The following is a 72,089-nucleotide window of genomic DNA, read 5'->3' as shown; positions in this document are numbered from 1 at the left end:
AGGAGTATAGCACAACTCATTTTTAAAAATCCCATTAAGGGGGAACCCCTCCTGTTTTACATAGAAAAAAGCAAGGCTCATTGCTCATGAAGTACCAGCACCTGAGGATGTCTGCTCGCCATCCCCTTCCTCGTACGTTGACCTTCGGGTAATTAGCAGGGTAATCCATTTGCATATTTCCGTAGCTGAGACAATTACTCTGTTATATATAGTATAAATCTTATAGCTTGAGTATTTGATTTGTATGTGCAGGAGCAAGCTCTCACCAAGAATGATACAACCATAGCAAATAGGCCTGCTAGGCTCTGGGGTATCACCGAGTTGGATCCATCTGGAGAACCTATGGATCCATCCCCTTCATGGTACCTCGACCTTGGGGAAATCGGTGGGGTAATCCATCTATGTACATCCGTAGCTAATTCAATTATCTGTTATATGTAGAACAATCTTATAGCTAGAGTATTTGATCAATATGTGCAGGAGCAAGCTCCCATCGAGAGCAACACAACCACATCAGATAGGCCTCCTAAGCACTAGGCTAGGCGAGGGCGGAGCAAGTTGCGCACATGTAAATAGTTTATCACCGAGTTGGATCCGGTCAGAGAACCTATGGTGCCATTTGGTATCATGGGGCCATACAAAACGGCCATCGAGGTGTTAGTGAAGGACAATATACCCATCAAGTACAGGTACTACAAACAACTAGGCTATGAATGGGTAGTTCCATCCAGTCCGAAGAATCTTTGCTTGGAGAAGCTGAAGGACCTGTTTGTTTTCCTGATGGGTTTGATGAAGAGGTGGTAAAGGATTAGGCATTCTTTATCAAGGGCAACTCACTCAAGTATTTTAGGTACTACCTAAACTCCCAATATGTAAGGAAGGGCATCGAGCCAGAATGGAGTGAATACCCACATCAGCAAGAGTATTGGACTGATTTCGTGAGTGGGATGAATCTGATGCACATGCATCCTCATCTATGATCTCTCCTCCAGCTTAGAGGTTGGCCCCTGAAGCCCTTCAGTTAATTCACAACTTAGTGACCTACTTAGACTGTGCAGCAAAGCTTGTCTTAACTATGTTTTAACTTTTTTCTTGTGTTGTAGACAATAGTGTCATCTTTAGTGGAGCTAACCAATTTGGAGATATCTGGGCCGCAAGAAGATCTTGGTGGTTGGGTTCTGGAGACCATCACCTTATCCAATCAAGGTGCTATAGTTCTTGACCTTGGAATGCTGGTTTCATTTTGAACGTTTGTTTGTGTTCCGAAAACTATATATTCGATGTGCTTGGATTTGGACGTTATGTCGCTGTGGTTCAAAACATGTATGTTGCCATCATTTTGTATGATTATTTGTGTCGATGGTGTTCTGAAAAATATATATGTTGCTAGCGATGCGTAAGCCATGAAATTTTGGTATTATTGGTGTTATAACGTATTGTGATCAATAATGATGCACAGTGGTAACGCCAATGGTAATGGACAAAAATTATTGCTGGAACAAACACAACGGAGGCGGTGTTGTTGCCCCTCATTACCACCAGAGGGGACACCAGCCGCGTGCGATGACACCTACATCACCGCTAAATGGTACACCGGACCGGCGTTGATGTTTGCACCATCATAGATGGATGGTGCGCCAGCACGGCATTGATAGGTCCATCATCACCGCCGGTTGGTATGCTGGCCTGACGATGATAGGTAGACCATCACCGCCGGATCGCGCGCCGGACCGGCGTTGGTGGTTCCATCATCACCGCCGGATGGTACATCGGCCCAACGTCGATGGTTGCATCATCACCATCGGATGGTACGCCGGGACAACGTTGATGGTTACATTATCACCATAGGTTCGTACGCTGAGCCAGCGTCCATGGTTACATCATTATCGCCAGACGGTACGCCAGGCCGATGTCGATGGACGCATGATCACCGCCAGATGGTACGCCAAACCGGCGTCGAAGGACACATTATCACTATCGGATTGTACGCCGGGCTAGCGGTAGTAAGACATCATCATCGCCACATGATGCATCGGATCGACGGTGGTAAAATACCGTCACCACCAGGGCGCAACCGGCGGAGATAAAGGTCGCCGACATACACCAACGGGGCCCAAAACCGTCGGTAATGGGGGTTCCGGAGCCTACGGTGTTTAGCTTTTTTGTAGTAGTGTGAGGGCTATGTATAGGAAACCACATTTCTTGACACATGGTGTACCACCGAAGCTAGAAGCTCATAGCGTCTAGGGAACTACGTTCCTTGATGAATGGTGAACCACCACGCTTCTCGGCACCCAAGGAAAGTTCTCGGCACCCGAGCAGCTACATATTGGCTCCTCAATACTTGAGAATATAAAACTACACTGCTCACAACCTCAGTACCCAATGGACAGCTCACTGGTACTCATAATACTCGAAACTTACAGGGGTCTATGATGTCTCGATGGCTAAAGCTACCAGCTAGCTTGTCATTAAGCCCTACGGGGCCTACTGTCAGATATATGGGCCTGGGGTATCCGCACCGCCCATATATGAGACCATGTCCAGGCTATCGGCCCAGCAGCCGTCAAGGAGGAGGCCCATGAAGGGCTGAGGCGATTGAAACATGTGGAGATAAAGGCAAGTCGAGCATATACAAGATAGGCATATCTAGATGATAGCTAGGATCTATCTGTTGCGCATTCCATGTATCAAACCAGGAATCCAATCTGTTAGCCCGATCACCCTCATTGTAACCCTACCCCCTCTGCCTATAGAAAGGGGGGTAGGGACCCCAGGCTCAGGATCCAACCTCTCTCATTCTAATCTACTATGTAGCTAAGAGCAACAGCCCCTATAATTGAGCATACGAATACAAGAACAACAACAACATTGGAGTAGGGTTTAGCACGCATGCACTACGCCCCGAACCAGTATAAATCCATGTGTCTCGTGTGTTATCATCTGATTTCATCTACGTGATAAAGTTGCTAGGCATTTTCGGCACTAAATCATCCGACAGTGTCTCCTTCGATGTCGGATACCACTATAACATTTTTAAGATTTAATTAGTTCTTTCTTATTTTAGGCTCACCATCGTAGTTGAATATATTGCTGTATGGTTGGCATGTTAAAACGAGTTTCATTGCTGAGATTTTGCAATATGAACCCTACTTATTACTCTTTTTCAGGTGCCATGTGAGTCACGAAGGGATGGGAGCAGAAGTACTATGTACACATCGATTAGTGCACTTCCGTTGTATAGTTTCTATTAGTGATTTCTAGAGGAGAGAGTTGTAATTTAAACTCAACAATACTAATGCATATTTTTCGATAACAGTTTTCATAAAGAATAAAATTTAATTAGCACCTACTCCCTTCGTCCCTAAATAACTATCGATTTCGCTTCCCAAGAAACAACTTTGACTAAATATACATATATATAATTAAGATTTATGGTATAAAATTAATATCATTAGATAGATCGTTGAAACTATTTTCATAATAAATTTATTTGGAGATACAAATGTTGCACGTATTTTCTACAAATCCGGTCAAACTTACGGCACGAAAAACAAAAGGGACTGTTATTTAGGGCTGGGGGAGTACATGCACTACAAACAAGGAAGATCAGTTGCGGCAAAAGTAACCATGTGACATAATAATACCACTACATCTCAACAAAGCTAGACCTACAATGTTCACGTATCAATGTGCAAGTAGTTTATCTATGAGTTTGGACGTGCTCCAACTATTGAGTCACATTATTTATTGGCACAGGGTAATCAACTATTGAACTAGATCTTAAGGATGTACCAGGAAAACTTACCCCTCTGGAAGCCATTAGTAGGGCCAGCCATCTAATGGTGCCTTCACCATTACTCCACCACACTACTACAAAAAACGTTTGTAGCAGCGGGACAATTTTTTTGTAGGGGCGGCTGGTGATAGAGCCGCCCCTACAGTAGGCATGCTTGGGACCCATGAGACCAGCCGCCCCAACAAATGGCATAGTAGGGGTGGCTGGTGATACGACCCGCCCCTATAAATAAGTCGATTTGTAGGGGTGGCTCACTCATCAGCCGCCCCCGGTGTTGTGATTTATAGGGGCGGCTCAATTACCAGCCACCCCTACAAATGCCCCACGTATAAAAACCTACAGCCCCTTCTTCCTCCTTGGGTCACTCATTCCAACCTGTGAAAAAAAAGGTAGGGAGGCCTTGGGCACCTCCCAAAAATTGCTCTACTAAGGGGGAAGGTTTTGGTCTCAACTCCTTTGGTGGAGAGGTTGTAGAAGGTAAGAAAATGTTATTCCACACTTTTTTTTGAAGTTTTAATGGTTGGTTAGTGAGTAATTAGAGTTTTGTTTTTCTCTCTCTTCTATGGTGCATGAGCCACTTATGATGCAAATTAGACCCAAGTTTTGAATGTACTAAGGTAAATTAGGTAGGGGAACAAGATCATACCCTTGTTTGGTCCATGATTCTTGATTTTAGTGAACAATTAGTTAGTTTTATGGATGTTTCATGTGCATGTAGATCTAGATCTAGGGTTTGGTTTTTTTATTAATTTCATTTTTTTAAATTTATGTTTGATGAAATTGGACTAGGGTTTGCATGAAATATATTGGGTAAAATATAATTGTTGCTAATTGTTGTCTTTGAAATTGTTTATTGTAATCAACAAATATGTATTTTAATTATTTATGGATAAATAGGCCATTAATTAATTTTCCTCTACCATGGTGTGTTTGTATGCTTCATGTAATTATATTTGATTTATATTCATATATATATATATATATATATATATAAAGTATATACAATTATTCTCATGTAATTATTAATTTGATTCATTTTTAAATATATCTGAATAAGTAGTCCTTTAATGTTTGTTTTGTTGTTATAAAAGATGGAGTACATGAACTCATGGATGTATGGTTCGTTAAGGTTCAAGGCATGTATCCGTGAAGAGGTGGATAAATTAATTGAAGCCGCAGAGAAGCATGCAACGGCGTTGACAGAGAATAAGGATACAATTATTTGTCCCTGTAAAGATTTCAAGAATCGTATGGCATGGACAGATGTGACTATCATCAGATCACATTTGATTATGCGAGGATTTGTTGAGGACTACACAGTGTGGATTCATCTTGGTGAAATGGTTTTTGTTAACGACGATGATGAGGAGGAATACGACGATGAAACCCTAGAATCCCTATCGAAATATTCAGCAGAGCTTGATGCACGAATGGATCCCGAGTTTGGCAATGAACAAGGTGGTGATGCTGGTGGTTGGGATGGTAACAATGACGGTGGTGCTAATAATGATGGTGGAGCACGTGTCGGAGATGAAGATGATTTAGAGGACATGATTCGAGCCCTTGGACCAGAGATTTTACTAAAGAGCCCAAAAGGTCTAGAAAATTTGGAAAGAGTGACAAAAGAATCGAAGGAGACTATGTATGGTGTTAAAAAGGGTTGTCCGACACATTGGACATTGCTATGTTTTGTGCTTGAGCTACTCATCCTGAAGGCTAAGTACAGCTGGTCAGACTATAGTTTCAATGATCTATTGCGTCTCCTATGATGGGTGCTGCCACAACCAAACTCACTTCCTGCCAACACATACCAAGCGAAGAAGTTCATAAGTCCATTGACAATGTGGGTTGAAAAAAATCCATGCATGCCCCAACCACTTATCCTTTTTCATGGCGAAATGTTCAAGTTACTAGATAAATGTCCCTGGTGTGGGGCCAGCCAGTACAGAAACAATGACCTTTACGGTGGGGATGAGGCCTCTACAGGGAAAAAGAGGAATAAGAAGTGTACGAAAAAGGTGGTACAAGAATCTCAGCCCCTAGAGGACACTCCATTAGGCAACGATGCAAAGCAGAGAAGAATTCTTGCCTTGGTAATGTGGTACCTGCCAGTGACCGACCACTTGAGACATATCTTCCTAAACCCTAAACAAGCCGCAATCTTGACATGGTGGGATGATGAGCACAAGGTGGATGATGATAAGATTGCACACCCGGCTGATTGTAGTCAGTGGCAAAGGATCGATGAGAAGCACAAATAATTTAGTGATGACCCAAGGAATGTACGGTTTGGCTTGAGCACCGATGGAATGAATCCCTTCAATGAGAGGATGAGCGATCACAACACTTGTCCAGTGATCTTGACCATGTACAATATCCCAATGTGGTTGTGTCAGAAGAGAAAGTACTTTCTCCTCACTATTCTTATTTCTGGCCCTAAACAACCAGGCATTGATATAGACGTGTTCCTCGAGCCTTTGATGCAAGAAATGAAGAGGCTATGGAGGCATGGGGAGCCGATGTATGATGCGTTCTGAAAGGAGGACTTCATATGTAGAGCAATAATATTTGTTACTACCAATCATTACTCCGTGCTGTTTGCTTTGTCTAGACAGATCAAAGGGAAGATAGGATGCTTAGTTTGCTTGGATGGTACAACATGGGAGTTCCTAGATGCATCCAAGAAAATAGTTTACCTAAGGAACCAACGCATCTTAAAGACAAGTCACAAGTACCGCAGCAAATTATTCCTTAGATTTTATGACAACACATTAGAGATTGAACCCCCTCTGGAGAGACGTCATAACGGAGAACACGTGTACACAATGGTAAAAAACATACGTGACATCTATGGAAAGAATAATCCGGATGGGACGAATAGAAATAGAAGTACACATCCTGTCGAAGGCATACCTTTCAAGAAACAATCGATCTTCTTTTTGTATCTGCCTTATTGTCTAGACTTGAAGGTCCCTCATGCCATTGATGCTATGCATGTGCAGAAGAATGTGTTTGAGAGTCTCATTGCTACCTTGATGGACACAGGCAAGTCAAAGGATGGTCTAAAATCACGAAAAGACATGGTGCAGCTAAACATGATGCTACAGCTTCACCCGGGACCTGAGGCTAATGGAAAATACACTCTGCCCGCGGCATGCTTCAACCTAACACCAGAAGAGAAGAGATCTATATGTACTTTCCTAAGGGGGGTCAAAGTCCCAACTGGGTTTTCAGTGAATGTGAAGAAGCTATTGTCAATGAAGGATTTGTCAATAACACACTACAAGGCTCAAGATTGTCATGTGATGCTGACAGTGTTTCTACCTATTGCAATCAGGGCTAAAGCCAGCATTCTTGAAAATGGCCATCACCCGTATGTGCTACTTCTTTTCAAAGATCTCACAAAAGATGATTGGCAAGAAAGAGCTGAGTGACATACATAAATTTGTGGTGGAGACACAAAACCAACTAGAGATGTGTTTACCTCCTGCTTTTTTTTATATAATGCCACATCTCATGATTCACATGGTTCATCAGATACAGGAGTTGGGCCCTTGCTACTTGCATGAAATGTGGTCCTATGAGCGGTTCATGTCGGTTCTGAGCCAATACATGCATAATCGAGCATACCCAAAAGGCTCCATGATAGAGGGTTACAGTACTAAAGAAGTCATCGAGTGCTGTCAAGAGTACCTAAAAGTATAGAAAGGGATTGGTAAACCCGATTCTCATCACAAGGGTAGGCTGGTTGGGAAGGGCACCAGTGGTAGAAAAGTGTTCATAGACCATGATTACAAAGAGGTGAGTCAGGCGCATTATAGTGTCTTGCAAAGTACACAACTGATGCAACTGTACATTGATGAACACTTGGCTATCATTATAGTGGAGAGAAATGGTTGTTCAGATGATTGAGTCATGAAACAACACAAGCAACAACTAACTACATGGTTGAAGGAACAAAACATATCACCTAGAGAAACCATAGACTTTGTTACCATCAGTAGGCTGGCGGAGGGGCCATCGAGACAAGTGACATCTTGGAAAGCTTATGACCTCAATGGGTACACGTACTATACCCACGCAAAGGATAGTAAATATGTGAACCAAAACAACGGCATTCGAATAGAAGCTCTCGATTGAGTGGGGCGAAAAATCCAATACTTTGGCAGCATTGAAGAGATATGGAAACTTAACTATGGAAGGGATATAACGGTGGCCCTATTTCGATGCCGCTGGATCAAATAACACCAACTTAATGAGATCGGATTGAGAGTCCTAGACCTCAAGAATCTAGGCTACCAAGATGACCCTTGGGTGCTTGCTTCACGTGTCGCACAAGTTTTCTATATGCCTGACCCACAAAGTAACCTACCATCAAAAAAGAAGACAAAGCACGTGGTTGCCTCCGGGAAACAACACATTATCGGAGTTGATGGCGTGGATGATGTTGAAGCTTACAATAACTACGATGAAATGCCGCTATTCACAGACTTTTCTAAGAAGATCAGTGTTGTGGAAAAGAACCTACCCAAAGACATATTGCCATGGGAACGAAAAGGTGTCAAGGGAAAAGTCGTTACAGCGGGCTAGCTAGTTGTTAAACGTGGAGTGTTTGCGTAAGTGTGTGTGTTTGTAAGACATCATTTATGCATGTGTGTGAGACTATATATTTATGTATGTGTGTGAGACTATAGATTTATGTATGTGTGTGAGACTATATTTATGCATGTGTGTGAGACTACCCTTTACAACATCCAGATGAACCTATTGCAATATCCACCCTATTACTACTAAATCAGTTGTAACACACAGACACTTGAAATAGGCACTAATTACTAGTGCAACATGTTAGAACTACTATTGAAACACTTAAAACAAGCACTTAACACTTTATGAAATGAAGAAATGACCAAAATAAAAGTTGGAGATCTTGTCGAGTTATACAACTTTTATATTCATCACCTTTATAGCTAAAATCATTTAATGGTTGAAAATTAGGTTTGAAGTTGTCATTTTCTGAAATTGAAAATTTGAATTGTCCAAAATTAGCGACAAAGATAGATGACCAGACTAAAATAATAGAGCATAATTTTAGAAAATTTTAGGGAAAAAATCATCACAATTGGACTTAGTATGAGGGAGAGAAACTAGTTACAAGTTTCAGCCACAGATTAAAAAGAGAAATCACACTTGTTCATCATTGATCATCATGAACAGTTATGATTTTTCTTTTTAATCTCCGGGTAAATTTTGTAACTAGTCTTTCTCCCTCATACTAACTCCAAATGTGATGATTTTTTTCATAAAATTTTCTAAAATCAAGCCCTATTAAGTTACTATGTTGATTTGGTCATTCTTTTTCATTTGACAAAGTTTCAGTAATTCAAAATTTCAAATTTTAAAAAATGACAAGTTCTAACAAGATTTTGAAACACCAAATGATTTCATTTGGAAAAGTGATGAATACCAAAGTTGTATAACTCATCAAGATCTACAACTTTTATTTTGGTCATTTCTTCATCTGACAAAGTGATAGTAAAAAGTGTTCACAAATCAACATGTCTCTCGTATAGTTCATAAAACTATGAGTGATATGCGAATTTGTGAACAATGTTTACTAATACTTTGTCAAATGAAGAAGTGACCAAAATAAAAGTTGTAGATAGTGATGAGTTTTATGAAAAAATGTTTACTAATTTGTAGAAGTGACCAAAATAAATGTTTACTAATACTTTGTCAAATGAAGAAGTGACCAAAATGAAGATGTTCACGACTTTTATAGTTGAAATCATTTAAGGTTTCAAAATCTTGTTTGAAGTTGCTATTTATTGATATTCAAAATTTCAACTGTTCAAATTTTGTCAAATGAAAAGATGACCAAAATAAAAGTTGTAGATAGTGATGTGTTGAACAACTTTTATGTTCCTAACTTTCTTATTTGAAACCATTTAAGGTTCCAAAATCTTATTTGAAGTTGACATTTATTGAAATTTAAAATTTGCACCGTTCAAATTGGTCAAATGAAAAGATGACCAAAATATAAGTGGACATCTTGATGAGTTTTACAACTTTGATATTCATGAGTTTTTTAGCTGAAATCATTTACTCTTACAAAATGTTGTTTCAAGTTGTAATTGTTTGAATTTCAAATTTTTAATTTTTTTTGTTTTCTATAATGTTTTGAATATCGTCAAATTGTTTTTATATATATTTGTGCATATAAAGAATAATAGAAAATATTATATACATTTACTTTGTGTTTTTGTGATATAAAAAATACATAATTAATAATTTAATAAAATGGAAAATATTTGTAGGGCCGGCTTGATCAGGAACTACCCCAACAAATCGTCCTGGGTATATAAGCTTGGGTGCTCGGGGGCCGAAATTTCCTAAGTGCTGGGCGCTCTCTTCTTCCTCCCGACGCTGTCAAGCTACCCAATCTCCACGGCGGCTAGGGTTGAGCCCCCAGCCGGCCGACCCACCGCCTCCTCCATGACCCGGTCCACAGGTGCGACAACAAAGCCCAAGCACCTCACTCTGCATTGCCATCCCCACTGCCCTCCCCCACCTGGACTCCCTATGCGCCGCATGAAGGTCGCACTCCGCGCCGCTCGGATGCCTCCCTCAGGCCACCGCCCTCCGCGCCACTCAAGAGTCAAAGGGGCTCGGCTGGGTTGTCGCTTGCCGCCTTGGCGGCCGAGCTGTCGACACTTCGCGGTGGCTAGGGTTGAACCCCCTGCCGGCCGACCCGCCACCTCCTCCATGACCCGGTCCATAGGTGCGACAACAAAGCCCGAGCGCCTTGCTCCGTGCCACCAGCCCCGCTGCCCTCCCCCACCTAAACTCCCTACGCGCAGCATGGAGGTTGCACTTCACGCTGCCCGGCCACCTCCCTCAGGCCACCACCCTCCGCACAACTTAGGAGTCGGAGGGGCTCGACTGGGTTGCTGCTTGCCGCCATGCCAGTCGGGCTGTCGAATTCCGGCGCCCCTCGCACCGCCATTGAATTCGTACGTGCTGGAGATAGTTTTGAGGAGCTTCATGCTTCTCCTCTCCACTTCTTTTCTCATCATGCGTTTCTTGGTTTTTCCCCTCCCCTGATATCTTGGATTCTTGGTTTCTTGGATTCTTGTTTTTCAGGCCGAGCGTTCCCTGGTATCCGTCCCCTGATTTCTTTCTGCAACGCAGCTGTCAGAGTTCAACACCAGGTTTGCAGCAACCGAGGTCCAGGTGTAGTTCAAGTTTAGATTTACATTCATCGGTGTGGTATGTCTATCCTTCCATCATTCTTCCATCTTATATACTTGCTTCTTGCAAATATACTTTCTTTCTTGCTGTGTTGTATGACTATATCTTCTTGTTCATGCGTGGTGTTTTGTGTTCGTTGTACTGTACTGAATCGACAGCATTGCATCCGGCCAAACTTAGTTCAAAACTTGCATAAAAATTTTTTACACAGCAATACTAGATGATGCAAGCAGTGAAACTGTGAATTTTCAGAAGTTTTGTTGTTAATTGTGATCGGGGGCAATCCTAGGTGTGATGTGTTATTGATTAATGATCACCTAAAGATGTGCACATGCTGTTTTGACAGAAACTGAATTCATGGTTAATAACCTATAGAAGGTAATCTAGAAAGACCTTGTCAAAACTGGTTCAAAAAATGGATAGACAGGATCACAAGAAAAATACCAACATTTCTATATGTGGTGCATTTCTATTTGAACTTGGTATTTGATGTTGCGCATATTTACCGTTTCCTTTTTCTAATATTTTGACATGAAAAGTATTTATCTTGTTTCCAGAATCCTAGATAATAAATGCCATTTGTAAATATTTGTCTTTCTGTAGCTATACTAGATGCATTCTTGATTCATGTTTTTTCCTTAACGTATGGATATATGGGAATAGGACTGTTATTTCAAATCTTCATTATGAATTTGAATGGAGAGAGTTATAATACCGAATTACTTAATTCGGAACTCTATCACAATTAACACTCACTTTTCTTGCTTTATTGTATGCAATTTGATGGACATAATATATATATATATATATATATATATATATATATATATATATATAGATAGATAGATAGATAGATATATACATCTGCCATGCTCACCATTAGGCAGGAGTCAGGACCTAGGAGCTTCCTTGTTCTGAAATGTAGCTAAGAATGGCATATATGATCATGTGACTTCAAACAGGTGGTCGTATACATCTGACACCCTGGACGTGCAGGTGCCATGTCTAGTGTCTAAGGTGAAAGGGTGGGTTAGGGAATGAAAAACTGTGGTCAGGGGATTGACTTCTTTACTGATCAAGTCAATGGGATATGTACACCTTGTAGGGACTAGCAGAGGCGAACCTGAACATTTTTAGAGACTGGGCGAAGATAACAACCGATAAAAATATATTGACCATTTCTATAAATGGAAGTTAAAGAACTTAATAATATGGTACTAAAATCACCATACACTAAGACAAAGGAGATATTACAACATTTGTCTCATTATGACCCTAAATAATTTTGGGTAATTGCTACAAAAAATACAATAGTATACTTGGGCAGAAAAAAGATATAAGGAGTATATGGGGCAGCTGCTGGGAGTGGCGAAGGGCCATGGATAAGTGATTAGCAAGGGCAATGATCAATTGATGAGTCAAGTTTAACACGAGTAAAAGTCATATCAAAAGCCGAGTATATTCACTTACTTGATTACCTATTTTTCGCTTTGCATTGGGCTATATTTATTGGGTGGCAAAAGCTGAGCAGATCAGTGTTTGTGTGCCTGTGATCACTATTGCCTAGATGCCCACGCCACACAACCTGTGCACACCCAGCTTGAGCTTGAGCTGAGCTAAGAGCTCTATAGCTGATTACACAGCTTCTCTGCATGTTTAATTTGATTTATGAAAGATATTTTTTAGGAATAAGTATTTTTTGGAATGCTTAATTTTTATTGTTCTTGATTCTGGTTTCCTCTAGTAATTTTGTTAGTCATGTTTGTTATATGTAGTTTTCAACATGTTTGCTGAACCAAATAGTATTTTCGTCAATCTCACACTGCCTAGTAGCATTATTATCATGATTCAGTGTGCGTGTGGCTGTTCTTTAGTTTCCGACATTCATTATTGCGCCATCATCGGTTGCAATTCGTTCTAGTTCAAAATATGTCTTGCTTCCAGATTACTCAACTCGTGCTATACAATTAAGTCTTTTTAATTGTTCCTTGAGATGTTCAAGGCTGCTATTGGCTGGAAGGAATTCGTTTGAACCCTTGTTTGGCACTACGCTCAGTCAGTCAGTTTATTTGATTGGTTCATCCTAACGAAATGACTTGCTTCACACATTTTACTTGAACTTCTTTTTTCTGTTTGGGGAATACTTCTTGATTTTCGAAAATTGGAAATGATTGCCCTTACATCATAATGGAAAGCAGGCATGGTTGGTGCTTTTGTTATTGTGTTTGGTGTTGGGGGTTGGCATGTACAGAAATTCCACTCTAATCTGTTGGCTCTGGGCCAATCATATAAAAAAACGTTGGTTACAAGCCTAATGACACTTCCCGGTAGCTGTTGCTGTTCTGATTTTCTGTTGACACAGTTCAGCGTCCTCAGGTCGGGCCTGTTCTGTGACCGGCCGCATAAGAAATAGTATATTATTTCTCTATGTCCTTGTTGCTGTGCTTGGTCCCTATTCTCGATCCTCTTATCTGATGTGGCTAGTTCTTTCTTCTTCTCCTTATGAAACTTCCTTCTATCTTACAGATCTATCAGGCAACAGAAAAAAGAAATTCTAATGCATATGAGGTAGCTCATATGATGATCGAATGGCCCCCTACTTATAAGCAGCTGTTGTTTTTTTGCCACCTTTTCTATCCTCTATGTTTGGAAGCAGCTACTTTTTTTACACCTTTTCCTCTTTATGTTTGTTAAGCAGCTGTTGCTTTTTTTGCTAAATCTCCCCTCTCCTCTCCTCTCCTTTGTTTTGTTGATGATGAAATTGTCTTAGTCCATACATTATATGGAATATGAGCTAATGATCAAGAACTTGTGAGGAACTTGGCATCATTATCAGCCGCCCCTACTGTCTTTTTCTATATGCTCACTGTTTTTTATATATGCTCACTGTGTTTATGATGCCTTTATGCTCTAAGTTCTTTATCAAATGATGATTGACATATTTCCGAGGGCTCTACCTCTACTACTACTATTACTTCTCATTTTGTGAGTTAGTTTGAACTTGATTGTTGGCTATTTTCTTCACTTCTCCTCCCATGTTTTGTAGACCCTCCTCTCCTAGTCCTACTACTTCTACTCTTCTCCTCTCTTATCCTCTGCTCCTACTTCTCCTACTCCTCTCCTCTTATGTTCCTCTACTATAACTGCTTTCCTTGACATAAATTTAGGAGAAGATATGGCCGAACTCCCTTCGCCGGATCTGCCAAATAATTATGTGTATGATCCGGGCTTCCAACCAGCATTGGGGAGGGCAAACCACCCATATCCAAGTATAGTAAGTAACATGTTTTAAAGACACCTCTATAGATATTTTGTTCTGATATATATAATTCTTAAATATAGATAATTCATCCTATACCATGGTTCAGAGAGACTCAAATTTCAGGGTTGATTTCCTCAATGTTGATACATTCCCTATAGATGATCGAATAAAGCAATGTCGAATTGGCTTTTCTATTCTCGCTAGGGCGGGTAACCAACATGGTATGGTTTTATACATCGATAGGACGAGCAACGGTCAACCTCATGACATTACTGTGCAAAAATATGTTGTGCAAGCATGTTTAAGGGCGCTTTAAAATATTGGGTACAATATTCCTACATACTCCTCCATGAGGATTGTTGCTTTGAATGTGGGCCTCCACCACGATATTGGACTATTTTGTGCAAAGCTTGCTGAGGACAACATGAATGATGTGGTCAGTCTCATAACTTATATCCAGATTAATTGTTATGTCTATATATATGCATGGTTCTGATAACCATATTTTTCCAACACTTGCAGATTCAGTAGAACGACATAACATACGCAAGTTGTAGCTTTGAAGCCATTTTAAACTAGGTCATGTATCACTTGGGTCCATATAAATGGGAATATGATGGTCCTGTTCTCACTTCAGAGGGAATCCAAGTAAAAAATCTTGTGACTAGGAGTGAAGGTTCTCGACCAATGCCGATCGTCATCAGTAGACCTTGTGAATGATCTTGTGAAGTAAGGGAGAGTGCACTAATAAATATATTGTGCTACATCAGTGACATTTTGGCATATGAAATGAATGATCTGTACTTCTCCAAGTTTATGGTACAATGTTAGAAAATTCTAGGAAGTTAAATTACTGTTAGTTGTAATAATGAACTGATCCAAATTATTATGATTTGTAATGAACAAATTTAAATTATTATGTGTTTGTAATGAATGGGTTTGTAATGAAGTAATTTAAATTATTATGGATTTCAGTTTTTGATATAATGTCCTTGTGAATTATATATTATATATAAATGTATATATGTTCTGGTCATATTTAAATTTTCAAATTTAAATTTTTTTGTTGTGAAAATGTACTGTAGGAGTGGTTATAGAGTGAACCGCCCGTACAAATAGGAATTATAGGGGCGGCTGGTGTTACAACCGCCCCTACAAATTATTTTTGTAGAGGCGGCTGGTGTTATCAACCGTCCCTTCAAATACAGTTGTAGGGGCGGCCGGTGACACAAGCCGCCTCTACAAATCGATTTGTAGGGGCGGCTTGGGAACCGCCCCTACAAACCTTTGATTTGTAAAGACGGTGTGGTATGGACGGCTGGCAAAACTGCCTCTACAAACCATCGTCAGCCGCCCCTACAAATGCTTACTGTAGTAGTGCCACAAGATTGAGGAAATCCACCTCATTCACTACCCTATTCAATGATTAAACTTACTAGTGGATGGAGAGGGAGTAGGGAAAATAGAGCAAGGTGCGAAGCATGGATCCATTTGGCCTTCCACGTCACCTCACCCGCTTATAGGGATTTACTAGAGACAGGGTCAGGAGAAGAGTGTGTGAAGTGTAAGATGGAAGATGGACTGGACAAGTGAAGAGTGAAGACCGAAGATGGGATGCTCTCAGCCTCTAGTGAAATCAAAATATACATTTTTGGAAGAAAAAAAACATTGGCATCCATATGTGCCATAACGGGGTTTCTCACTAATGAATATGACGGCAGTGACTTGTAAGGGTATAAAAACTAAAATGGTGGTCCACAAGACATATCAACTTTTCTGGTGGCATTCGGTATGCTGCCCAATGTACATGGCCTCATTGCTTACCAAATTCGCTTGTTGTACTAGCAATGACCAATAAGGTGAATCCCCATCTCATCTACCAAGCTACAAACAGGCACTACCAGAAGATTAGACCATATGCACTTAGCCAATCTATCAGTTGTCCAAGTGATGTATATATTAGTCCAGCTTCTAAAAAAAAATGCATGGTTTATTTATAAATTTTTGACAAGTTTGATGAATGGTGCATGTGATGGCCCATATAACCACGCAAGGATCGAGGAGCAGTAAGAAGTTAGGTTTCAAAATTTTCATTGGACATAAAAATATTCTTAAATATTGTATTTAAATGGTCTAAACATTAAAACGCATCCTGAAAAGAGACCAGTTGCCATGGCCAATACATACCACCATAAATTGCATGTGTAAAGGTTGCAGGTTGGCTTAAATATTTCATTTAACATTAATTTCCTTCCATTTCATTTAGAGTCCATCCTATTTAAAGGCTTTTTCCGAGCGCATGAATTTTACCGAAATTAACAGAAACAACTTTTCGCATATTCCAAACAGACCCTAATACTTCTTAAATTTTCTTCAACAATTAATGTCTCATTTCATCTACTTACACATGACATGTGTTCTCTGGCTGTAAAAGGCGGAGAGGTTTGGGGAGACCGGTGGACCGGCGAAGGTGGCAGTTAAGACGGTGGCGGGGACGCCACTTGTTGGGCTGTGGGAGAGGCCGGTTGGACGGTGCCACCACCGGCGGGGGAACCATCGGTTGAAGAAGAAGAAGGGGATTAGAATTAGCGTGGGCGGTGTGGGTGTGAGCGGAGGTGTGGCATGGGCGTTGCCAGAGTCGAACAGGGAGCGGCAGGGGCAGGGGAGTGTTGGAGGTTTAAGATGCAGGGGAAGGGATCCATGCGTGCAAGCTTCAAGCCAAACGCATGTTTGTAGAGTCCTTAATTAATACAGTAGAGGTTGTAAAATAGTGGGGTCAAAAGACCACTACAATGGTACCGCAATAGTTGGTCTCTAGGGATGATTTCTCTCAAACGTTTGGCCATGCCAAAAATCAAATTCTTGCCTCTTCTTTAATTATTATATACTAGGATCATGCCCGTGCGTTGCAACGGGAAAACAGCCACAACGTGCGTATGGCAAATATCTAAGGTAGCATACTTGAGCATATAAAGATGCTATGTACCAAAAAGGCAAGAAAATATACTGCATCATATCCATCAATGGTGATCCACGAAATAAAATAGAATAGGAAAGATACTACACACTAAGAGTGAATGACAGGCACACATACCTGTATGGACGTAAGCTTAAGTGGTTTGGCATTTCTACAAACATGTACTGCACACGCCACGTTTCTGCAAAGGTGCAAATCCTTGGGACAAAGACCAACACAATGTGGATTGAAGATTAGAGACTAAATAGAGGGACCATGAAGCGGGGGCATACCTTTCAGGATGTGCGAATCAGTCCAGCACTTGAGCCGCAAAGCATGCACGGCAGCAGAGCAACTGAACGATAACGGCAGGGACAATGGGATGGACAAACTATCCTCTGGTTGCAACTCAACACAACTATCAAAGTTGGCACCGTGTGCTAAATCCTCTGAATTCTTCGGCCGAAGCCTTACAGCAACTCTCACTCTGAATGAATCTATGATTGTGAAGGACAACATTATAGCAACAAACTAAGCTTCCATGAAAATGTAGCGCAGGTCTACCAAAATCAGAACAACACACTGCAACCGAAAACGGGAACAAGATAACACACTAAGACCAAAAACTGACATTATTTTGTAGAGAAGCGTGGGCATACCTGCTGAGTGCTCGTCGCCGACGAAGGGCTCGATGAATACCTGAGCACCTGCTGTGCAACGGCGGCACCTTCTCCACCTCTGGGCGGCGCAAGGTGAAGATGGCGTCAATCCGAGGAAGCTGCCAAGGGTGTTGGCGGGCGTCAGTGTTATAGGGCGGGGCACGGTGTCGCGGACATGCCCTATCGTCGGCTTTCGCGGCAGCCTCGATCCGACGAACGGCGAACGGCGAGGTCGACAGCGCGGGCAGAGGAGGCGGCGGCGTGGGGGAGAGCGGGGAGAGGTCAACGGTGCGGGGCGAGGAGAGGAGGCAGCGAACGGCGAGGTCGACGCGCTGGGCAAGGTTGTCAACTCATCGTGCACTTCTTGGTTTCGTTCGGGGGACTGGGGGAGAAGGATCGTGACGCCGTGGTGTCTGGAGTGTGATTGGGGCGGATCTCTGGCTATCATGAAGTATTCAGTAATTACCGGGTGGTATTTTATCAAGAAGCGTTCGGATGGGTCCATGAAAAGTGGCATTTAGAGGGGATGGGAGTACCTGGGTGTACCGTGGGGTGAGCGATCCCGCGTGCGCCGGGGGTACCTGCGAGCGAGCGAGCGAAAGAGGCCGGGGGACGATTGCCCTCCGTATTTTTTGTTTTATTTTATTTTAAAATAAAATTTTAAGTTGTAGATAGAGATAGCATAATAATCAGCGTGCGATAGGCTGCCCAATGTCTATGGCCTTTTTGTTTACTAAATTTGCCTGATGTACCAACCTACAAAGAGGGTCATCTGCACATTGCCAATCTGTCCTTTGTCCAAGTCACTTTTTTTAAAAAAATGCCTTGTTTTACCTCAATATTAGAATAGTTATGAATGGTGCAGGTGACGGTCTCCTATATAGTCACACCATGGCATGCCAAGACCAAGTCTTTGGTGTGACGGCTCATGAAAGCATGCAAGGATTGCCGAGCGGTAAGAACTTAGGTTTTAGGAATTTTATTGGATACAAAATTATTCTTAAAGATTGTCTTCAGATGGAATAAATAATACACGTAGCAGTATGATATGTTGTTGTGAAGGTTGTAGTTTGGCCCAAATATTTCATCTGACATTAATTTCCTTCTATTTCTTTCAGGATCCATCACATCTAACTTTTTAAATTTTCTTCAACCATGTCTCGTTTAATCTACCGGCACAGTTATTGACAAGTGGCATCCATGCAAAATCATATATGGCATGTGTATTTTTGTCTTCATTAAATGGTTATCGTTTATGGTCAGTGACAAGTGGTACACATGCAAAAATCCCAAATGGCTATCATGTACAATGAATGACAAGTGGCACACATGCAAAATCATACTTCTACTATCAACGACAAGTGAAACACATGCAAAAAATCATAGATGGCTATCATATACAATGAATGACAAGTGGCACACATGCAAAAATCATATATGACACATGTAAAAAAAATTCATAAGATTGTTATAATATACAATCAGTGACAAGTGTCACGCATGCAAAATTCACATATGACACATGTAAATTTTCTTTCTTCACTAGATGATTATAAATACATGGACTTCTTTCAATGAGAATAACAAACACAAGATTACAAGAGCCATGAGCAACGCTCAAGGAAATGATCACCATGACGATCCTGAAGGTGAGTTTTACTACATTGATGATATTTTTTAGGAGGACAAGGAATATTATTGCTAGCAGTTCGAGATTCCGTATGTAAACAGTTCGTTGTCGGTAGCTAGGCTACATAAAGCGCTACCGACAAAAGAACCAGTTAGACTAAGATGCCTTTTCCTTTCTAAAAAGGATTTAAGAAGCCCGCAAGAGGTACCGACAAATAGCAAGTTGTAACTTATTAGGTCGTTAGTCATTTTCTTGACAATCGATCTAAAAATACATAGCCAAGTTGTTGAAATTACATCTATTTTGATAAATAATTTTTTGGTACAATTTTGGTGGAGCTCTCCGATACTTGGTCAATATGATATGGGGAACCTAATAATTTTTTTAATATCTGCAGGATCAAAACCAACTGAAGAGTACGCCATCCCGAAAGCCACCATAACGCGTATCATGCGCCAAGTCGTGCCACAAGACTCCAGGGTCACCAGCGGCGCCAAAGAGACCATGGACCAGTGCATCATGGAATTCTCTGCGGTCCTCACACGGGCGGCCATGCAGGAGTGCCATCGAGACCGGCGCCTGACTATCACCGCCGATGACCTAATCGCTGGCATTGCTAGATTGGGATTTGCTGATTACGTGCAGCCCATGTCCGAGTTTCTACGCCTATACCGTGAGAACGATAACCAGCAGGCTATAGCACCGCCGGCACCTGTGGTCCCGGGCGTGGATGAAGAGACTGCAGTGCCACCGCCAACACTGTCGCCAGATCTCACACTGCAGTTGGGCCTGCCATCTGTGCCAGATGTCACGGAGATGGCACCTTGCACTGACGTGTATGCACTGTGGCCTGGAGGACCACCCACGGCGGCGGGCACCTCGCTGGCGTCAATGCCGCAACCTGCTGCTGCTGATGAAGACGAGTGAAGTAAACTGCCCGGCCTGCAGCTGGCAACTTTGAGTAGGCTTGCTCTAATAAATCCATGGACGGATGGACCGTGATGATGAGCATAAGTATTTCCTTTAATTAATTTGACTGTTAAGTGGACGATGCATTTCATTGCCCTTTTATGTTCTACTGTTCTAATTTCGGAATAATGTTCTAGCCAGGCTTTGTAGGAGATTACTATTTTGCTGTTGAATGAAAATTTCGTTTTGTATTGGAATAAATGTGCAACTAGTAGTAAGCTATATCTGCATGTTCCTTATTGTTTACTGGTATAAGTTTTATTACTTGTGCAAGGCATGTAGCCAAGTGATATATAGCCAGATTTACAATTCAAGGAGCCAACAAAATTAATACGACATAGGGGTACTCAACATACATGGTTCATATATCTTTTAATGATTATTACGCTACTTTCAAGTCCAATGTCATGTATCTATCGATTGTGTCTGTGGTTTGCGAGAGCTCACAGACGCATCACTCTTCACTCAGCAAGTCAGCAACCGCCTGGTGCTCTGGTCACACGAGCACGCTTCCAGCCATCCACGTAAAAAACGGTTTGTAGAAATGGAACAAAATTTTTTGTAGGGGTGGCTGGTGATGAAGCTGCCCCTACAGTGACATGTTCGGGAGCCCAGAGATTAGCCGCCCCTACAAATGGAATAGCAGGGGCGGCTGGTCATACGAGCTGCCCCTACAAATGGGTTGGATTTGTAGGGGCGACTCACTCACCAGCCGCCCCCGGTATTGCTATTTGTAGAGGCGGCTAGTGATTGAGCCGCCCCTACAAATGCCCGCGTATAAATACCTCCGATTTGTAGGGGCGGCTCTATCACTAGCCATCTCTACAAATGACCTACATATAAAGCAAGCTGCATTACCTTTTTTCTTCTCGGGTCACTCACTCTAACCCGTGAAAGAAAAGTGGAGAGACCTTGGGCACCTCCCAAAAATTGTTCTACTAAGGGAGAAAGGTTTTGATCTCAAATCCTTTGGTGGAGAGGTTGTAAACGGTAAGAAAATGCTATTCCACACTTTTTTTAAAGTTTTAATGGTTGGTTAGTGAGTAATTAGAGTTTTACTTTTCTCTCTCTTCTATGGTGCTTAAGCTACTTATGAAGCAAATTAGACCCAAGTTCTGAATGTACTAGGATAAATTAGGGAGGGGAACAAGATCATACCCTTATTTGATCCATGTTTCTTGATTTTAGTGAACAATTAATTAGTTTTATGGATGTTTCATGTGCATGTAGATCTAGATCTAGGGTTGGGTTTGGTTTTTTTTATTAATTTTGGTTTTGTAAATTTGTGTTTGATGAAAATAGACTAGGGTTTGCATGAAAGATATTGGGTAAAATATAATTGTTGTCTTTGAAATTGTTTATTGTAATCAACAAATATGTATTTTAATTATTTATGGATAAATGGGCCATTAATTAATTTTCTTCTACCATGGTGTGTTCGTATGCTTCATGTAATTATATTTGATTTATATTCATATATATCTGAAGTGTATACAATTATTCTCAAGTAATTATTAATTTGATTCATTTATATATATCTGAATAAGTAGTCCTTTATTTTTTTGTTGTTGTTGTAAAAGATGGAGTACATGAACTCTTGGATGTATGGTTCGTTAAGGTTCAAGGCAGGTTTCCATGAAGAAGTGGATAAATTTATTGAGGTCGCAAAGAAGCATGCAACGACATTGACAGAGAATAATGATATAATTATTTGTCCCTGTAAAGATTGCAAGAACCATATGGCATAGATAGGTATGACTATCATCAAATCATATTTGATTATGCGAGAATTTGTTGAGGACTACACAGTGTGGATTCATCATGGTGAAACGGTTATTGTTAACGATGAGGATGAGGAGGAATATGACGACGAAACCATAGAATCCCTATCCCAATATTCAGCAGACCTTGATGCACGAATGGATTCGGAGTTTGGCAATGAACATGGTGGTGATGCTGGTGGTTGGGATGGTAACGATGAAGGTGGTGCCAATAATGATGGTGGAGCACGTGTCGGGGATGAAGATGATTTGGAGGACATGATTCGAGCCCTTGGACCAGAGATTTTACTAAATAGCTCGAAAGGTCTAGAAATTTAAAAAGGGTGACAAAAGCATCGAAGGAGACTGTGTATGGTGTTGAAAAGGGCTGTCCGACAAATTGGACATCGCTACGTTTTGTGCTTCAGCTACTCATCCTGAAGGCTAAGTACGGCTGGTCAGACTGTAGTTTCAATGATCTATTGCATCTCCTGTCATGGGTGCTGCCACAACCAAATATAGTTTCCGTCAACACAAACTAAGCAAAGAAGGTCATAAGTCCATTGACAATGGGGGTTGAAAAAATCCATGCATGCCTGAACCACTGTATACTTTTTCGTGGCGAAACGTTCAAGTCACTAGATAAATGTCCCCGGTGTGGGGCCAGCCGGTACAAGAACAATGACATTTATGGTGGGGACGAAGCCTCCACGTTGAAAAAGAGGAATAAGAAGGGTATAAAAAAGGTGGTACAAGAATCTCAGCCCCTAGAGGACACTCCATTAAGCAACGATGCAAAGCAGAGAAGAATTCCTGCCTTGGTAATATGGTACCTGCCAGTGACCGATCGCTTAAGACGTATCTTCCTAAACCCTAAAGAAGTCACACTCATGACATGGTGGGATGATGAGCGTAAGGTGGATGATGATAAGATTGCACAAAGAATTCCGCGATGACCCAAAGAATGTATGGTTTGGCTTGAGTACCGATGGAATAAATCCCTTCAATGAGAGGATGAGCAACCACAACACTTGGCTAGTGATCTTGACCATGTACAACATCCCAATGTGGTTGTGTTAGAAGAGAAAGTACCTTCTCCTCACTATTCTTATTTCTGGCCCTAAACAACCAGGCATTGATATAGACGTGTTCCTCGAGCCTTTGATGCAAGAAATGGAGAGGCTATGGAGGCATGGGGAGCAGATGTACGATGCGTTCTGAAAGGTGGACTTCATATGTAGAGCAATAATATTTGTTACTACCAATGATTACCCCGCACTGTTTGCTTTGTCTAGACAGATCAAAGGGAAGACGGGATGCTTGGTTTGCTTGGATGGTACTACATAGGTGTACCTGGATGCATCCAAGAAGATAGTTTACCTAAGGAACTGACGCTTCTTAAAGACAAGTCACAAGTATCGCAGCAAATTGTTCTTTAGATTTTATGACAACACCCCAGAGATGAACCCCCTCCGGAGAGACGTCATAATGGAGAACACGTGTACAGAATGGTGAAAAACATACGCATTGTCTATGGAAAGAATAATCCAGATGGGATGAACAGAGATAGAAGCACACCTCCTATCGAAGGCATACCTTTCAAGAAATAATCGATCTTCTTTTCAGTATCTGCCTTATTGGCCAGACTTAAAGGTCCCCCATGCTATTGATGCTATGCACGTGCAGAAGAATGTCTTTGAGAGTCTCATTGCTACCTTGATGGACACAGACAAGTCAAAGGATGGTCTGGAAGCACAGAAAGACATGGTGCAGCTAAACATGATGCCACAGCTTCACCCGGTACCTGAGGCTAATGGAAAATACACTCTACCCGTGGCATGCTTCAACCTAACACCAGACGAGAAGAGAGCTATATGCACTTTCCTGAGGGCGGTCAAAGTCCCCACTGGGTTTTCAGCAAATGTGAAGAAACTAGTGTCGATGAAGGACTTATCAATAACACACTACAAGGCTCATAATTGTCATGTGATGCTGACAGTGTTTCTACCTATTGCAATTAGGGCTATAAAGCCAGAGTTCTTGAAAATGGCCATCACCCGCATGTGCTACTTCTTTTCGAAGATCTCACAGAAGACGATTGGCAAGCAAGAGCTGAGTGACCTACATGAATTTGTGGTGGAGACACAAAACCAACTAGAGATGTGTTTACCTCCTGCTTTTTTTATATAATGCCACATCTCAAGATTCACATGGTTCATCAGATACATGCGTTGGTCCCTTGCTACTTGCATGAAATGTGGTCCTATGAGAGGTTCATGTCGGTTCTAAGTCGATACGTGCATAATCGAGCATATCCAGAGGGCTCTATGATAGAGGGTTATAGTACTGAAGAAGTCATCGAGTGCTGTCAAGAGTACCTAAAAGTACAGAAAGGGATTGATAAACCCGATTCTCGTCACAAGGGTAGGCTGGCTGGGAAGGGCACCAGTGGTAGAAAAGTATTCATAGACCATGATTACAAAGAGCTAAGTCGGACGCATTATAGTGTCTTGCAGAGTACATAACTGATGCAACCGTACATTGATGAACACTTGGCTATCATTTTGGTGGAGAGAAATGGTCGTTCAGATGATTGGGTCATAAAACAGCATAAGCAACAACTAACTACATGGTTGAAGGACCAAAACATACCTCCTAGAGAAATCATAGACTCTATTACCATCAGTAGGTTGGCGGAGGGGCCATTGAAACAAGTGACATCTTGGAATGCTTATGACATCAATGGGTATACATACTATACCCACGCAAACGATAGTAAATATGTGAACCAAAACAGCGGCGTTCGAATAGAGACTCTCGATGGATTGGGGCGACAGATCCAATACTTTGGCATCATTGAAGAGATATGGGAACTTGACTATGGAAGGGATATAACAGTGGCCCTGTTTTGATGCCGCTGGATCAAACAACACCAACTGAATGAGATCGGATTGAGAGTCCTGGACCTCGAGAATCTAGGCTACCAAGATGACCCTTGGGTGCTTGCTTCATGTGTCGCACAAGTTTTCTATATGTCTGACTCACAAAGTAACCTCCCCCCGAAGAAGAAGACAAAGCACGTGGTTGTCTCTGGGAAACAACACATTATTGGAGTTGATGGCGTGGATGATGTTGAAGCTTATAATAACTACGATGAGATGCTGCTATTCATAGACTTTCCTAAGAAGATCAGTGTTGTGGAAAAGAACCTACTCAAAGACATATTGCCATGGGAATGAAAAGGTGTCAAGGGAAAAGTCGTTACAGCGAGCTAGCTAGTTGTTAAATGCGGAGTGTTTGTGTAAGTGTGTGTTTGTAAGACTTCATTTATGCATACGTGTGAGACTATATATTTATGTATGTGTGTAAGACTATATATTTATGTATGTATGTGAGACTACCTTTATGCATATGTGTGAGACTACCCTTTGCAATATCTAGATGAATCCATTTCAACATCCACTTTATTACTACTAAAACTTTATGAAATCACTTAACACTTTATGAAATGAAGAAATGGCTAAAATAAAAGTAGGAGATAGTGATGTGTTCAACAACTTTTATATTCATCACCGTTACAGCTGAAATCATTTTGTGGTTGAAAATCTGGTTTGAAGCTGTCATTTTCTAAAATTCAAAATTTGAACTGCTCAAATTTTGTCAAATAAAAAGATGACAAAAATAAAAGTTGTAGATAGTGATGTGTTCCACAACTTTTATATTCATCACCTTTACAGCTGAAATCATTTAGTGGTTGAAAATCAGGTTTGAAGCTGTCATTTTCTGAAATTCAAAATTTAAATTATTTAAAATTAGTGACAAAGATAGATGACTAGACTAAAATGATATAGCATGATTTTAGAAAAATTTAGAAAAAAAAACCATCACATTTAGAGTTAGTATGATGAAGAAAAACTAGTTACAAGTTTTAGCCACATATTAAAAAGAGAAATCACACTTGTTCATCATTGATCATCCTGAACAGTTATGATTTTTCTTTTTAATCTCTAGATAAAATTTGTAACTAGTCTTTTTCCCTCGTACTAGCTCCAAATATGATGATTTTTCCCCTAAAATTTTCTAAAATCATGCCCTATCAAGTTACTATGTTGATTTGGTCATTCTTTTCATTTGACAATGTTTGAGCAATTCAAGTTTTCAAATTTAAAAAATGACAAGTTCTAACGAGATTTTCAACCATTATATGATTTTGGCTGAAAAAGTGATGAATACCAAAGTTGTATAACTCATCAAGATCTACAGCTTTTATTTTGGTCATTTTTTTCATCTGACAAAGTGATAATAAACATTGTTCACAAATCAACATGTCTCTCCTATAGTTCATGAAACTACGAGTCATATGTGAATTTGTGAACAATGTTTACTAATACTTTGGCACATGAAAAAGTGACCCAAATAAAAGTTGTAGATAGTGATGAGTTCAACAACTTTTATGTTCATGACTTTTATTGTTGAAATCATTTAAGGTTTCAAAATCTTGTTTGAAGTTGCCATTTATTGAAATTTAAAATTTTAACTATTCAAATTTGGTCAAATGAAAAGATGATCAAAATAAAAGTTGTACATATTGATGAGTTCTGCAACTTTGGTATTCATGAGGTTTTCAGCTGAAATCATTTACTATTTCAAAATATTGTTTCAAGTTAAAATTGTTTGAATTTTAAATTTTGAATCGTTTAAACAAAGTCACATGACAAGATGACCAAAATAATAGTTATATATGTTGATGAGTTATACAACTTTATGTTTATAATATTTTCATTTTAGGTCATTTAATGTCCTAAAATTATAGTCGAAGTTTTAAAATTCAAAATTTTAAAATTCAAATTGTAGCCACATGACAAGATTGAGTTTTGTTTACAACTTTTACGACTACAATTGTTTTTATATATATTTGTGCATATATAGAATAATACAAAATATTATATACATTTACTTTGTGTTTTTGTGATTTAAAAAATACAGAATTAATAATTTAATAAAATAGAAATGTATTTATAGGGGCGGCTAGATTAGGAACCGATGCATTTATAGGGGCGGCTGGGTCAGGAACCGCCCTCTAGAAATGCATTTTTAGGGACAACTGGTTCAGGAACCGCCCCTATAAATTGTCCTAAGTATAAAAACAAGGGCGCACGGGTGAAAATGTGTTGGGCACTCTCTTCTTCCTCCTGACGCCGTCAGGCTGCCCAAGTCACCGTCGTCCTCCTCCACGCGGCGGCAGCCACCCTTGTCCTCCTTCTCTTCTTTCTCCTCCTCCTCCTCCTGGTCCTCCACCACTCCCCTTCCTCCTCGCGACGCAAGGCAGTAGGTCGCAGCGGCACGAACGACAGCCTAGGGTTTGGCGCGCGGTGTCCTCCTCGCCTCCTTGCCGGTCGCCGCCCTCCACCTCCGCCTAGCGTGCTGTACACCTCCTTGTTCCCTCATCTACAACCAGGTGGCGGCAGTGGGTCGTGGGTTTGGGCGTGGGCACGGGTACAGGCCTGACCAGGTGGCTGGCGGCGGCGCTTGGCGGCGATGGCTGGGTGGGTGTGGGCGGCCTCCTTCTACGACCACACGCGCCGGACGCGCGCGCTCGTCCAGCCGTGGGTACCAAAGTTGTAGTTAACTTACTAAACTAGCTTGTGTTAAAATTTGATGGTATTTGGCCAAGTAGTTTAGAAGATATGGTTGTTCTGAGTTTGAGTCTAGTTTTGGCTGCTCTCTGTCTTATGAAGATAGATTTCTGTTGTTAAGTGATTTCGACCTGGTAGAAGTTGGAATCATGCCTTGAGGTCTAAAAATGAATTTTAGGCAATTTCATAAGCTTTTCAAATTGTCTTGTTGTATGTCATTTCGATTTGTAAATCTCTAGTTATGGTTAGTTTACTATGCTGTTGTTGCTCTCTTACCCATGCTGCTGCTCTCTTACTACCGCTACTACTCTGTACTATACTCCATTCCTCTCTTTTGCTTGCTTTGTTGTGTAGCTACTACTACCTAACTACTACTACTCTGCTTTCCTATATTTACTACTCTGCTATGTACCTAATTAGGAGACCATACCTAATTAGTATGAACTATAATTTTTGTAGATTAAACTGTGCAGTTTTCATATATGCCTATTATTCCACTTAAATAACTAAATAAATTAATAAAGGCATTAAAAGAAATGAATTGGTGGTGAACACCTTACTTTCTGGTGAACTTATATCATGTGTGAACTTGTGATGCACTTGGTTTGGTCAGAAATCATGTTTGGCACATAAGTAATATTTAATTTTAGTATTTTTATAATTCTAGATAATTTCTAGCACTTGGTGAATTAGGCTTTGATAATGGTGTTTTCTGGGAATCATGTGAATACCAACATTGTAGCTAACTTAATAAACTATCTTGTGTTAAAATTTGGTGGCATTTGGCCAAGTAGTTTAGGAGATATGGCTATTCTCAGTTTGAGTCTAGTTTTGACTGCTCTCTGTCTTGTGAAGATAGATTTCTGTTGTCTAGTGATTTCAACCTAGTAAAAGTTGGAATCATGCCTTGAGGTCCAAAAATGAATTTTAGGCAATATCATAAGCTTTGCAAATTGTCTTCTTTTATGTCATTTGGATTTGTAAAGCTCTAGTTATGGTCAGTTTACTATGCTATTGTTGCTCTCTTACCCATGCTACTGCTCTCTTACTACTGCTAGTACTCTGTACTATACTCCATTCCTCTCTTTTGCTTGCTTTGCTGCGCAGCTACTATTACCTAACTACTACTACTCTTCTTTCCTATATTTACTACTCTGCTATGTACCTAATTAGGAGACCATACCTAATTAGTATGAACTGTAATTTTTGTAGATGAAACTGTGCAATTTTCATATATGTTCATTATTCCACTTAAGTAACTAAATAAATTAATAAAGGGATTAAAAGAAATGAATTGGTGGTGAACACCTTACTTTTTGGTGATCTTATATCATGTGTGAACTTGTGATGCACTTGGTTTGGTCAGAAATCATGTTTGGCACATAAGTAAACATTTATTTTTAGCATTTTTATAATTCTGGACAATTTCTAGCACTTGGTGAATTAGGCTTTGATAATGGTGTTTTTTGGGAATCATGTGAATACCAAAGTTGTAGCTAACTTGCTAAGCTATCTTGTGTTAAAATTTGGTGGCATTTTGCCAAGTAGTTTAGGAGATATGTCTATTCTTGGTTTGAGTCCAGTTTTGGCTGTTCTCTGTCTTGTGAAGACAGATTTATGTTGTCTAGTGATTTCAACCTAGTAAACGTTGGAATCATGAATTGAGGTCTTAAAATGAATTTTAGGCAATTTCATAAGATTTCCAAATTGTCTTGTTGCATGTCATTTGGATTTGTAAATCTCTAGTTATGGTCAGTTTACTATGCTATTGTTGCTCTCTTACTACTGCTACTGCTCTCTTACTACTGCTACTACTTTGTACTATACTCCATTTCTCTCTTTTGCTTGCTTTGATGTGCCGCTACTACTACCTAACTACTACTACTCTGCTTTCCTATATTTACTACTCTGCTATGAGTTGTCTTTTTTTTAGTTTGGGGGAGGACCTAGTATTCCTGGGCCAACTAAGAATGCAATCTGAGATTTTTCTGGAACCTTCCTCCCTCTCTCTCTCATGTGATGAATAATGTGACTTGAAATATGAGGCAAAGGGCTTTCATGCTACTGCTCTATTCTCTCTTCTAGTGCTACTCCTACTACTTGTTGGTGCTCTCTTCTCTCTTCTCTGTTGCTGACCATAGTAGCAGTGTGCTCTCCTCTCTTATCTGTTGCTGACCATATATGCAGCCCCCTCTCCATTTTTTTGACAAACAACAACTTTGTCGGTGATAATATGCAGATCTACTCTCTTCTACTTAACTACTACGACTACTCATCCTCCTCCTACCACTACTCCTACTAGTACTCCTCCTGCTCCTACCACTACTCCTACTACTCCTCCTCCTACCACTACTCCTACTACTCCTCCTCCTCTTACTACTCCTCCTACTACTACTACTCCTACTACTCCTACTACTAGGTGGGCTTATGCATGGGCCAATAGCCCAAACTATGGCTGGTACTACTACTACTACTACTCCTACCACTACTCCTACTCCTCCTCCTCCTACTACTCCTACTACTAGGTGGGCTTATGCATGGGCCAATAGCCCAAACTATGGCTAGTACTACTACTCCTACTACTCCTCCTCCTCCTAGTCCTACTACTAGGTGGGCTTATGCATGGGCCAATAGCCCAAACTGTGGCTGCTACTTACTACTTACTACTCTATGTTTGTTAAGCAACATTTTGACTACTTTTGCCATTAGCTGTTGCTCTATGTTTGTTAAGCAGCTATTACTTTTTTGCCAACTCACCCTCTCCTCTCTCCTTTGTTTTGCCGATGATGAAATTGTCTAAGTCCATACATTATATGGAATATGAGCTGATGATCAAGAACTTGTGAGAAACTTGGCATCATTAGCAGCCGACCCTACATTGCCTTCTCCTCTCTTCTCTGTTATGATGCCTTGATGCTCCAAGTTCAAGATCAGAAGATGATTGACATGTTTCTGAGGCCTCTACTAGTACACTACTCATTTTTTTGATATATTATTGTTTTATAGGACTACTTTGGTTTATAGACCTCTTTGATTTCTTATACCTTCTCGCGTACCTAAAGCACACTATCTTGCATCTATTAGAACAAAGCGCGAAATAATGTCGTGGACACCAGACGGTGCCACCCAATGCTCTAAGCATGATGAGCAGCCAACCTATGAGGAGCAAGCACTAGAGGACTAGCTTACTTAGGAGTAGTTCGATAACGAGTAAGAAAAGAATCTAAAAGTGATGCTTACTCAGGAGCAGTGTGACGAGGAGGAAGGGGGAGCAAAAGCAAAAGTAGGAGAGGCTGATGAAGGCAAAGAAGAATAGGATGATGATGATGATGATGACTCAGAAGAGGGATATGTAAGTCCCAAGGACCCTTTCCCATGTGAAGCCAGAAGGAGGCCAGCGGAGGAAGATTTGGATAAGGATTTTGACCTGAACGAGTAGGTAGGGAAAAAACCTTACCTTATAAATTTTACTAAAGCTTTGGCTGTGTTACCTCTGCTAACACTTTGACCTATCATATATACAGGTCCCTCCTAAAACTCGTCAAAGATGACGTCGACGTCCATGACATCTCGCTAGACAAGACGGAGTAGAGGAAAGGAGAGTAGAGGCAACAGCCATAGAGATGGATCATGATGCCTCTATTCCACAACCTCAAGACACAACCATGACTACCAAGCCTAAGAGGAAACAAGGGGATAGAAAAGGAAATCTATATCTAAATAAGGCATGCTATGTGATAACGGAGGTCGGGCTAGCAGGGGAGATCCTTGAGCCGAAGGAATTAAGAGGACAATTCCGTAATGCGATCGGGGCCTTAGTAAGAGATAAATTGAACCCAGCAATCCCTAACTGAAAAGAGGTACCAGAGAACAAAAAGAATGAACTATGGGATAGGCAACGGAAGCTCAATTTTAGATTTCTAGAGGGTAACCATGAACTGGTAAAAAAATGCTTTCGGGATGATGGGAGAGTCATTCCGACATTGGACGTCAGAGCTCAACATGAAGTATATCCAAAAGAGGTTAACTCCCTTCAATGAGTTTAGCAAAATAACTCCTAGTCAATGGGAGGAGCTTGTGGATCAAAAGACTTCACCAGAGGCATTGGAGCTCAGTGCCCATAACACCGAGCTAGCATAGAGGAACAAACACCACCATCATCTAGGCCCTAGTGGCTACTATGCCAAGGAAGAGCAGTTTAGGAAGATGGACGAAGAGGCCACAGCTGCTGGGAATATCGATGTGATGAATTTGAAGGTACGCTCAAGGAATTGGATATATGCGAGGAGTATATAATCATCCGACGATAATCTTAAGTTTGATAAGCTAGAGACCCAAGAGGTAGTATCAAGGATACTGAAATATGCTGAAAACAAGGAGAACAGCTCATTCAATCCTTCTAGAGAGAGGGATGGGCTTAGCCTTGGCTTGGGAAACAAGGAGCGTACAGGCCGCACCAGGGGGCTAGGGAAAAGGATGACCTGGAAGCAAGGATTCGAAGAGGACAGGCACATGTACAAGAAACATGGTAGAGACCGGGAGACTAATCTTAAGCTCCAAGTGAAGGCTCTAGTTGCGAAGGCGCTGGAGGAGCAAGGACTGTCTATGGAGCCATGGATATTAGTGAAGCCGCTAGGAGAACTGGCATTAGTTGGCAGCCCTTTGAAAGTTCTTAGCAGCTAAGGTTCCACTGCAGCCACAACCCCCATCGATTGCATATGGCAACCAACTAGTTGCACCTTGTTGTTTCTCAGCGGCCGACAGAACACTATGATGGAGGAGGCAACGGGTGTGGCACATCCTCCTGGTGGCTTACACCACAATAATAAGATACCGCCGAACTACACTAGGGTCAAGGTGCATACCGTGAAGTCTGAGTTCATGCAGTGGAGGATAGACTATGCAACTCTCGAGGGCTGGTGTTACTCAGAGATGTTATTGGACAGTTCATCCTCTGGCACAAATGGGACATTATATTGACTGCTTCTTCGCCGCATGCCCCTCTCCAAAATTTGGAGTGAGTTGTTGAGGTTGGGGAGATATTTTCACCGTCTCATGACCACCACATTCCTAAGATTCCACATTCTTCCTCACCTCCTATCGAGCATGTGCCTGATGAGATGCCACAACCTTCTCCATCTCATACTGAGCAAGTGCATGATGAGATGCCATAGTCTTCTCAACAAGCACAGCCGATACATGAACAACGAGTGCCTCCTGAAGAAGGTGGTGCACAAGAAGATGAGGATATGCCTGAATGGGAACTTCGAAAGAAGCATCCAATCACCATAAGGCTAGTTTATGTTCTGATGAAAGACGTCTCGTTGGTGTCCAAGTGGTATTCCCATGACCAGTTCAAGCCTGAGAACCAAGTTAAAAAAGTCCCATCACGGGGTTCTGAGGAGGCCGTCACTAGCAAACTCTACCAAATTACAAAGCAATATCCAAATGTTGTTGCCATCAAATGGTCAAAGGATTACCTGAAAACATATGAAAGAGGCAAGCCCTTCCTACCAAACGGGACATCTAGCGCCTACCACTTGGAATGAGAAGGTTCCATGATTGGTAATTGCGTGTTCTCCCAACGAGCGTAGACCTCATACAAGCATGCTTCCCCACCGACACATTTGGAAGCCCAGCCAAGAAAATTGTCTTTGACTTCAATGATATGAAGACATGCTTTCACTTGGGAGCAATAGAGATGAATCTAATTTGCACGTGGTGCCTGTAAGTCCTTGTCCTCCCGATATGATATGAATGTAATCTTTGAATTTTGTTGTAACTAACCCACATAGTGATTTGTAGAATGCAAGTGCACATTGTCAAACAAATGCCAAGTGTGAAAACCGAGTATATAGACCCTCAAGCTATAGCCCAAATAAATTTTAATTACCCTAAACAGTGAAAATTGGATGCCAAAGAGCTAGCTGCTGCAAAGACTCTTCGGGAGAAAGAGCACATCCATACGGCAAAACTAAGGGAAGAGTCCCTTAAGGTTGCAGCAAACATTGCCCTGGCTTTCAAAATTCTCCAACAGCACTCTACTATATGGCTACCATACAACTTTGAGTAAGTTCAACTCTATACTTAAAGCTTTGTTCGATATATTTTATTCAACGCAAAAGAGCTTATCTAGTTCTATGATTAAATCCATGCAACAAGCACTAGATTTGTATAGCAGTCGATGTCAGGAGGAGCATGGCATGGGTCTTTGATTCAATAGATAGGGACCCGATGACATACAAAGACTTCATATCGATTCTCAAGATGTATACATATTGACAATCCTCATTAGCTTATATGTTTGTATACATACTTGTAACGTTCACTTTTGGATACTAACAAGTTGTATTTGCTAAAATAATTTGAACAGGGCATTTAGGTTCTATGTCACTACACATCACGGAAGGCACGATCTAGCAAGGAAGGAAAAGCTGGCTATAAAAACACTATATGCGGTAAGTGTAACTTACTTCTTCAGTACTCCATTACATGGCTGTTTAAAGCATTACTTAACATTTTTCATATGCAAAACAAATAGTACCCCAAGCAGAAGCCTAGGGGTGTACATTATGGATACTATATATGTTCTATGATGAGTAATACCGGTACCTACAGGAGACACACCTTAAGGGTAAGTTTGAACCTCTTGACCCATAGTATAAAAACTTCGTACATGGTATGAAATACTAAACCAAAACTTGTTCTCTTGCAGTGGAAAGAAGAGAGAGAAATGAAAAGAGACCCATACAAGGATGACCAACTCTTAGAGCTTGTCGGTGACCTTTGCAACTTCATATTGGACCAGATTGTACACGTCAAAGGCGCCTACCATGACCGAGAGTCTGACTTAGATAGTAATCCTCAGTACCAACACCTTCGTGAGACTGAAAGGCTAGCTCTAGGACATTGATAACAATGTGTATGGAATTTGACATTGGTTTTACCTTGTGAATTATGTCTATTTAATGATGGATTGCATATATTCTTGTGAATTGGACTTGTAATTGTAGTTTATATAATACTCTTGTGCTTGTAGTCTAAGGGGTTTGGAATGCTGGTCGCGGGGCATTCAGCAACGCGAACGCGGTTTAGAACGTTGGTCACGGGGCGTTCGGCAACGCGAACGCGGTTTGGAACGTTGGTCGCAGGGCATTCGGCAACGCGAACGCTGGATGGAATACGCGAAAACAAACAATGTTCTGGTCGAATTTGAATTGTAAATTTGATTTTTTTTTTTCGAAAAAACGTACTGTAGGGACGGTTCTAGAATGAACCGGCCCTACAAACAGGTATTATGGGGCGGCTGGTACTACAGCCGCCCCTACAAATCGATTTGTAGGGGTTTCCTGAGAACCGCCTCTACAAATGCATGATTTGTAGAGACGGTTTGGTAGGGGCGACTGACCAAACCATCCCTACAAAGGGTTACGAGCCGCCCCTAAAAAACGTTTCTGTAGTAGTGAGGCTTTGGTGCCGAAATCGACAGCCGACAGGGCTATGGCCAGATGTGGGCCTAGGTGTTAGAATTAATTAATGAAATAACTTCTCTTCTTAGCTGCTTTTCTTAAATCGTTCTTAGCTATTTTTGTTTGGTAGCCACAATAAAAAAAGCAACACGGGCCAATGCGATTCTAACTTTTTCTTGCTCGGCGCAACCACGCTAGCGCCAAACAATTCACTGCCTTTTTGTTTTCACTCGTTCTCTCCCTTCCATATCAGTGCAAATCTACTTCCAAGCCTGGTCAGCCAGCAACATCGCGCTAGACGATCAAGTGACTGTTGTATGGCTAGAGGACTAACAAATCTGAGTACACCAGACTGGATAGAGGATGGAGAAGTAAGTAATGGACACAATCGGTGTCTCCTTTGATGTTGAATACCACTACAACATTTTTAAGATTTAATTAATTCTCAGTCGAATATATTGCAGTATGGTTGACATGTTTAAACGAGTTTGATTGCTGAGATTTTCCGGTATGAACCCTACTTATTACTCTTTTTAGGTGCTATGCGAGTCATGCAGGGATGGGAGAAGAAGCACTTTGTACACATCGATTAGCGCAAATCCAATGTAAATCTTGTTGTAACTCTCACTCTTGTGGCCCAACTTCTTCAACTTCATCGGTTCTCTTCTCCTCTTCCTGCACTACCACTGGTCTCTTAGTTGTCCTTGTCGGATATGGTGGATCATGAGTAGATGTACCACCTCTTGTGATTATGGCGTTTACCATCTCAAGGTTAGTGGCAAAAGGCAGAGCAGCAGCCAACTGGGCTATTTGAGATTCTATCTTTTATTATAGCTAAGTTGGTCTTTTATGGTGGAAGAAAAACTATCTATTTTAGTATTTATGTTTTCTAGGACCTTATCATTAAAAGCAAGCTTCTTAGAAATATTCTCATTAATCCTAGCTTGTTCTAAGATTAAGTCTCTTAAGGGTGGTTGCTTAGAATTAGAAGAAATATAGTAATTACCTGGGTACTTACCTTGGTAAGTCGACCATTGTTGTTGATTCCACCCTTGTCTTTGTTGTTGTGGAGCAGAATTGTTAACAATGTTTGCATCCTCTTGATATTTAGGGAATTCTACCCCCAAGTATTTTCCACATGAGTTTGGAGCATTGAATGCATCTTGAATAGCCTGACGATCTTTCTTGTAATTGGCTTGTTCAAGCCAATTTAACGGTACGTCCATCTTAGTTGACAGTGCACACACCTCTTCTAGTACTTCTTCGCTTTTATTGCATAATTGAATGTTGCATGATGACCAGCCTTGATTAGAGCCTATCTTTTCCATAAGAGTTTTAGCTTTTCCAAGGGTGAGTGACATAAATGATCCTCCAACAGTGGCATCGAGTTATTCATGAGCTTTCTGAGTTAATCCATGGTAAAAGCCTTGCATGAGCAACCAATCTTCCATCCCATGACGAGGATAATCTAAAATATATTCTTGAAAACATTCCCACGCTTCTGGAATGGTTTCTCCTTTCTACTGTTGGAAGTTTAAAATCTTTCCTCTTAAGGCATTGGTCTTGCCTATAGGGAAGAACTTTTATAGAAAGGCCTTTGAACACTTTGCCCATGTGTTGATGTGATCTTTGTTAATGTAGAACCACTGCTTCGCTCTTCCCATTAGTGAGAATGGAAACATATGGAGTAGTATGATGTCTTGAGCAACGTCCTTGATGACGACTGTGCTGCTAATTCATGTGCCTTTCCACTAAATGGGGTAGCTTGCACCATGAGCTCAAACTCAAGGTTGTTGGTTCTGAGTGTTGGTCCCATGTGGATGTTCTTAGTGCTTGGAGCAGAGAATTCACACAGAGTTTTGTCAGCCATAGCTCACAAACTACTGAGCTTCCTCTTAATTAGGTTGATTTGATTCTGATTGGAAGTTGTTGGTAAATCACAACCAAGTCTACAATACCCTATATAAGATATAAATGAAGACAAACAAGGGTAAGCCTGCTAAAGCAGAGGTTATGATTTCATTAATAAGTATTTATTGGTCAATTCTCTTTAGCCATGTGCCCCTCCCCGACAATGGCACTAGAAATGCTTGTTGACATTTCTTAGTATCACTCTTTACTAAGTTGTCATCCCTAGCATGATGCCAGAAATGCGTTGTTGGTAATTATTGAGAACACTTGTAAATTTATATATATACTAAGTAATCCGCAAGCACATAGATAATATATCATTGTAGCATTTCATCCAGGAGTATACCGAGAATCGTTATTTATATTTTATCCATAGGGAGGAGCTATGGAGTTGTGTTAGCATAGAGATATTGACAAATATATATACTTATGATAAAATCACTCTCATGCTATGGCAGGGGTAAGTCAAGGGATAAATAAATGATAAGTGTAAGGTAATAATAGAATTCCAGAGATAGAAATAAAGACTCATAAAATGTAGTATGGCTAAGCAGGAGATTCGTTAAAAGCAAAAGATTCCTAAGTCATTCCTTATTTACTAAGACTTTTGTACACCCAAGTATGTACACTCTTATCTATAGTATAACAAACTTTGGATCTATGTATAAGGAACATTACTAAGGAAGATCAAGAACAGAGCTTGTCTCCCTTTGCAATCATATTCTACTTGCCCTACAAATGGGGAGTGGACTACAAAGGACTCAATGAGAGTGTCATATCTATGATCTACCACATGACCCAGAGTGCAGAACGCATCCGCAAGCAAAAGCACCATGCTTACATAGTGTCGACCACTTAACTCACTTGAGTACTGAGCTAAGAGCTTTGCGAACATATGCATAAATTCATCATCAATCATAACTATATCAAGCATATAACTAGAGCAAACTAGGAACATAATAAATAGCAACATAATATTGAAGTAGCACAGAGTCATAAATTTAGAGATACAATTGCTATACCAGTCTCCAAATGACAGATCCAGAATCCTAAGCAATAGCTCACACTCTACTCAAACCATGCTAGGTAGCCTATATTAGAAACTTGAAGAATTGGAGTTCTATTCTCTTCTCTCTGGAAACCCTAATTTTTGGACTAAACTTGACTTATGGCAGCGTGCTCTAGACGAGGGGGGGGGTCAAGGGCTGATTATATAGACCAGAGCGTCCAACATGAGCCCTCAGATCAAACTGACTTGAAAGAATGGCGTAGATGCAATCCTTAAGGTGCTGGAGAACCAACGTACGAAGCAGGGACTGCCAGGTGGGCCTAGGGGGCTAGGTGGCCTATAGGTGGGGCCAGGCAGCCCCACCTATCAGCCTCCTAGCCTCTGCTTCGGTGACATGGCTTCTGGATTCCTCTAGATCCTTTTCGGAGTAGTTTTCGCCGTGGATAAGCGTGATTTAATTTGATGTTTTGATCCCCCTTGACGATTTTTTGAAATAACCCTGCTGAAAACATAGATTCACCAAAACTCATAGAAATTGTTAGTTTAAACCCCTAAGTCTATGTTGGTGATCATTTTCATGCATTATTTCAAGTTATATTAAAGTTTATAATGTATGATAACTAATGTCAACAAGTATTGAGCTAAGCGCTTTGCGAACATATGCATAAATTCCGCATCAATCATGACTATATCAAGCATATAACTAGAGCAAACTAGGAACATAATAAATAGAAACATAGTATTGAAGTTGCACAAAGTCATAAAATAAAGAGGGATACAATAGCTTTACCAGCCTCTAGACGGTGAATCCGGAATCCTAAGCAATAGTCCAACTCTACTTAAATTTTGCTAGCTAGCCTATACTAGAACTTTGAAGAATTCAAGCTCTATTCTCTTCTCTCTACAAACCCTAGTTTTTTATCTAATCTTAACTTATGCAATTCTACCTGAGGGGGGGTAGGGGCTAGTATATATAGGCCGGAGCATCAATTCTAGACCCTCGGCTTGAACCGACTTGAATAAACAGTATAGATGCAATCTAGGAGGCGGTGGAGGAACCGACATCAAAGCGGAGGCTAACTAATGGGCCCAGGGGGGCGGCCAGCCTATAGGTGGGGCTGGTCGTCCCTACCTTGCATCCTCTCATGCCCCACTTCGGTGGAGTGCCTTCTGTTGTCTTCTAAAACCTTCTAATGATATTTTTGTCGTGGATGATTGTGATTTAATTTGATGATTTGATCCACCTTGATAATTTTCTAAATAAACCTTGTTGAAAACATAGATTCATCAAAACTCATAGAAATTGTTAGTTTACACCCCTAAGTCTATATTGGTCATCATTTTCATGCATTATTCAAATTATGTTGACAGTTTATGATGGATGGTAACTACCATCAATAGTGGCAAAAAGGCCATTACTTCTCACAATAGTCAATTTGTGAGGGGTAATGGGACCTATTGCCATAAATGCAAGCAAGTGGGGCATTTCAAGTGAAGTTTCAAGAAAAAGAACACAACCATATCCTTCATTAACTTTGATTGCTGCTATTTACTTTCCAAGGGCGCTAATGGTGTTCATGCTAAAATCATTGGTGCACCTATTGTGGGCTCAAAGAACAAAGCTATTTGGTGACCAAAAGCTTAGTCACTAACTTTGGAGGACCAAAGAAAGGTTGGGTACCTAAAAACAATTAACCTCCTTTTTGTTGGTAAATTAAATGTCTGAAGGAATGCATTGGGTGCTTGATAGTGGGTGTACTCAACATATGACCATAGATCAAAGGATGCTCAACTCAATTGATACAAGTGCCAAATATTACTACGAGAGTATCGCATTTGGCGACAATGGCAAAGGCATGGTCAATAGTCTTAGAAGGATTTCAATATCAAATGAGATGTCCATCTCAAATGTGTTGCTAGTGGAAACCCTAAATTTCAATCTCTTATCAGTGGCCCAATTGTGTGACCCTAGATTCAAATGCTTATTTGGAGTTGATAATGTGGAGTTAGTACGTGTGGATGGATAAAATCTCATACTCAAAGGCTTTTGATATGAGATATTGTATTTGGTGGACTTTGGATCAAGTGAAGCCAAGCTATCAACATGTCTCTTCACCAAATCAAGCATGTGTTGGCTATGGCATTGAAGGGTGGCACATGTTGGAATGAAGCAATTGGAATAGTTGACCAAGCATGATCTAATCAAGGGCTTGAAAGATGTTCACCTTGAGAAGGATAGATTGTGCAGTTCTTTTCAAGCCAGAAAGCAATTTCCAAATACATATCCAAACAAGAGAATTATGAGCACAAGCAAACAATTGAAGCGTTGTATATGGACTTATTTGGACCAACAACATACATAGCATTGGCTGAACAAGTATGGATTTCTATTAGTTGATGACTTTACAAGGATCTCATGGGTATTCTTTCTTGATGTCGAGAGTGAAGTCTTCAACATATTCAAGAATTTCATCAGGAGAAGTGAGAATGAGTTTGAATTGAAGATCAAAGAAGTAAGGAGTGACAATGGAAGTGAGTTTAAGAACACAATGGTTGATGAGTTGTGTGGTGATCTAGGCACCAAGCATGAGTTTTCGGCCATGTACACTCCACAATCAAATGCCCTTGTTAAGATGTAGAATAGGACCCCCATTGATATGGCAAGGTCAATGCTATGTGAGTACAATGTGAGTGATACATTTTGGGGGGAGGCAATCAACACAGCTTGTCATGCATCAAATAGGCTCTATTGTCATAGTCTCTTGAAGAAAACCCCTTATTAGTTGTTGATTGGAAGAAATCCCAACACTGCATACTTTAGGGTGTTTAGTAGCAAATGTCATACTCTCAAGAAGGGCACTCAGTTGAGCAAGTTTGAGAAGAAATGTGATGAAGGGCATCTACTTGGTTGCTCCACCTCAAGCAAAGCATATAGAGTCTACACAACAAGACACATGGCATATATACTTTTTATATATACTTGGTCAAATTTGACACATGGCATAGTGGAGGAAGTTCATGATGTTCACTTAAACACAATCACACTTAAAATATACTATCTAATATTCTAGTGCATTGCTATAGGTAGATGTCAAATTATATGATTTGATATGAATATTGTTATGCCACTTCTTTACAACAACTAAAAGTGTGCTAAGTTTATGGATTGTTCTGAATAAACATACTCCCTTTGTCCCAAAATAAATACAACTATCACCTTTTTAGGAGCCAATTTTTTTAAATTTGACCAAGTATATATATAAAGTATTTATGGCATATTTTATCAAGCATGGCATTTGCTTAGGTGGCATAGTACACAAAATTGTGACATAAAAACAAATATCATAAATCTTGGTGATGTTGAATCAAATGTCATAAATTTATACATGAACACATAAATGTCAAAAGCCACCATTTAAGTCACATGAATAGTGACACCAGGTCTATTGTCATGTAGTTGTCACAAATGTTGATATCTGACATATATTCCAATTATTATGACATAAATCAAAAGTCATATAACCCCATATTTCTTGTAGTGGGATGACCCCTGCTTCAGGTGATCATTGGAGATTCTTTATAGTAATTGATCTCTAGATTTTGTAAGTGTACTCTATTTGTTCATGAGTTCACCACTCACACCTGAGTGCTCTAATCAATATCATTAGAATTTGGATTATAGGTAGTAAGATATAGCATAGATGTGGTGTGTTGGCTATACACTTACTAGTGTTTGTGGCTTGCCCCATAGTTTGTCTTGTGGAAGTTACTAGGTAGTGATAGCCCTGTCTGATTACGTTTGGGCATGTTCTTAAAATGTAGGTCCACCCTTGCTTTGCGATTTAGCACCCTTCTTATCACCTTCCATTGCTAAGCGGCATCTAGTGGCCCAAACTGAACAATCTTTGCATCTTGTGTCATCTTTAGAAATCTGCCCTACCCAAACTACAATTTACCCTTGTGTCATCTTTGGATGAACCTGATTCTTTGTTAGTTCCCTTACATTACTCATGGAAATAATCAATGCTCTTGAATACTCTAGGGTGAAAGCTACACCATCTCTATAGATGCATTCCAACTGTCTCTATATATAGTTGAAATCTATAGTAGAGAAAGTGAAAATGTTTTATAACTTTGGAACTGGAGTAGTAGTATATATGCTTGGTAGCGTACTTAAGACCTACGCGAACCTGTTTCATTGTCAGATCACATGAAGTTGAGAAAGAAAACAGTGTGTGGAATTGAAGTTGAAGAACTTTGACAATTGTATCAGTGTATCAATGTAATACACTATGTAAAAAACAACATCACAAACACATAATGCGTCTGTAATAAGGTCTTATTACAAACGTGTTAAAAGCGCATCTGTAATAAGCTCATACTACAGATGCGTGTAACCAAAACACGTTTGTACCGAGGGTACGCGCGTCTGTGTGATGAGTCATCACACACGCGCGTTGTGTCATATGTTGAGTACGCGCGTATAGCTCATACTACCTAGGAAGGTCGGCAGGGTTCACTATAAAGCCTTTCAAAGGTTTCTCTAACAAGTTAGTAGCCGCTAGGTTTCCTTGGCAAGGGAATATAGAGCCCCTCTTTTGAATGGCACATTCCGCGTAGGCTATACACATATGGATAGAGGCCGCACTATACTCAGCTCGACAAGCCCCATTTGCACCCATTTGGGTAACTACTAAGAAGCTAGAAAAGGTCCTACTACAGAGCTAAAGCCAGGGCCATGTGGCACCCCCGGTTATACTGTATGTCCCAGCTTTTGCCAAGATAAGTCCTTAGAGAGGGCCAAGAGCATCTTGTACAAAAGCAAATTGCTCTTTCGCCCTATCATCCAGTTGTTAAGAGCAAATTTTACAATCCGTTCCATAGTACCATTAATCATCATTTAAATCATGTATAGTTAATTTGAGCGCTAGCAAACTACTCATATGCAGGTATAACCCATCAGAAATCAAGGTACAAGGTAACAATATTTAGGAGATCCTTACGAGTATCAAATTAGACACATGCACATGACTAATTAATTAAATGGTGAATAGGACAAGGAGATTCCATGCTATACTTGGCTTGCTCAAAGTTTCCCTGCTGGTCCTGGTCGTCAAAGTAGTACTCTTGATCACCCACGAACTGCTAACCATCTATACTCGATCATCACATCAACATACAAGCATCCACGAGCAATCATGCATAGCAAACAAAGACTACAGATTATAACAGTACACCAACAGCGATAAAACAAAATAAAGGGTTTATAAAATAAATCTACGTCTTGATATGAACACACAGACGTGGATATCACGAAAATCAGATCTAAAACGTGATAGTTATGAGTTAAACAAGATTTCCTAAAGTAGTTTAATAGATTGAATCCAACCATGAATTTTAAAAGTGGAAAACATGATTAACAGTACCATAAACATGTAGATTACTTAATTACAAACCTAACACAACTTGAACGCATCAAATCGGACCGAAAACATAATTTTTATGAACAAAACAAGTTCAGGGGCAAATATGTAATTAAACTGAACCATAAATACACTTTTGAAATGGAGAAGGCGCACTATAGATCTCAAAATAGGTGGATTATGCTTTCAAAAAGGGAAAACGCAATCTGGGATTCCACAAAGGGACTGCGGTTCTGATTATGAAAAAGCCGAGGGACACTTTACAAAAATTGACCGACGAAGGGGTACCGACCATCCTGGGCCATTGGATCTAAGATGAGCGGCCCAGATTAGATCAGCGAGGGAAAGAGGTGCCAGCCGGCCGGAACACTGACCGGCACGGTGGCGCGGCCAAGGCCGGTAGTGACCCCTTGCCGGTGCGAGCGAAAAAGAGCCCTACGGGCCACGGTTCGACGAACCGAGGGCATGGGGATGACGCGCGGGTGATGGCGATCATGCCTAGGCCCTTTACACGGCTGGGGAACAGCCCGCGCAGTGACCACCATGGCCAGCAGTGAGGAGTGGCCAAAGTGGATACATGACAACTTTTGCATTTGCACTCTTCTCATTGATATGCTTCGAAGAAACTGTAGCCAAATTGGTGCGGTAAATACCTATACAGCAACGCACGTTGTTGAGCAATGTGGTTGCAGCAACGCACGTTAATGAGCAATGTGGTTGCAGCCCTCACTCCCTCTCCTTGGGACGTGTGGGTTGAAGTAAAGCCATGCATTGCATTGCATCATTCGCATGTGCATTGCATTGGAACATTTGCATTTGCACTTTGAAGTATAAATATATTTGTATGAAGTAATTTATGTATCTTTTATTATGCTATTTAAATTTGATGCTTAAACAATCGGTGATTTAAATAGCTCCATTAAGGCAGTTTGCTTGCTGAGATTTTCCATAAACCTCGTACGCTTGTTCCCCCATCTTAGGTACCAGAGCTCAAGGATGATTGGTGGGATGGGAGTAGTAGCACGAGTGCACACTTATTGACATATACTTCAAACAAACATATTTGTTACAATAAATTAATTAGTTGTCTGAGTCTTTTCTTACATTGTAATAAACACACACTACAAGAGATGTGTGGTTTTTTGACGTATTTGGTATGACAATAGGTGATAATGTCATTATATCATTCGGTTTTATGACATTATGTTTTAGGCAATTTGACTTAGGTGACAATAAAAGGTTGGATGTCACAAAAAATGTCATACAACTAGTTCCATTCCATCCAATGACAATATTTGTGACGTCACAGAGGAATTTTCTATGTCACAAAGGCTAATTTACAAATTCCATCAATCTATGATAGAGTTTGTGCGTCAAAAAAATAAAATATTGATTTGTTTACATGTTGTTCTCCATGTTGGCATGTTCAACAGCTGTGTGGTCGGATTGGTCCAGATACTTTTTTATTTTCATTGTTTTCCCAATATATTTCATCTCATGTTATCTATGTTACACAGCCCACGTTGTTAATATAGCCTAATCACTACATCAAAAAAACCACAAACAAAACATGCAATCATGTGATGTGAAGAGGGGTCGCTAAAAATATCAAAGCATCGGCGATTGGTCGTTTAAGACTTATAGTCGGTCGCAATAAAAAATGTATGCATCCATTGTTTAAAAAAATAATTAAAGAAACATTGAGTGTTTTTCTTATCATGTGTGTAATTATTCATTTCTAAACTCAAACTAATAGGTTGGTAATATGAAAAGGTTATGTAGAAAAGTGAAGTGGAGAGATAAAAATTAATAGAGACATACATTCATATATATAAAGAAAGAAAAGAAAAGAAAAAGAAAACAAATTTAAACACACACATACCATCCTGAACGCCCGACACTCGTTGTATCCTCCCTGCGCCTGACGCTCTCTCGCGTAGTCGCGTGCGCGACTGCACAGCCTGAGAGCCCATCGAGGTGTGCGTCCTAAGAGGCCCAGCAAGCATGTGAATCTTTTTTTTTTTTTTGAGGGGCAAGCATGAGAATCCTGAGTGCCAGCCCATTTGCAAAGAGTCAAGCGTGAGCACAGAAATTACCCAAAAAATGAGTTGCTGCTAGGGGCGCTCAAACCTGGGACAAAACAGATAAAAAGCAACAGGCTCACCACTACGCTGTGATGGTTTTGGTAATCAAATATCCATCCATAGATTTATAAAGTAACTACAGCAGCAAATTGACTTCCCACTCAGCGCCCAGAGGACGTACCGCTCGAACCTAGGATTCGGCCCATCACGTAGGGGACTCAGGACCCACCAACAGCTTTTTTAACAAAAAAACTACAGCAACCAGGAATGGAACCTGGTACCTCACTGTAGGCCTCTAAGCACCATACCATTAGACCACGACTAGTTTTTGTTCAATTGCTGTGACCAGCCCATATTTATAAACAATCAACATTACAGAATTTCTAGAGTAAAATATAATAAAATACTAGATAAATCAATAAACAAGATTTCTAACTTTTAATCTGTGGATGAAGCTTCAAAATTGTTTATTACAACCATACAAACTCTAAATTGGATGATCTTTTTTCATTGTCCATCTACAATAATTATATATGCATGTTTCTTTTTTCATTGTCCATCTACAATAATTATATATGCATGGTTCTATGAAACATAGGAGTTGTAGTCCGGGTTCCATGAAATGGCGCATCCATTTTTGTGAACCATTCAAACAATGTTGGAAGGAGAAATGACCAATACAAAATTTATAGATTTTGCTGACCAAATTTAGATATTATTACAATTATATTGTGGATTTACCATGCAATAGTTGTAATAATATCTAAATTTGGTTAGAAAATTCTACAAACTTGCGTGAAAAGCATGGTTTTGGTGTATGATCATTCCTTAAAAAAATCAATTCATTTTAGCAAAGCGTTACTGCATATTGTTCACAAATCTATACATCTCTCACATAGTTGCATGGCTAAGTGAGAGATGTATCTATTTATGAAGGATGTATATAGTTTCACTTTGTCAAAATTGTTTGAAATTTTTACGGAATGCTTATTGAACTAAAATAAGCTGTTTTGTCAATTTGTAGATTTTTTCTGACAAAATTCATTTATTATTGGAAATATATATCATTATGATGCCGATACATTGAATCGGATAATTTAAGTGGATATTTTATAATGTATTTTGAATGGTTGATTAAATATATTATGTGGGCTTCTACTCGGTATGGGTTACATGGGCTGCTTTGATCTATTATGTTTGGGCTGTTTTGATGGGCTGTACGAAATTAAAATTCTGGTTGCGTGGCCTATTATGCTGATGGGCCGGAGAAAATTTGCACCGGTTGGCATTAAAATTGGGTCGCAAAAAAATTATTGTGGGCTGCGAAGCGGGCCAAAAATAAAATTTGAGAAAGCTAACCAGGCTGAAAGACTACAAATAAATGGGCTGCTATGTAAAAAACATGCCAAACAATGTTTTGGGTCTCTTATAAGTCTACCAACCACGTGGGCCTTAACAGGCCATATTTCAATTTTATGACATTTATTGATCTGCCAACTCAGCGCCACATCACATGCCTACATGGCATGAGGCAAGGTTTTGTGACAATACACTAATGTCAAAACTTGTGACGTTAGATATATAAACGTCACATAATAAATTTGTGACGGTGGCTTTTTGACGTTTGGATTTTCGTCAACTAGATGTCACAAATCTTAAATTATGATGTAAATTCCATATATTATGACATATTAAAATGTCAAAAAGCCACACATTTCTTGTAGTGACATGATGTTTGCTGGTTGTTTTTGAAGATGTCTTTGTTATGTTATCGTAGAAGACTTAAATTAATGTTCAAACTAGATGATCGTTGATGCTTCCGCGTTCTCTGATAATGTGTTCTTGTTATAGTGTAGTATGGTAATACTCTGGAAGGTTGTTGTTTTTTCCTTCTGAGGTGTTACATTCGGTAAGCTGAAAAATGAACAGAAATTATCGCAACCAATCAGTTACAAGAGGAAAAAAATACTTACCCAAGAGAAAGGGCAGTGAAGGATATAAGTTGGCAATGAACTATCTCAATGCAGAATATCATAATGCTCAAGTGAAAAATTTGCAGATCAATATAAACACAAACAGATTTAGATCTCAAATATCAAATGCCATGACTAACTCATAATTCACCTACTTTTGTTTAGTAAGAAACTCTCAAAAGTGAGAAAATTAAGAGGTTTCTTACTTGGTTTGGTTGAGGAGTAAAGTGAACTTGCTGTTCTCTAACTCCACCAGAAAAGGGTACATGAGTAGATTAGAACTGACACATGGACAAACACAAGAGCTGCACACTTTTATTTAAAGCAAATGGGTCAAATGCTGGATTTACTTCACAAAATTGCCAGTTATGCGTAGCCTCTTTAAAGCGTTTCCTTGGACAGTGTCTCGGTGAGACTACTGAAACCTCGAGCACTTCACGGCCGCCAAAAACAAGCGCCCTGTTCGTTTGGCTTATAAGCCATACTTTTTCATCTAACGAATATTATTTTTCTCTCACAACAAATCACCTAACAGTACTTTTAACCATGGCTTATTAGCCAAGCGAACAGGGCAAAGCTTGCCACAGTTGGTATCATGTCTAATAATTTAGAACTGTAGCTTAATTAGAACTGTAGAAAACACCATGCATCTTTACCATGGTTGGATGCATGTTCAGGTCCATGTCCTTATTCTACCATCATGTGCTTGGCCATGGATTTATATGCATGCACAGCCTCGAATGGAAAAACTGCAGACAAGCAACAATATCACTAGAACTCTATCTGATTGGTGCTAGAGTGTCTGTTGGAACGAATGAGCAATTATTTAATCTGTAACTGAACTTTATCTGATTGGTTCTTATATCCACAGTTTTGCAAAGCACTTGTCTTGATAATACTCCAACAAAAAATGTTTCAGCAATAATTATAGAATATATGCTATTCTACACCGAGGGGCAGCTAGAGCCGCAAGATTACCAAACAGAAATATGAAAATCACTTAATGTCATAAGTCGTTGACATGTTAGATTCCACAAACTATATGCAGAAGGCAAGGCCATCCAAGCTGTGAAAAGCATACCTTTTTAGTGGTTGACATATTTTCAGTCTGATCAATTTTGATGTCAAAGATATCATGCAGCAAATCATTGTCCTACACAGACAAAGAGAAACTTGAACTCACCCCAATCCCCCAATTCTGTCTAGAGAATAATATCAAATCAGTCGTGCAAATACATTGGCGCAGCCAAAATTTTTAGAGTCATGCCAATTTTTGGAAGCAAAACAAATGCTAGCCAATTCTGTTAGCATTACAAAAAAAGAAACCCTGTGGCTCAACAGGGCAGGAAACCAAGCATGACAGACAAAATCCTTTTATCTTTTGAACTTGGAGCTATCAACAAATTTCTGCCAGATAAAACAACTAAGTGGTTAGGGTCTACAATGATTTACTTTGCCATTAGTTGCAATGTAATTAAGAAGCAAATTTTAGAAAAAACATACAATTACAAATAACAGGACTACTCAGGAACTCAGGATAAGGACTGGATAGGTACATGGAGCTAGCAGAAATTCAGTTAATATGCTGCAGCTCAGAATCACTTATATTAGCAAAACTAAGTATATAATGTTTCAGAAAATGAGAACTGAAGCTGTAATGATTTTAGCATCCTTTAAATACTGATGAAACCAAAGAACCGGAAGCTGTAACGACTTAGGAGACCAACCTTTGACTTTGCCCCTGTCGCTGTGTTTCCCCTTCTTCCTCTTCTTGTGCCTGTCGTCGTCATCCTCCCTGTCATATCAGTAGATCCTCCTGCTCTCCTTCTTGTCCCGCCTCTTCCATTCCCTTCCCTCAGTGACGGACCTAGGTTTTTACCTCTGGGTATGCGCAGCAAAAAAATTTCTTATGCAATTCGGAAAACCATATATAATTTGGTAAAACCATATTCTCATTCGGTAAAACCATATTCTAAAACCATATAAATTGTTCAAATGAAATACAAAATACTTTAAAATATAGCCATATAAGATATTACAATATTACTTGTTGATCCGTCGCTTTCTCAATGACATGAATGTCTCAATTATATCATCTTCATCAACTTGAAAGAAAATATCCCACTCAATAAATGTTTGTAGACAATTATCCAGAACAATATCACCTAGCTTATTCCTTGATTTTGTTTTAACTATAACCAATGCAGAAAATACCCTTTCAATGCTCGCAGTTGCCACCGGTAAAAGCAATACCAATTTGAGAAGCGAGTACACCATATCATACACTTTGTGCCTATTTGTATCAACAAGCTTAACTGAGAGATCAACAATATTGTCTAGACCTTGGAAGCATTCAGTTCGTTTCACGTCATCAATATAATTATCAAGTTGTAATTCTAGTTGTACCAAATTGTTGTTGGAGAAGTCATTAGGATAAAATTCAGCCAATCTATGCAGCTTCTGTGCATCAAATGAAGCAAAGGACTTGGAAGGACTAAAGGCTGACATACAAGAGAGTAGCTCCATGTTGATCTCATCAAACCGATTATGAAGCTCTTGACTAATTTGATCAATGACACCAATGTACACTTCTCTTCTAAAATGGTCACCATTTTTTGGTTTCGGGCACGGGCATACCTTGCTAATTTTCCATAAGGGCACATAAGCATCATCCATAGCAGGAACTTCGACACCATGTGTAATACAAAAAGAAGTGACCGTCTTATGAAATTTATCCCAACCATCAGACCTCAACTATTGCATTCTGCTCTTTGCCACATTAACAAGTGAGATTGCATTAAGAATATCTTGATCCCTTCTCTGCAAACACTCGGATAACTCATTTGTGTATCCAAGAATAACATACATTAAGTGCACAAAGAAAACAAACTCAAAGGTTTCAAATGCTCCAAGCACAAAATGAATCTTTGTCCAATCATCCTTATATGCAATATCAGCACCAAGCTCAATGAGCACATCATGGATTGAGGAATACATAGTGATGATGCTACATATAGTTTTGTAATGTGAGCCCCACCGAGTGTCACCAGGTCTAGGCAAACCCATCTCTTGATTTAAACCGCTCCCTGATTCAAGCTCACCACACTGTAGTGATTTCTTGACATTCTCCAGCCTAGCATTTCGAAGCATACCATGACGCTTGCAAGAAACCCCAACAATGTTCAAAAAGGTAGATACTTGATCAAAAAAGGTCTTGCAATTAGTATTTCCCTTGGCAATAGCTACAAGAACTAGTTGGAGTTGATGTGCAAAGCAATGAATATAATAAGCAGAAGGTGATTCTTTCATGATTAATGTTTTTAGCCCTTTAATATCACCTTTCATATTGCTAGCCCCATCATAACCTTGACCTCTAATCTGAGTCATACTCAATCCATTACTATCAAGTAAACCTTTGATTGCTTCCTTAAGTGACAAAGATGTAGTATCATCTACATGAACAACTCCAATGAAGTGCTCACATGGCCTTCCAAGTTTATCAACAAAACACAAGCAAAGAGCTAGTTGTTCTTTATGTGATATGTCACTAGACTCATCGGCTAAAATTGCAAAGGGCTCATCACCAAGTTCCTCAATTATTTTCTTTCTAGTTTCTATGGCACAACAATGAATAATTTGCTTTTGTATCTTTGGGCTAGTCAAAGTGCAGTTACCTAGTGCATTGTTCAAGACATATTTGTTCACTTCATCACTATTTCCTGCAAAAAACTTCAAAAGTTCAATGAAGTTGCCTCTATTGCTAGACTCTTCACTTTCATCATTTTCACGGAATGCCAATCCTTGAAGCAAAAGAAACTTGATACATCTAAGTGAATATTTCAATCTTTTCTTGTAAAGACGAAGCTCCTCATCAGTCCACTTGTCAATGTGATAATCAATTGCTACCTTGGGATTTATAAAACCAATATACCTCTCCTGAGCTACTTTATGTGCCTTAGAACCACTATGTTTGATGAGTGCGGCGTTTCCTATATTCCAATTATCCCATCCATCAACAACAAATGCATCTGACCCACTGCCCTTCTTGAACAAGTAGCATATAAAGCAAAATACAGAATCCTTCTTGATACTATATTCAAGCCACTCATAATTATACAACCACTATAAACTGAATCGACGAGGTGTGTCTCCAATGTTTCGATATGGGAAATCATGTATATAAGGTTTGCAAGGACCTTTAGTAATATATGCTCTACGGATTGCATCTTGATCATTAACATGATAATCTTTTATGGGCAGCCTTTCACCTGGATCATATGGTAGAAGATTGATGTCATACACTGGTGGCTTTGATGCTGGCGGTGGCGGTGGCGATGACGCTAGCGGGGGCGAAGGATCTACAATTTCTTCAACTTCTGCTCTATCTTCTCGATTCTGCTCTTCCACAATAGTTTCAACCGGAGGTGGGGTAGGGTTCAAAGCAGCTGCAACCGGCTTCTTTGCTGCTTTGCCAAAAAAGGATCGAATGTCGCCGTTTCTCTTCATCATTCAACAATTCTTCTAAAAAATAGTTTATAATTACCAAACAAGCGAAACTCAAATAGTATAGTCACATGCGATATTGAGTTATTGACTCGTGTTTGGACTTTGGAACTTACCGACTGGTGCTGATGAACTTGCTGGAGTTCTAGACCTCGCGCGTCGCCCTGAGGAGCTGAGCAGATCGCCATTGCCACCTCGCCGGATCGTCGCGAGCTCGCGGCTTCTCCTTTCCCGTCGCAGCGTCGCCCTGAAGGAGCCAGGCAGGAGTAGATAGTCGCGGACTCGCGGCCAGGAAATCCTGCGGATCGCCATCGGCCGTCGTCGTCTCCAACTCTCCCGTCTAGTCATCTTCTCAGCTTCTCCAGTTCTCCTCGTCCTCGATCGAGAATTTGAGATGTGTCATAGCGCCGCCCAACAATTACTCCGTTCACGGAGTCCGCGCCTGCTAGGTGCTAGCGAGATCGCGGAACCGAGAGTCTAGGACGGAAGACAAAGCGCCGATCGTTTCCTTTTTTTATTTTTTTTACATTGAAAATTTCTACCTATCTCTATGACCGGCGGACCCCAGGGTATGAGGTGGCCCACCCTGCATACCCTGTGGGTCCGTCCCTGCCTCCCCTGAACCAAGCAAGAAAAGAAATCAACGCTCCACAGAAAAACAAACCGATGGGCTCAACCACGAGAGCGGGTACGAATGGAATCCCTTGGTACCTAAGGGGGGAGAAGAACGTCGCTTCTTGGACTTGCCTTCGCTGCCGCCCATCGTCGCCGTCGGTGGCCTCAGCCTCGTCCGCCGCCCCGGGTCAGAAGACGAGAAGGGAACGAGGGAGTGAGAGGCACCAACCAGATCTGGGTGGAGGGATGTGGATGAGGCGCCGCCCATCTCATTTTCTTCGGCCGCCGCTACAGCGTGCGCCAGAAGCGCCGCCCCGCCATGTGCCCATCTCCTCATCTTCGGCCGCCGCCACTGTCGTCTACCGCGAACGCTAGGGTTTAGGGTTTTGGCGAGAGGGAGAGGAAAGGCGTAATCGAGGGTGGAGTAGAGAAGCTGGAGGGATGATGGATAGAGGGTGGCGGGAGAGACGAGAAAGAGATGTGGACTAGGCTAAGACGGAGGCGGCGGCGGTGGGCTGGTAGGCCGGCGGCAGAGACAAGAGATGGGAAATGGAGGAGACGAGAGAGTGATTTGGGGTGGAGGGGGGCGCGGGTGGACGACTGGGGGCTCGAGACGGATGCGGACTTGAGTTGTCGGTCAGCTACGTTGTATAATTTTTTCCGGGTCCGTGACCTTCATTGGGTGATGCGGACTTAGTTGGCGTGTCTGTGAATTGGCACATGATGTTACAGACGTGTCCTAAGTTGTACTACATATGCTTGTTGCCAATACGCGTATGTAGTAAGGCTTATTATATATGCGTATTGATACTGCCGAACTGGTGACCCTGGTCGGCGACTTAATACAGATGTGTGTTGGGAGCGCGCGTCTGTAAACTCAATCATAGATGCGTGTTCGTCCGGCGTTGCGGATATTACAGTTTTTTACAAAGTGATATTTGCTCCTTTGCGGTGTACGTGACTTATAATTATATTATTACATCAAATTTCTTTCTTTCTTTCTTGCATATGTGTTTGCAGTTCTTGTTCACGGGTTTGCCAGTTGTCTCCACGTTTATAAAAACAGGACGTCAGGCACCATCTAGCCATGATGTTAGCGTGACGCGCAAGGGACACCCTAGCAGAGGAACGCCGTGTACATTCAGGCACGAATCGTAGCCACACTGTAGCTTACCGACGCGACGCCGCCGGCCGCCGGCCTCATCTTGCACTCAGACATCCGGCTCGGCCCGTCTGCCACGCACCCCGACTCCTGCGTGCTTCTCGGCAGCCTAAAAAGCGAGCTGAGGCCGCCAGGGCCGGGCGGCATGCCCCCGTGGAAAGATAGCGATGGCGCAGCGGCAGCAGCACCGTAGCGCTCAGATGAGATCGGAGGAGTGCGCGTGAAGATACCTGCCACCAACCGGCTAATTACTAATTGCTAATTGCGTTCAGAATTAGACCTGTCCGTCCGTTATCCATGCTAATAGTAACATGGAACGGCCTCGACGACGACGTCGGTGCCCCTACTGATTTGATTGGTATGAGGCCGAGTGGTTAACCAACGAACGCGCAACTAACGCAATAATTTGGCAGAGATTAGCGACCATCATCATCACTCTCCTCAGTGGCGGTCACACTTGGCTAGCTGATTCTGATGCTACGCTCTTTTTCGCTTTGCTAATCCGCACCCGGTTCCAGTTCAATGCGGCGTGTGTTTCCACCGTGAGATTGGTATATATCGTTACGAGTTCTCCTCTTCTCCGTAGCCTGAATAGAGTCAATAGAATATGGGCAAGGGACGACCGGAGACGCTTCTTCGGTTCTTTTGGACAAAATTAAAGAACGTCCACCGACACAGCAAAACAACCATACCACCTTTTTTTTATGTGGTAATGGAACTAGCTATATATGTTTCCCAATTCGATCGAGCAGCTCTCTCTGTCTCCCGCTCTCTCAAAATGTATATAGTTATTTATATATTTATTATTAGGTTTTATTTAATAAAAGGACTGGGGAGACAAATGATAAACTAGAGTACTAGACCGCCGATCGTATGTGAGCGATAAATACTCTGTGCGATGATCATAGGCATCATCATATTCCTCACACCTAATTTGTACAGGCCCCACAATATATAATCTAAGTCTTTCTTAGGACACCGCACCAAACTCCGAATACACGTAGGAACGCTAGCTAGATATCATTGCAGACCTTCTGTGCATGTGCTGGCCCAACGATCCCAACGGCCTAACCTTAGGCCTTGTTTAGTTCGCGAAATTTGGATTTTGGGTCTACTGTAGCACCTTCGTTTTTATTTGGCAAATAGTGTCCAAACATTGACTAATTAGGCTTAAAACGTTCGTCTCGTAATTTCCCACCAAACTGTGCAATTAGTTTTTTTTTTCGTCTACATTTAATGCTCCATGCATGGGCCGCAAACATTCGATGTGACAAGTACTGTAGCAACTTTTTGGAAATTGGGTAGCAACTAAACAAGGGCTTAGCCGCGCGCCCACCCGACAAGCAAAAGAAATGTGCCCCACACGCCAAGTCGCCACGTCGTCGTCTGCTCTATCCCAGCAGCATCACCACGCTCCCGGGCGGCCACCGCCAGTATAAAGCCGCACCACCTCTCCGTGCTTCGCCGCACAGCAGCTCACGGCGACCACCCAATTCCACGGATCGATATTCGATCAAGCCCACCATTTCCAGGAAGACGCTCTAGCGCTGCTGCAGGACACCATGGCGCTGCGGTCTCTGTCCCTGCTCGCGTCGTCGCTCGCTCTCATGATGGCGGCCGTCGCGTCGGCGGACTCGTGGCTCTACGAGAAATTCAACACGGACGGCACCGTCCGCACCAACTACGACGCGTCCGGCCAGCAGGTGGCGATGCTCAACCTCGACCGCAGCTCCGGCGCCGGCTTCAACTCCAAGGAGGAGTACCTCTACGGCGAGTTCACCATCCAGATGAAGCTCATCCCCGGCAACTCCGCCGGCACCGTCTCCTGCTTCTACGTACGTCGTCGACTCGTCGTTGATAGCCTCGATCATTCTTGACCTGAATCATATCTATCACTGACAGATGTTCCCGTACTAACTGTGTACACATGCATGGATTCTGATCTACTGCATGCATGCAGCTTTCTTCCGGCGACGGCGACGGGCACGACGAGATCGACATGGAGTTCATGGGCAACTCGAGCGGCCAGCCCGTGGTGCTCAACACCAACGTGTGGGCCAACGGCGACGGCAAGAAGGAGCACCAGTTCGACCTGTGGTTCGACCCGGCCGCCGACTACCACACCTACACCATCATCTGGAACCCGACCAACATCATGTTCAAGGTGGACGGCAACGTGATCCGCTGCTTCAAGCGCTACGCCGACCTCCCCTACCCGAGCTCCAAGCCCATGACGCTGCACGCCACGCTGTGGGACGGCAGCTACTGGGCCACCGAGAAGGGCAAGGTCCCCATCGACTGGTCCGGCGCGCCCTTCGTCGTCTCCTACCGGGGATACTCCGCCGACGCCTGCGTCAGCGGTGGCGCCTGCGCCGCCGGCAGCGACGCGTGGATGAACAAGCAGCCCGACAGCGCCGAGTGGGGCACCGTCAAGAGGGCCGAGAGCAACTACATGCGCTACAACTACTGCGACGACGGCTGGAGGTTCCCGCAGGGGCTCCCGGCGGAGTGCAGCCGCAGCTGATTCTTGATTCGCTGGCCGCCGTCCTCCTCCATTATTGCAAGTTACTATTGATTTATTTTTGCTGGATATATATATCTATGATTCTTGTTCGGTTTTAGTGAATTTGTGATTAAAAAAAAAAAAGCAGCGCCGCAGCAACGCGAGGGCGAGAAGAGTATATTACTGTAGTTTTGCTTGTAAAGAAAAGAAGGTTTATTTCTACTTTTGGATAAAGGGATACTTGTGTGACGTGCATAAACATGATAATAAAAACCTAAATTTGCGTCAGTTCAAAATACAGAGGTCTGTATTTGCAGATTCATGTGACCTGTGTTACACTAACATATATAACATATCTATTCATATATCTTGCAAAACAAGGATGTGGTTCTTATTCCTGAAGCATTTTAATTGTTTGTGGCAAATGCAGCTGTACGTAAGTTAAGCTCTTACGGGACGAGATCACCAAATCTAACCTGTTTGTTTGAGCAAAATGGAAGGCACACCCCCAAATCTTTTAGCGTAAAAAGTGTGCAATGGATGCTGTACGTACGAGCAGTGTATACTTCCATATATTCTTGCGTTCAATCAGTTCAGATACTGAGATACTCCATTTAAATCTGCATGTTTGAAAAGACACAACAATTAGGGGATGTTTGATTTCTCCTGAACTTTAGTCGCTGTCCTATTGAATGTTTGGACACATACATGGAGTATTAAATATAGACTAATTACAAAACTAATTACACAATTTGCGACTAATTTGCGAGACGAATCTTTTAAACCTAATTAGTCCATGATTTGATAATGTAGTGCTACAGTAACCATGTGCTAATGATGGATTAATGAGGCTTAATAAATTCGTCTCGTAGAGTACCGACGAATTCGATAATTTATTTTTTTATTAGTATTTAAACACCCCATACGTCATCCTCACGTGACACTATATTTTAGTCACCGGATCCGAAGACCCTAACATGCTTGCTGTATTAAGCGCGTACTACTCTGCAAAGTGCAAACTCCAATCACTGGGCGTGCATACTTTTGTGCACCACAGATCATAGTACTTTTGTGCTGTCCATCAATAGTAGCAGTTGGTGATACGACTGATTGGTGGCGTCATTGTATGGATGAGAGGTAGAGGTAGAGGTAGCAGTGGTGGTTGCAGTGCATGACATCGTCGTCAGTCTGTTATTCCACTGAAATCCTGGCACTTGGTTGGTGAGAAGGGAACTATTGGCACTTTTGCCAAAGTCTGCCGCCCACTTCTACATTTTGGGCGCGGGATCTTCATGGCTTTTATTTTGCATTATATCAATTCTTGACAGAAATGTCCGTCTTCAGCTACGCGCTCGCCTTGACACACCGACTATGTGCACGACGTGGCAACCAGCAAGTGCGCTAAGCTGTACGGGTCCTGGCGGCCCAAGTGTACCAAAGAAGACACCAGTATGCAGTATGGAAGTAGAGTATGCCGACAATGCCGTGTCTCCTCGTGACGCGGAAACCCGTCTCTAAACAAGGCCCTGGTGTTTTTCCCGTCGGTTTTAGTTTCTCCTGTCGGCTTTAACTAAACATTCACAAACTTCAACAAAACCTCATGGGTTGCTAAAAAAACGACATGATTAACTAGGTCAAAATAGTCTTGCTGGTTCTAGAAAAACCTACAGGAAACTAAAAAGCGTCCTGATGGCCAGTCAAAGCCGACAGGATTCCTCACCATCGTGGGTTCATGCGAAAAAATTAGGGCTGCGCCGTGTGGGTTCACCTTACTATTCACCATGGGTCCCAAATTTAGGGCGTAAAACACACCAAACCCTATCCCCATCCACCTACCCATTCTATCGTCTTTCTCCCGTCACCGCCGCCCAGGGTCCCTCCTGTGCCCTCCCTTGGTGCCCTGCCGTCCGCGCCATCCCAATCTTTATTTCAACGTTGAATCCCTTAATCCAAAAAGTACGCACGCTGTCGCCCCCTCGGCAGCCGTTGCGCGCGCGGTCGCCAGCAAGCTATGCTTTCATCATGCATGTCTACATGTGCGCATATACATGTCCACACACATACCGTTGGATGCGCGTGCGAGAGTCAAGAAAGCGCACAAGCATGCAACACGTATAAATGGAACCATATTCCTGGATTTCAATCATCAAAGGAGCCATCATTCTTCTTAGCGCGTTTACAAGAGGAAAAGCAACGATTTCTGGACCTTATTTATTTAGATTACACCCTGACTATCGCATTAGAAGTCATAGTTTTTCTACACATTGTTTGGTTGTGACCGTAACTTGGCCGCATGGATATTCTACTGTTAATTTCTTAACAGTGAAGGACCGAGAAAGGCGACTAAATGGTGGTGAATGGGAGCCAATTCAAAATTTCTCTCAAAATGGCCATTGTCCCGAGATCACCGTCCAAATGCACATAACACTGCAAACATGATGCCCTCAAGTCAACTGGTGGCTGAATGTTCACTAGGAACACAACAGGACACCACAACACACAAAGAACCAGTGCAACATTGAAAACTGGTTTCTGTTGGGAATTTATAGTAGTCTATGGGCCGGCTTATGATAAGCAGAAACCAAGCTTTCTAGAAGAGTTAGAAGTTGTTATGAATAGCTGGCAAGGTCCTCTTCTTATTGGAGGAGTCTTCAACATGATTCGGTTTTCTAGTGACAAAAGCAATGGAGTAATTAATCATAGGTGGTCTAATAGTTTCAATGAATGGGTAGATAAGTGGGCTTTGATAGAGTTAAATGCTAGTAATAAGAGATTCACTTGGACTAATAATCGGACTCCTCCTATTCTTGCTAAGATAGATAGAATTTTTGTTTCAACTGCTTGGGAGTCTGCCTTTCCTTTAGTTACTGTTAAAGCCTTAGAAAGGCTGCCTAGTGATCATAATCCTCTAGTTTTAAACTCTAGAGATAATGCTCTTTTTGGGAAAAATAGATTTAGGTTTGAAAAATGGTGGCTAGAAAAAGATTCCTTCAGAAGTATGGTAAAAAAAGCTTGGAACTCACCTTGTAGTAGTGAGAAAAGTAATGATAAATGGCAGTTTAAGGTGAGGACTCTGAGAAGGATGGTTAGAGGGTGGGCAGCAAATGAGGTTGCTGTCCTTAACAAAACTAAAGCCAGCCTGAGGATAAGTTTAGTAGTTTGGAAAGGCTTGCTGAAAGTAGGGAACTTACTGTAGAGGAAACAAAAGAGATTAGGAAGGAACTAGAACACATTTTGGCTTTAGAAGAAATTAAAGCGAGACAAAGATCTAGAGACAGAAACTTGTTAGAAGGGACAGGAATTCTGCCTATTTCCAGGCTGTAGCCAACCAGAGAAGTAGAAAAAAGAAGGTAGATTGTCTAGAAGGGCCTTCAGGCCTGGTTTATGATCAGAAAGGAATGATGAAGATAGTGGTGGATTTCTATAAGAATTTGTGTGCTAAAGAATCTGAAGCTAGTGTTAAGCTGGAGCCCTCCTTTTGGGATGATCATGATAAAGTAGCTGAAGAGGAAAATAGGATCCTAGTGGCTCCCTTCTCTGAATATGAAATTAAGGATGCCATCTTTAGTTGTTATCCTGAAGGAGCTCCTGGGCCAGATGGCCTACCTTTTTTATTCTATCAGAAATTTTAGGATTTGATTAAGAGGGATTTAGTAGACATGTTTAATGACTTTCATAAAGGAAAGTTAGATCTTTATAGATTGAATTGTGCCTTAATTACCTTAATCCCCAAAGTAGGGGATGCAACTAACAAGAAGCAATTTAGACCTATTAGTCTTCTCCATTGTAGTTTCAAGATCTTTTCAAAGATTCTAACACTTAGATAGAGTTCTGTAGTTCAGAGGATTGTAGCCCCAACCCAATCTGCCTTTATCAAAGGTAGGTATATTCTAGAGAGTGTAGTTGTGGCTCATGAGATTGTGCATAGTGTTAACAAATCTGGGGAGAAAGGGTTTGTGATTAAGCTAGACTATGAGAAGGCTTATGATAGAGTAAGTTGGTCTTTTCTATTTGAGTTGTTAGAATCTAGAAATTTTCATCCATAACTGATTAAGTGGATTAAACAGATAGTGATGGGGGGGTCTATAGGCATTATGCTTAATGGGGACGATAGTGCTTACTTCAAAACTGGAAAGGGTTGATTGTAAGTGCATCAAGCCCTTTAGTGGGTTTTTGCGAATTGAATGACAACACCATTAAAGGTCTAATAAGTTTGCTAAGTGTTGAACAAGAAATTGAGTTTATTGATACACCTGTGAATTATTAAATGAGAAGTGTATATAGGTTCAACAGCAAGGAAAACTTGATGATATTCCACATAATGTTCAAATCAAGGCTAAAGTTGAGTATTGTTGTATTGGAAGATCTGGGAAACAATCTAGTTCAAGCAAAAGACAACAATGCAAATAGAATCAATGAAATGGCTTCTATGTTGTGGGATATCATAGCATCATGTGAAAGCAAGCATATTTGGCAAATGGTAAATAAGACATGAGTTGATGATTTTGGATTGGTCTCAATAATGGCTTGCTTTGCATGAACAAGAAGAGTTTGATAGTGGAATTAGCTTTGATCGAGGATTGAAGAACGAGTCAAGAATGCATAAGTGAACAAATACTAAGCAAAGGTTATATGACAAAGGACACAACTCATATTGGATATAAGTCAGTCTCTTTGTTGGTTTGCTTGTATGGATAAAGATTTGGAAAATCACTTTGCATTAAATTGATCAAGCTAGAAGTATGAAGATAAATATTGAAATATTCAAGCAAGGATCATAATATTGAAGAAATGGTTTTTCAATGGATGCTTGATATGATGTGACTTGAGTATGGCTCGATAAGGTGAAGATAGCAAGGAAAGGGCTTCGAGGGACTAAGCGAAGGTGAAGGGCAAGCAATGGCTTGAGGCCCGAGGTACCATGGCTAAGGTGAAGAAGTGTTGCATTGAGTCGAGGAACTAATCGAGCTATGAGGAGTCATATTGTGTTGAGGATCAAATCATTAGAAGAAGTGGCTTAAAGCCATGAGGTGAACTCATATGTATGAAAAATGGTTCAAGTCACAAGCTCAAGGTATGTTTGCCCAAAGAGAGTAGACAAAGTTGATTGCAACCCCTTATGAAGTGATATTGAGAAGAAATGGCATATGAAGACATTGAAAACTCAAGTGGTTAAAATGGTTATATTCTCTTGATCTTAAGCATAGGTATGCCATACTATCAAGGGGGTGCAATACGAATCATAGACAAGTCTCAAGTGCTCAAACAACCACAAGCATCCTCTGATTCATAGCCAAGATAGTCTCCACTTCGCTATTACCCTTACTGGCTTGCGTGGTGCTACACTGCCGTATTTGAAGAGAGGCACAAGGAAGTTAGTGCCCAAGCTAACTTCCCCAGATGTCTTGAGATGTATTAAATGGGCTCAACCGACCCCAAGGTGCAGGCTCCATCTCGCCCGACCCCTTGGTCGCGGGCTCCGGCTAGCCCGACCCCATGGTCACGGGATCCGGCTTGCCTGACCCCTTGGTCACGGGCTCTGGCTTGCCCGACCCCAAGGTCATGGGATCTGTCTAGCCTGACCCCTTGGTGCAGGCTCCGTCTCGCCCGAACCCAAGATCATGGGATCCGTCTCGCGCGACCCCTTGGTCGCGGGCTCCATCTCGCCTGACCCCAAGGTCACAGGATCCGGCTCGCCCGACCCCTTGGTCGCAGGCTCTGGCTCGCCTGACCCCAAGGTCGTGGGATCCATCTAGCCTGACCCCTTGGTGCAGGATCCATCTCGCCCAACCCCAAGGTCGCAGGATCCATCTCGCTCGACCCCTTGGTCGTGGGCTCCATCTCGCCCGACCCCAAGGTCGTGGGATCCGGCTCGCCCGATCCCTTGGTTGTGGGCTTCATCTCGCCCAACCTTAAGGCTGCGGGCTTCGTCTCGCCTAACCCCTTGTGTGCGGTGACCATTGAGGGCTGGGAGTACATACACATTTCCCTTTCCTCCCCAACGGCTAGTTTTTGAACTGCAACGGCTAGTTTATTTATGGTGGGTATAAATACCCATCCCACGCCTCCTAGTAACGCATGGATGCTCAAATCAACCCCAACCATTCCCAAGCCATTTGTGAGCTCTCACTAACCTCTCTCTTTGTGGGAGTGAGTGATTAGTGATTGATTAAGTGTTAGAGAGAAATTAAGAGCAAGACAATCCTTGAGCACTTGTTGGGCTATGTCAAGCATTCATTGCACATTTGTTACTCTTGGAGGTGAAGCCTCCTAGATGGCTAGGCATCGCCCGGTGAGCTCCTGTTCTTGTGGTGAGCCGCAGGAAAGTTTGTATTACCCTCATTGATTTAGTGGAAACCCCTCATCTCAAGAGTTCACTCTCTTGACTTGAGAACGAGGATAAGGGTTGCAAAGCCTAAGCCTTAGTTGCTTCCTCAACAATGTGGACATAGGCAAGCCTTGGTGGTGAGCTGAACAATGGGATAAATCTTGTGCCTTGTCTCCTTTATGTTTTGAATTGCATTATCCATGTTCCACTCGATCTACTTGGTTGTGCATGTTTATGAGTGTAGGTACTTAGTGGACTTGCCACTAGATATCTCCATGTTTGAGTTCTAGGCAAAGCTGCCGTTGAAGCTCTCTACGCAGGTGCGGTAGTGTCGCAATCTAAGTGAGGCAGTGCTATGCGACGGAGCAGTAGTGCCACGCACTCTACTAATCCGTTGCAAGTTTTATTTTGTTGTTAATTTTCAGTATACCTATTCACCCCCCCTCTAGGCGACATCAAGGTCCTTTCAATTGGTATCGGAGCAAGGCTCTCAATCTAGGGCTTAACCGCCTTGAGAGACGATGTCAACAAGTGTGGATGTATCTCTAGAACTTCTACTTTTAGATGACTCAAATTATGCATCTTGGTCCGCTAGTGTGCTTGATGTTTTTAGGGCCATGGATCCTCATATCGAGCGGGTTGTAGATGTAAGCATTTCACCTCCTAGTGATGATTTGGCCATCTTATCTAAAGAGGAAGTAAAATGCTTACAACATAATGCTCAAGCTACTAATGTCTTATTTAGTGCTTTGCGTGAAGATGTTTTTGATACCATCATATTTGGAGATGATGAACCACTTGATGATGCTCATATCATTTGGACCACACTCAAAAAAAAAAATATGACAAGTCCAAATATGATGAGAAGACACTCACATTGGAGGAATCACTTGAGGAGTGCTCAACTTCACTGACAAATAAAGTGCCTCAAGTGATTCTCCCAAAAGTCCTAAGTGATCATGCCACATCCACTTCCTCGCCAACATATGACCTAACAAAATGCAATGAAATAGTTGGTGAGAACAATGTTTTTACATGTGGTACTTCTACTTCCTCTTGTTCTTGTGAGACTAACATTTTGAAGCAAGAAGAAGATTGTGATCGGTGGAGGCCAAATGATGAATCCACCTCACCAAGAAGATCAACTCTCTATGCCACTCCTCATGTGGGTCTCATGGCAAAGAAAGAGAAGAATGTGGCAAGTGAGAGTGAGAGTGAAAGTGAGAGTGAGAGTGAAGATGAAAGTGGTGATGATGAGTTCAATCAACACTTGGCATGTCTAAGCAAGAAAGACAAGTTGATGGTGCTCAAACTCATAGAGAAAATTCAAGAGCAAGAAGAAACACTTCACGACCAAGAAGAGTTTCTCATCAACAAAATCAAATGCTTGGAGAAGTTGACCAACAAGCATGAAAAGCTTAAGTGCTCTCATGCTAGTTTGGTCGAAAGGTATGAGAACTTGTAAATTGAGCAAACTCGTATTATTTACTCTCTATCTTGTGTTGACAAATTAGAAGATGAGAATTATGTGCTCAAGGACAAGGTGGACAGGCTCACTAGCAAGAATGAGATCTTACAAGAAAATCATGATGAGCTTCTGTGCTCTCATGAGAAGCTTATGGATTCTCATCTCATGCTAGAAATTGCTCATGAGGTTGTGGTAACAACGGTAAAATCATACCAACCTCACACTCACAAATGCACATGTATACAAGTTCCATATATTTTATCATGTGCTAACAATTGTTGCTCCCAAGCACGCCAACCTTCTATTGAGCATGCAATTGTAGAAATTTGTGATGATTCCATTGCAAAAGAAAATGAAGAGCTCAAGGAAGAAGTTGAGAGGTTAAAAAGGGACTTGATTCGATTAAAGGGAAAGTGCAATGCTTAAACCTCTCAAGATAGCCATGAAGACATGGTGAAGAAGCTTGAGAAGGGATCAACCGAAGCATGCATCAAGCCCCATCAAGAAGGACACAAGTCCAACAGTGCCAAAGTCAAGGGGAAATTTGAAGAAGTGCAATCTATCCAAAATGCAGCAGTTCAGCTTAAGGCTGCAGAGGTTCTAGGATGCGACAGTGCCGCATCCCAGTGTGGTAGTGCCACACTTGGATAGAACAACAAAGCCCCCAAGGTCACCAAGGTGCAACTTCAACCAAAGAAGACTCTCATCACTTGCTTCAGGTGCAAGAAGGAGAGTCACCATGTAAGAGATTGCTCGTTGAAGAAAGAAGAAAAGGGCATTAGCAAGATCCAAGAGAAGAAGAAGATGGCTCATGTCAAGTGCTCCAACATGGGACACAATGCCTCTATGTGTTCCAACATGGTTGATGACCAAGTCACACATCCAAAGAAAAAGACAAGAAGAAACAAGAGGAAGTGTTATGGTTGCAATGAGAAGGGACATGAAATTGACTCATGTTCTAACAAGAAAATGAAAGCTTTGTGTCATCAAGAAAGAGGCTCATTAGCAAGGTAGCAAACAAGAAGCAAGATAAAAAGATGTCTTACAAGATCAAGCGCCGCATTTGCTACACTTGCCGAGGAAAGGGACATCTAAGTATGGATTGTCCCATGGGTAACACTCCTAAGCTCAACTCATCAATTGATTCAAATTTGCTTAGGAGGCCCAAAAATGTCACTTGTGCTAGGAAGGTGATTTGTTCACCATGTGCTAGCACAAAGGCCATTTGGGTGCCTAAGTCTCTTGTGACTAACTTTGATGGACCCAACATTGTTTGAGTGCCAAGTTGTGCTTGATGAGTGTTGTAGGTACTTGAAGGTGGTATGAAGCTTTGGGGTGCTTGAGCAAGTTAATTGAAAATATCATCTCAAGCTATCAATCTTATTCATATTGTCTATTTTCTCAAGATTGACCCAAGGACAACTCGATGGATATATTTCTAAACTTCATACTCACCTCGAGCAATATCTTGTTCATGGTGTAGGAAATAAGGAACCACCTTGCAAGGCAATCAAGCTAATTGCTATTGGTGATATTAGACCACAAGAAATCAGGGCCACTATAGAGGAGGATCCTCAAGTTGCTGCTGCACCTATTTTCGCTGACATACCTGATGCTACACTACAGCAAACACCTGCTGCAACTCCTGCATGTGGCAGTGCCGCACTTGAGGGCAGTAGTGCTGCACCTACATAGTCAGCAGCAGCTGATTCAATAGTCTAGTTCGAGGACAAAACCTACAACCCATATTTGAGCAAGAAGAGGAAACTCAAATGGAAGGTGAACTCAAGACCAATGTCTAGTGCCACAACCAAGAGCTCACCAAAACATTAAAAAGGAGCGCCACTTAGGAAAATAAAGCACTTAAGGATATACATTGGTTGTTGGTAATGAAAGAAAAGTATGGTTGGAATTAAATTGATTACCCACACCAAGCAACATAGATGACTTGAGTTTCCTTGGTGGACTTCAAACTAAGAATTTCAAAGTGAAGCAAGTTTATGTTCATTCATGCATACTATGAGTTGGTTTGAAGGATTTGGAAACTTGGCTTACATTGGAGGATACAAGTGAATTTCAAGAAGGCCAAGAATGAAGAATCAAGCTCAAGTAAAGTAGAGGCACTTATCACTCACATTTCAAGAAATCTCTACTTGATGGAATCTTTTCTTATGGTAGATTGCCAAATTCTCATTCTTATCTTATGGCCATCTACATGTTCTAATGGTTGTAAGTATTTCTTGGCATATTTCAATTCAAATATTCTATTGTTGCCATGACCTATACATAGAGTGAAATCCCAAGTTCTTAAGTGAATAAAGTGCTATGTGAGAAATTCAAATACTTAGAGCACTTATCAAAAGGGAATTTACTCTATGACTAGTGTTGTGAGACTAATCTTTCTCTCTAAGTGATTTGTGTAGTCTCACTAAACGAGAATGTGTTTCTAAAATGGAGTGTGCCATCATAGGAAGATCATCAATCCAAAACTATGTGATGTGCTCTCTCTCTAGTTAATTTGAAATTGATTCATCTATTTTAGCCACTCACCATAATATGGCTTAAATCTATCCTTTTGGACTTAATTGACCAACTATGCACATTTACATTTTCATTCCACTCAAAAGAATGTGCATGAGGGTTTAAGGGAGATTTAGTCCATGTTATGAGGTTTCTCTATTTTAGTAACCCATTTGTCTTCCACACATAAAATGTTACTAAATGAGAAATCAGTGCTTGTGTTACTAATTCCCTTTTGTGTTGAGCTTATAGAAAATCAAGAAAAAGAGGTTATGCTTGTTTAACTAAATAAATCATAAGCCCATGGTTACTCTTCACCTGAAGAAAAATGAGGTTGCTAGAGGCTGAAGAGACTGAATTTTTAGTTTGGATAAAATCAAGTTTGAGGTTGAGTTGGATAAGCTATATTGGAAAAATTCACAAGACTACAAGTATCAATAAGAGAACTGAATGGAAATAACATCTTGTGAGTATTCTCAACCAAATTCCCCTCAAGATTGGACAAGAAGAAGAGAAGAATTGGGAATTATCAAATCTGTCCAGAAAATTGAAATTCTGAATTGGCTGCCTTCAAGCATGGATTTGGAAGTTCAAATAATGATGAATTGGCCTGAAACTTTGTGAGCATGCTATACACATATAGTATTTGTTGCTGTACAGTTGGCATGAAGATTGGTTTAGAAGAAAGTCAGTTTTGAGTTGAATTCTGTCAGCTTCAGCAATGCTGTTTTCAGACTCTAGCAGTTGTGATAGAAAATTGATTTGGCTGATCAAATGGAGTCGAAAGGAGCTGAAATTTTTGCAAAAGTTAGAGGATTAATGGGTTCACATCTCTACAAATTTTCATGCATATTGGACTAGTGGTCAGAGAGATATAAATTTTTCTCCAAGAGAGATAGAATGTGAAAACTCACTGTATGGAATTGGATTGCATAAAAAACAAGATTAAGGTGGCTCTCAAGATTGGTCATGAAGAATTAGTAAAAATGATAAGCATTAGTTTGGTCTAAAGGAGATGCAATGAAAGAGAAATACTCACACAGGTTCCAAAGAGTTGCAATCAAAATACAAGAAGCAACAAGTAATTGAAACTGATTGAAACTAGATGAAGCTAGTTGACTTCTATAGTTACAAGTAGCAGCAATGGACAACAATCAGTTGGAACTCTTTGAAATCAATTGGAAGCAACTAAAACCAGCTGAAACTAATTGGATTGCATGTAGCTTGAAGAAGTTTAAGATTGGTTGGAATATAGTGTAAACTTCTCCCTTGACATCATAATTATTGATGTGCATGAGTGTACTTTGTGTACTCTTGTATGCACAAATTGAAGGGGAGTTAAGCCTATATCTTGTTAGATTAATGGTTTCTTTCAAAGTTAATATTGAGAAGTCTCACACACATTGGAAAAAGAATAACATCAAAGGAGGATGGATGGTTCCAATAGAATCCTTGGGTGCTCCAAAGGTTATTCTAGGAGGTCTTGGTCTTTATAAACCAAGTGCTCCTGGTTCATTGTCGAATGCCTAAATCCTTTAGTGGAACTATATTTGAATAAGTTGGAGAAAAGAATTGAAGAGTGGGCTTTCATTGCTATTTCTCCTCTCTAGAGCTCATCATATGCACATGATCCATCCCATTGATCACCCAGGATCTTATCAACAAAGAGTGGTAACTCCTAGTTCACTATTTGCAAAATTCATGAATTTTACCTTTGCTCTCTATGTGAGTTGCTTTAGGTAAAGAAAGAACTAGAAACCAAATATGGATCTTAGATGATCATAAGAGCTCTAATTCACCATGAGTCATCAAGTGAAGAACTATGGCTGTCCAAATCATCAAGTCTCACTTATGATGGTCATATCAATGTGGTGATCTATCTACCTTGGTGGTGGTATGTTTCCTTGGCATAATTTCAATTGTTACAAATTTATCATGCCTTGACCAAAATATAGGATGAAGTCCTCTTGACTCTTAAACCGATTCAAGTGCACTTCACAAAGTAATTCGAGTACTTGATGCACATATTAAGGGGGAGCCCATTCTATGTCTTGTGTCTTTTGAGACTAATCTTTTCTTCTAGTGAATTTATGTAGTCTCTTGGTGAGAATGAGTTTCTCATGAGTATGCTACATTAACTTAATCCAAATGAGTAAAGTTATCTCTCATATTTATTTGGATTGCAATTTTATCTCTTAAATAGTCACTCTCCATAATATAGCTTAAATTCCCTTGTTTAGACTTAATTGACCATAAGTGCATATATTCTTGCCATCCACACATATATGTATGCACTATCAAAAAGAGGGAATTTAGTCTATGTTATGAGGTTTTGCAATTAGTGATCTATATGCCTTCCACATCCAAAATGATCACTAGTTGTGAAACTATAGCTTGTGCAATTTAAGACTATCTCTTATCTTTATGAGCATTCCCTAGGTGACATTATGAGATACAAGAATCCATTCCAATTGGCATCAACTTATGAAGACTCCTTCAAGTGGTGTCAAAGCTATGAAGATCATATTTCAATCGGTATTAGTGGATAATCTTTCAATTTGGTATATCAAGAAATATGTCTTCAGTTGGTATCTCAAAATGACAAGAAGAGCTAGCAATGGACTTTCAAACGAGATCAAGCATAAGTTTGTGAAATCTTCATGAAGGTCATGATTAAAAGAGATGGGCACAAATGAATTTTTTTTGCATTATGCCAAGCCCGTCAAAGTACTAAATTCAAAATATCATGATCACGGTGGAGATTATGAGGCTTAGAACAAAGGTATATTGCTCCATGAACTCTTGTATTACCTTTGTGCATCTAGGCCCTTACATGCTAGTGTGTGCAAGCATGTGCAATACTTTGAGTCACACCATGAGTTTGTTCATGTGGTGACGATTAGAGAATTCTCTAGATATTTGGTTGATACTCTTGTGGTGATGGTATGAGTTTGTCTCATGTTAAAAATATCATCTCGGAGAGGTATGAGCTAAATATGATAACTTCTCAAGAATCTTGACTTGAATTGTTGCATACATTGTTTGATAGAAAACTTAGAAGAGAAATCCTATATGCTAAACTTTTACCTTCCTCTTTCCCTCACTTGCCTACCATCACTTTTCCTTTTGATGGAGAGATCCTTTTTGGAGATTTATGCCAAAGGGGGAGAGAGATTGATATCTGGATTTAAAGGGGTAAAAGGGATGCATATAAGATTTTTTCAATTCCTTTTTGTGTGATGTGTGCAAGGATAGTTTAATTTGATGCTCTTGATAAGGTCTGTTTATGCTAGTGTGATGTTCATGCACGACTTGAGTGGTGGTTGTTTTATTTCTGTACTGTTTTTAGCAGTGCGATAGTGCCGCACTCTGGCCCGGCAGTTGCTGCGGTCCTGGAGCAGTAGTGCTGCACCTGGCTAGAATAACTTATTTAGTTGAGTGCATGAACTGCCATGAGCATCACGTTTATCATGATGACACCTTGCACCCCACGGATGCTAAGATATAGGAGAGTTCTCCCACTTCTTCTTGAATATATGCATTTGGCATTTGAGGCCAAAATTTGAAATTCCTTTCAATGCACATATTTAGGGGGAGCTCACCATATCATAGGATTCAAAATCTTATTATTTACCAATCTCTTGTAAGCTTTAATTGTATTGTCACCAATCACCAAAAATGGGAAGATTGTAAGTGCATCTAGCCCTTTAGTGGGTTTTGGTGAATCGAATGACAATACCATTAAAGGTCTAATAAGTTTGCTAAGTGTTGAACAGGAAATTGAGTTTATTGCATACACCTGTGAATTGTGAAATGAGAAGTGTATATAGGTTCAATAGCAAGGCAAACTTGATGATACTCCACATAATGTTCAAATCAAGGCTAAAGTTGAGTATTGTTGTACTGGAAGATCTTGGAAACAATCTAGTTCAAGGAAAAGATAACAATGCAAACGGAATCAATGAAATGGCTTCTATGTTGTGGGATATCATAGCATCATGTGAAAGCAAGCATATTTGTTAAATGGTAAATGAGACATGAGTTGATGATTTTGGATTGGTCTCAATAATGGCTTGCTTTGCATGAACAAGACGAGTTTGATAGTGGAATTAGCTTTGATCGAGGATTGAAGAACGAGTCAAGAATGCATAAGTGAACAAATACCAAGAAAAGGTTATATGGCAAAGGACACAACTCATATTGGATATAAGTCAGTCTCTATGTTGGTTTGCTTGTATGGATAAAGATTTAGAAAATCACTTTGCATTGAATTGATCAAGCTAGAAGTATGAAGATAAATATTGAAATATTCAAGCAAGGATCATAATATTGAAGAAATAGTTTTTCAATGGATGCTTGATATGATGTGACTTGAGTATGGCTCGATAAGGTGAAGATAGCAAGGAAATGGCTTCGAGTGACTAAGCGAAGGTGAAGGGCAAGCAATGGCTTGAGGACCGAGGTACCATGGCTAAGGTGAAGAAGTGAGTACTTACATTGAGTCGAGGTACTAATTGAGCTATGAGGAGTCATACTGTGTTGAGGATCAAATCATTAGTAGAAGTGGCTTGAAACCATGAGGTGAACTCATATGTATGAAAAATGGTTCAAGTCACATGATCAAGGTATTTTTGCTCAAAGAGAGGAGACAAAGTTGATTGCAACCCCTTATGAAGTGATATTAAGAAGAAATGGCACACGAAGACATTGAAGACTCAAGTGGTTAAAATGGTTATATTTTCTTTATCTTAAGCATAGGTATGCCGTACTATCAAGGGGGATGCAATACGAATCATAGACAAGTCTCAAGTGCTCAAACAACCATTAGCATCCTCAGATTCATAGCCAAGATAGTCTCCACTTCTATATTACCCTTACTGTCTTGCATGGTGCTGCACTGCCACACTTGAAGAGAGGCACAAGGAAGTTAGTGCCCATGCTGACTTTCCTGAATGGCTCGAGACGTATTAAATGGGCTCGCCCGACCCCAAGGTGTGGGTTCTGTCTTGCCCGACCCCAAGGTTACGGGATCTGTCTTATCTGACCCCTTGGTCATAGGCTTCGGCTCACCCGACCCCAAGGTCGCGGGATTCAGCTCGCCCGACCCCTTGGTCACGGGCTCTGGCTCGCCTGACCCCATGGTCGCGGGATCCGTCTCGCCTAATCCCTTGGTGCGGGCTCCGTCTCGCCATCGTAGGA

At 41.0% G+C, this 72,089-nt stretch overlaps 4 protein-coding genes and 1 non-coding gene across 5 annotated transcripts; 3 read left to right on the top strand and 2 right to left on the bottom strand.

Annotated features, from left to right (window-relative positions):
* The first annotated feature begins 19,533 nt into the window (after positions 1-19,533).
* Positions 19,534-20,484, top strand: LOC136499698 (nuclear transcription factor Y subunit B-3-like). The gene is made up of 2 exons (XM_066495259.1): positions 19,534-19,576; positions 19,955-20,484. Exons 1-2 carry the CDS (start codon positions 19,534-19,536, stop codon positions 20,482-20,484), a joined length of 573 nt encoding a protein of 190 aa, XP_066351356.1.
* Positions 20,485-36,840: 16,356 nt separating this feature from the next.
* LOC136502461 (small nucleolar RNA R71) lies at positions 36,841-36,947 on the top strand. The gene has a single exon (XR_010770598.1). It is a non-coding gene; the product is annotated as a small nucleolar RNA R71 (small nucleolar RNA).
* A 12,887-nt stretch (positions 36,948-49,834) lies between these two features.
* On the bottom strand, positions 49,835-50,467 carry LOC136499697 (uncharacterized). The gene has a single exon (XM_066495257.1). It carries the CDS (start codon positions 50,465-50,467, stop codon positions 49,835-49,837), a length of 633 nt encoding a protein of 210 aa, XP_066351354.1.
* Positions 50,468-50,545: 78 nt separating this feature from the next.
* On the bottom strand, positions 50,546-53,246 carry LOC136499696 (uncharacterized). The gene is made up of 3 exons (XM_066495256.1): positions 53,042-53,246; positions 52,837-52,912; positions 50,546-51,881 (listed from the first exon to the last, which is right to left on the bottom strand). The coding sequence occupies exons 1-3, from the start codon at positions 53,244-53,246 to the stop codon at positions 50,546-50,548; spliced, it is 1,617 nt and encodes a 538-aa protein (XP_066351353.1).
* Positions 53,247-55,526: 2,280 nt separating this feature from the next.
* LOC136500656 (xyloglucan endotransglycosylase/hydrolase protein 8-like) lies at positions 55,527-56,875 on the top strand. The gene is made up of 2 exons (XM_066496061.1): positions 55,527-55,906; positions 56,032-56,875. Exons 1-2 carry the CDS (start codon positions 55,634-55,636, stop codon positions 56,593-56,595), a joined length of 837 nt encoding a protein of 278 aa, XP_066352158.1. The 5' UTR covers positions 55,527-55,633; the 3' UTR covers positions 56,596-56,875.
* Positions 56,876-72,089: the final 15,214 nt, after the last annotated feature.

Source organism: Miscanthus floridulus, chromosome 13 (assembly GCF_019320115.1).
Source record: "Miscanthus floridulus cultivar M001 chromosome 13, ASM1932011v1, whole genome shotgun sequence".
Taxonomy (NCBI): domain Eukaryota; kingdom Viridiplantae; phylum Streptophyta; class Magnoliopsida; order Poales; family Poaceae; genus Miscanthus; species Miscanthus floridulus.
The sequence above is the reverse complement of the archived record's forward strand: the minus strand, read 5'-3'. Positions and strand labels throughout refer to the sequence as shown.

What these genes read in the sequence shown, in the direction of transcription:
- LOC136499697 (XM_066495257.1), bottom strand. Translation starts at nt 50,467, where the DNA reads ATGGATGATGCTTATGTGCCCTTATGGAAAATTAGCAAGGTATGCCCG.
- LOC136499698 (XM_066495259.1), top strand. Translation starts at nt 19,534, where the DNA reads ATGAGCAACGCTCAAGGAAATGATCACCATGACGATCCTGAAG. An exon ending in TCACCATGACGATCCTGAAG is followed by an intron (nt 19,577 to 19,954) that starts GTGAGTTTTACT and finishes TAATATCTGCAG; the next exon opens with GATCAAAACCAACTGAAGAG.
- LOC136499696 (XM_066495256.1), bottom strand. Translation starts at nt 53,246, where the DNA reads ATGAGGAGATGGGCACATGGCGGGGCGGCGCTTCTGGCGCACGCTGTA. An exon ending in GACGATGGGCGGCAGCGAAG is followed by an intron (nt 52,913 to 53,041) that starts GCAAGTCCAAGA and finishes TGCTTGGTTCAG; the next exon opens with GGGAGGCAGGGACGGACCCA. An exon ending in TCCGCCGGTCATAGAGATAG is followed by an intron (nt 51,882 to 52,836) that starts GTAGAAATTTTC and finishes GCTTGAATATAG; the next exon opens with TATCAAGAAGGATTCTGTAT.
- LOC136500656 (XM_066496061.1), top strand. Translation starts at nt 55,634, where the DNA reads ATGGCGCTGCGGTCTCTGTCCCTGCTCGCGTCGTCGCTCGCTCTCATG. An exon ending in GCACCGTCTCCTGCTTCTAC is followed by an intron (nt 55,907 to 56,031) that starts GTACGTCGTCGA and finishes GCATGCATGCAG; the next exon opens with CTTTCTTCCGGCGACGGCGA.